The 72,089-nt window shown below is 38.3% G+C and overlaps 2 protein-coding genes and 1 pseudogene across 7 annotated transcripts; 2 read left to right on the top strand and 1 right to left on the bottom strand.

The window, feature by feature from the left end:
• The first annotated feature begins 25,490 nt into the window (after positions 1-25,490).
• LOC107769861 (pentatricopeptide repeat-containing protein At3g22150, chloroplastic) lies at positions 25,491-31,927 on the top strand. 6 transcript variants are annotated; one of them, XM_075226532.1, is made up of 7 exons: positions 25,491-28,239; positions 28,364-28,494; positions 28,582-28,702; positions 29,775-29,946; positions 30,608-30,699; positions 30,879-31,410; positions 31,499-31,927. In XM_075226532.1, the coding sequence occupies exon 1, from the start codon at positions 25,619-25,621 to the stop codon at positions 28,136-28,138; it is 2,520 nt and encodes an 839-aa protein (XP_075082633.1). In that variant the 5' UTR covers positions 25,491-25,618; the 3' UTR covers positions 28,139-28,239; positions 28,364-28,494; positions 28,582-28,702; positions 29,775-29,946; positions 30,608-30,699; positions 30,879-31,410; positions 31,499-31,927. The 6 variants fall into 6 exon arrangements, with proteins under 6 accessions (XP_075082633.1, XP_016444601.2, XP_075082632.1 ...); XM_016589115.2 differs by having other exon boundaries at positions 29,775-30,527; positions 31,499-31,867; XM_075226531.1 differs by lacking the exons at positions 28,364-28,494; positions 28,582-28,702 and having other exon boundaries at positions 29,775-30,527.
• A 13,505-nt stretch (positions 31,928-45,432) lies between these two features.
• LOC107769862 (pentatricopeptide repeat-containing protein At1g31430-like) lies at positions 45,433-48,284 on the top strand. Its single transcript, XM_016589116.2, has one exon. The coding sequence runs from the start codon at positions 45,508-45,510 to the stop codon at positions 47,383-47,385; it is 1,878 nt and encodes a 625-aa protein (XP_016444602.1). The 5' UTR covers positions 45,433-45,507; the 3' UTR covers positions 47,386-48,284.
• Positions 48,285-52,072: 3,788 nt separating this feature from the next.
• On the bottom strand, positions 52,073-61,133 carry LOC107769863 (uncharacterized; annotated as a pseudogene).
• Between the last annotated feature and the right edge of the window lie 10,956 nt (positions 61,134-72,089).

Genomic DNA, 72,089 nt, shown 5'->3' with positions numbered 1-72,089 from the left:
TCCTTCTGACATCCCTCCTTCGCGAACGCATCCCATGCACGCAAACGCGATGCTTTAGCTCCCTTTCTCCACGGACACAATACCTTCCACGCGACCAAGAAGAGGAAAAAACTCTTGCCAACTTCCTCTTCTCTGCGATTGCGAGAGAAGCTCCACTATTGCAAAGTACTATTACTCATCAGAAAAACGAGCAATCTAAACCAAGAGTAAATCACCCGAAAACACACTCGAGCCTTCCGGGTGTCACGACCCCAAAATCCAACTGGTAGTGATGGCACCTAACCCAACCCTCTAGGTAAGCCAATTAACAACTATCCAAATTAATGAGATTTTTCAAGAAAGAAATGATAATAAAACTGCTTTTATACAAGAATTCCCAAGGACTGGTAGTACAAATCATGAGCTACTAAGATTTAGAGTTTACAAAGCTATTATGAAATAAATACATCATCTGTCCGAATATACATAAACAGATTCTCATAAGTCTAGGGCTACCATGAATAAGAGGCAGCTGTAACTGGAAAACATGTACGTCTTCAATGCTAGCTCTCGTCATACACAACAACGTCAACATCTAGATCTGCACGCAAGGTGCAAAACTGTAGTATGAGTACAACCGACCCCATGTACTCAATAAGTAACAAACCTAACCTTAGGTTGAAAGTAGTGACGAGCTGGAACAGAGGCCGGAGTCCAACACCAATACCAACAACAGTTCAGAACAAAATAATAATAATGGTATAGGAAACATACTCAAATATAAGATGCTCAACTCGTTCACAGTTTTGGAAAAAAATAGGCATGTTTTTCAAGTATATCAGTGAAAACCCAAATTCTTTTACCAAAATCACTAAAATATGAGTAGGTTTGTAAAACTATGATTTTTCCCCAAAAAGTTTCAACAACAGACAAGATGTTTCATTATCAAATGGCGCGAGGAAAATACATCTCTACGCCTACATGTCAATATATATGAGAAGTCATAAATGACGTGATACCGTACAACATGAGAAAAATGCATCTCTATGCATGTATGTCAAGTGTGCATGTCGAATGCGATGCAACTCAGTGATAAAATATATGTATACTCTCAGAGTATCAATTCACTCAGTCCTCCCAGTCACTCAGTCCTCACAGTCACTCAATCCTCCCAATCGCTCGGCACTCGCACTCAGTAAGTACCTGCGCTCATTGGGGTGTGTACAAACTCCAGAGGGGCTCCTTCAGCCCAATCGCTATAACAAGCCAATCATGGCATAAATCAATAAAATATGTTGCGGCGTATAGCCCGATCCCATCATAAATATCCTCACCATCAGGTCCTCGGCCTCACTCAGTCATCAATCTCTCCAGTCTCTCAGCCTTACAATGCCATGAAAAATCAGCCCAAAATGATGATGTGATATATCAATGAATAGTAACAGAGACTGAAAAATGATATGCAAATGAATGCGTATGACTAAGTATGTAATTGCAGTGTAAGGAAATAACTCAACAACAAAAATGACCTCAGTAGGTCCCAACAGGATAAGCATATAGCCTAGACATGGTTTCTAACATGGATCACAGCTCAATTACTCTAGCATGTAGAGATTTCAGAGATTCAAATAAGATTAGGTAACTATACAGTACCACAGAAATAACTGAGTCACAATTCACACGGTGCACGCCCACACGCCCGTTAACTAGCATGTGTGTCATCTAAACACTAAACACATATCACGTATATTCAGGGGTTCATACCCTCAGCACCAAGTTTAGAAGTGTTACTTACCTCGAACAAGCCAAATCCAATACCGAGCAGGCCAAGCGATGCTCCAAAATAGCCATCACGTGTGTACCAATCTCCGAATGGCTCGAAACTAGCCAAAAGCAACTCAAATACATCAAATAAAGTCTAAGGAAACAATCCCAATTGATAGAGGTCGAATCTTTACTCAAAATCCCAAAATCAACCAAAATTCAAACTCGGGCCCGCACCTCGGAACTCGACGAAACTTATAAAGTCCGACAACCCATTCAATTACTAGTCCAACCATACTAGTTTCACTCAAATCCGACTCTGAATCGACATTCAAAACTCAAAGGCTCACTCTATGAAGCTTTAGGCTAAAATCCTCAATTTCCTTTTTAAAACTCATAATCCAATTACCAAAAATGAAGATAAAATCATGGAATATAATCAAAACCGAGTGTAGAACACTTACCTCAATCCATGTGGTGAAAATCGCTTCAAGAATCGTCTAAATTCGATGTCTATAACTCCAAATATGAATAAAATGACCAAACCCTCGATAATATAGTTTCTGCCTAGCACTGTTCGCAAATGTGAACCAATAGTCGCACTTGCGAACTCCACTTCTCCGGCAAATGCCTCGCACCTGCGAGAATTCACTAAAAACCATCCCATCGCACCTGCAGAATTTCTTTGCTTCTGCGCACACGCAGGTGCGACAACCACGTACACTTCTGCGCCACACATCGCTTCTGTGGCTCAAATCTCGCATCTGCGCGCACGCAGGTGCGCTACAAAACTCTGCTTTTGCAGTCTTCCTCACCCAGCTCTCACCTCGCTTCTGCGACCAATTGTCCCCATCTGCAGACTCATATCTGCGTCCATTTTTCCGCAGATGCGGAAGCACCAGAACAAGCATACCTTCAGTAATGTAACATGAAACGAAAATGATCTGAACCTCATCCGAAGCTCACTTGGGCCACTCGGGACCATGTCCAAATATGCCAACAAGTACCATAACGTAATACAGACCTACTCGAGGCCTCAAATCATACATAACAACATCCAAATGACAAATCACAGCTCAAATCGACTTAAATGAACTTTCAACTTTCAACTTCCAAAACTTGCGCCGAAACATATCAAATCAACTCGGAATGGACTCAAATTTTGCACACAAGTCCAAAATGACATAACGAAGTTATTCCAATTCCCGAAATCAAAATCCAAATCTGATATCATCAAAGTCAACTTCCGGTCAAACTCATGAACTTTTCAAAACTTCAAATTTCCCACTTTCGCCAAATAGTGCCGAATCCTTCTAGAAATATCCAAATGCAAATCCGGGCATACACCCAAGTTCAAAATCACCATTCAGATCTAACGGAACCATAAAAACTCCATTCCTGGGTTAAAATTCACAAAAGTCAAACTTGGTCAACTCTTCTAACTCAAAGCTTCAACAATGAAATTCATTCTCCCAAATCGATTTCGAATAACCTGAAAACCAAAACTGATGATTCATATAAGTCATAATATATCATACGGGGCTACTCATGCCCTCAAACTACCGAGCGAAGTGCAATTGCTCAAAATGACCTGTCGGGTCGTTACACCGGGACCCCATCCAATCACACCAACAAGTTCCAATATCTTACCCAAAATTGTCCAAATGCTCAAAACACCGCGACTAACATCATAACTAAGAATCGACAACCAAAACACATGTTAAGCTTCTCTTAAGTTCATTAACTTTTAAACTTCGAACCAAGCATCTGATTCAAGCCTAAATAATACAAATTACATTCAAACTTTGCACATAAGTCCTAAATAACAAAACAAACCCATTCCATCTTCCGGAACTAAAATTTGAATTCGATATTATCAAAGTCAACCAATTCTTCAAACTTTCAAATAGCCAACTTTCGGCAAATAGCACCAAAACATCATAGGACCCTCCAAATCCAAACATACGCCCATGTCCAAAAATACCATACGATCCTACAGGAACCCTCAAATCACCAATTCGAGGATGTTTATACAAAAGTCAAAACTTGGTCAACTCTTACAACTTAAGCTACCAAAATTAGACTAAGTGCCTCAAATCACTCTCAAACCTTCCCGTAACCAAACAACCATCCCTGCAAGTTACAAAATAGCAAAAACATATACAAGAAGCATAAAATAGGGAAACATGGCTCAAATATGCAAAGCGACCGGTCAGGTCGTTACATTCTCCCCCTTTTAAACAAACATCCATCCTTGAACGGGTCTAGAATCATACATGGAATGTCGAAAGATAAGGATATCTGCTCCGCATATTACTCTTAATCTCCCAGGTTGCCTCCTCAACTGGTTGACCTCTTCACTGAACCTTCACTAATGCAATGTTCTTCGACCTCAGCTTTCGAATCTGCCTATCCAAAATTGCCATCGTCTCTTCGTCATAAGCCAAATTCTCATCCAATTGCATCGAGCTGAAATCTAACACATGTGACTAATCATCGTAATACTTCCGAAGCGTGGAGACATAAAACATCGGATGAGCTCCAGATAAGCTGGATGGAAAAGTAAGTCTGTAAGCTACCTCACCAACCCTCTCTAACACCTAATGGACCGATATACTGAGTACTCAACTTTCCCTTCCTCCCAAAACTTATCACGTCCTTCATAAGTGAAACACTGAGAAGAACCTTCTCATCCTCCATGAAATCCACGTTGCGAACCTTCCTATCAGCATGACTCTTTTTCCTGGACGGCGCTAAACGAAGCCGCTCCTGAATCAAATTTTAACTTCTCCAAAGTATCACAAATGAAATCGGTACCCAACAACCTAGCCTCCCCAGGGTCAAACCAACCAACTGGATAACAACATCGACTCCCATATAGGGCCTCATATGGAGCCATATGGATACTTGACTGGTAGTTATTGTTGTATGAAAATTGTGCTAGCGGTAGAAACTGATCCTACTGGCCACCGAAATCAATAACACAGACTCTCAATATATCCTCCGAAATTTGAATAGTCCGCTCAGACTATCCATTCGTCTGAGGGTAAAATATTATACTCAACTCCACCTACGTGCCCAACTAACCCTGCACGACTCTACAAAAATGTAATGTAAATTGAATGCCACGATCCGAGATGATAAACACTGGCACACCATACAAGCAGACAACCTCCCTAATATAGATCTTAGCCAACTGCTCTAATATGTAGGAAGTCACGACTGGAATGAAATGCGCAGACTTGGTCTGTCTGTCCACAATGACCCAAACAACATTAAATTTTCTCAAGGTCTGTGGCAATCCTACCACAAAGTCCATAGTGATGAGCTCCTATTTTCTCTACGATATCTCTAACCTCTGAACCAAACCACCTGGTCTCTGATGCTCATACTTGACCTGTTAATAATTTAAAATCCGAGCAACATATCCAAAAATATCATTCTTCATCCTTCTCCACCAGTAATGCTGCTTCAAATCACGATACATCTTTGTCGCACCTGGATGAATAGAATACTGCAAGCTATGAGCCTCATCAAGAATAAACTCGCTCAAACCATCCGTATTAGGAATACAAATCTGAACCTGCATCCGCAATACATCATCATCACCAAAAGTGACCTCCTTAGCATCATTATGCTGCACCGTGTTATTTAGGACAATCAAATGGAGATCGTCATAATGGCGAGTCTTAATAGGATCATACAATAATGACTGCAAAAACACAAAAGTAAGGACTCGGCTCGGCTCCGAAATCCAAAAAGTTTAAGAATTAAACCCGAAATCTAATTCGTAATCCGAAAATTCAAACAAAAAAGTCAAAAAAATCAGATTTGGATTTGGATTTCGAATTTGCCCAAACTATGCCCACCCCTAATGGAAAGAATGAATATGTAGTTTTATAGGCCTAGGACTTGTACAAGTTCATCTCTACAGCACTTAGTTAGACGGTGTTTCAACGAAATCCTATCATGGATGATGCCGTCGTCAACAAGCATCAAATCCTTCCTAGTTTCAAGATTTGGAAAAGGCCAAATATACTCATTTACTTTGGTATATTATTTACGTCAATCTTCTGTTATAATATTGGGCCACATCTACCCTTACCGTTAACCAAAGCTTTAAAAATACCCTCCACCTAACGGAAAGCCACCAAATTAAAAAAAATGGCCCTTTTAAAAAAACCATTAACCCATAACCCGTTAAACCCCTTTTATTTAGTGCACTTTTTCCTCAAAAATTAGCCATCTCCTTCGTAGTCACTTGTTAAACTCCAAAAGTGAAAGACATAAAAATAATCGAAAGTCATATATTCATTTCTATATTGAGTCCTAGTTCTTTTAATATCCTTACTGTATGTTTATTATATTCTACCTTTTTCGATTTTGTTTTCTGGCTTCTCTCTTTGGTTTTTCTACCATGTCGAACTGTACCGAGTATTCACCATAATTTTCTTTCTACTATGACCTAATTGTTTATAGCATCTTATTAAGTTGATAGCTCTGAAGTCTTAAGGCATCTACCAAAGTATTTCTTCCTCCAACAGTGAGCCTTTATTGATGAGTATTCGCGCACCATAATTTTTTTATTCTACTTTAATTACTTGGGCAACGAGTAATTATCGCCAAGTCACACCTTAAAAATCAAAGTTAGATTCTAAGATATGGGATGAGATACTCATAGCTCTAAGTAACAATTGAACTTATAATGAACAAATATTAAAAAATAATTATAGGAGATTCAATTTAATATCAAGATATAGTCTAAGAAATTCATTAGTAATGAAAGAAAGTACACCAACAAGTAAAAAAGTAACTTAACAACATAAGTACATTAACTTCATGTATTAACCAATACAGGCTGTTAAAGTACATATCAGTTATTACCAATAGACAAACCAACAGCCAAGTGTGTATTACATTAGACAAAGGGATGACATATTATAATCACAAAAAAATACAACCGAAAGTGATAATATGACATCCTAATACCACCATGAACAACTAAGAACTAAAAAAAATAAGCTCTTACTAATCTTAGTGCCACCATCATTCTTGATCTCTCTCTAAATAAATAAAATATGTTAAGACGCCTAAGAAATTTGGGTCCCTTATTTTTATATGATGGGTTTAACGGGTTATGTGTTAATGAGTTTTTTAAAAATGGGTAATTTTTTTAATCTGGTGGCTTTCTATTAGGTAGAGGGTAATTTTAAAAAGATTGATTAATTGTAAGGCTAAATGTAGACCAACAATATAACGGAGGATAGATGTGAACAATATACCAAAGCAGAGGGGTAAATTTGGCCATTTTCCTTTTAAGATTTCATCGTTCTACTGCTGCCATAAAAATTTCAGCGACACCTCTGCTTCCTTATTTTTTTTTGTTTGAACCAGTCACAGATAATTTAAACAATAGACGAGTTGTATAGACTCTTTATTGTATTATAAGTCTATTGTGTAAAAAATAGATACATGTATGAGGAGCGAATCTTATACATAACTGGTCTAAAATTCTATACAAAAGAAATATATTATCAAGGAATAACCAATCCCAATACAGATAAAAATACTTATTGTATAGGGTGAAATATGATATGCCGTGTGGTCGTTTAAAGGGAGGACACGTGGAACCCAATACAGGAATGGCCGAAGACCGAATACAACCATTCCGCTTGTCACCGGAAAAGATAACGTTCATAAAGGTATGTTAAATGCTCTGCTCCCGGTAACATTTAATAGGAAATATTTTGCAGCATTAAGAGCGATGGTCCATTTTAGAGAATTTGGCATTTATGGTCACCGTTACATATTCATCAATGACCTTCATAATTGACATTAAAGGGGATTCCGAGACGTGGCCTGGAGGTTGACTTTTGAGTTGACTTTTTGACTTTTTATTAAGAATCTAGTATTTTCATATGGAATTGATTCCAATAGATTGAGTTGATTGTATCAAATTGTTGTGGCTAGATTCGAGGTGTTCCGAGGCCGATTTGCGAGGCAAGGGCTTGCTAGCGGAGTGATTCAATTTACTTGAGGTAAGTATCATATTTAAACTCGGTTGAGGCACTAGTTTCTTGAATTGTTATGATAGCCACGTGCTTTTGGGTGCGCACATGCGTGGGGATGAGCCCATGTGCAGGCACCGAGATTATATATTCATGTTTGTGTTGTGCTCGGGCTCTTATAAGCCTAGAAATGCATGTTAAGCTTTAAGCTTTGCTATCCCACATGTTGTAACAGTTTATGTGATCTAATTGAGCCATGATGAGGCTACTTAGAGGTTTAACCCTTGAACGAACTTAATAAATATTTTTCATTGATGAAGTTTCTGGTTTGAGCTACGATAGCACACTTTGAACATGCCTACACTTTAGCATGTTATTTACACCAGTCCAGGGACATTAGAATCTTATTTTATTCATCGTATACTTGTATACTTGCTTTATTGCTTCTGTATGATATGTTTGGACTGGGGCCTGCGGCTATGCCGGACAGATTATGTGATTGGCACGTGAGTTGTCCGTGCATCACGTGAGTTATCCGTGCGGATCCTTGTATTGATATTATTGGCACGTGAGTTGTCCGTGCGAATCCATATGTTGATAATATTGACACGTGAGTTGTCTGTGTCGCATATGAGATGTCCGTGCAAGTTCTATTATTTGCGTGTGATTCTTCCCTAGAGATAGCTATAAATAGTGATCTCAGTTATCATTGAAAAAGATACGAATTTTCTGGCAAAACTTATATGATATTCTATACGAAACTTAATACAATCTTATTTTCTTGCTTTTTGATCTCATCATTGTTGTGCCCGGAAATCTTGGTCCCGGAATCGTCATCTCTGATGTTTCGTCTATATTTCAAGGCTAAGTATTGTATATTTCTTCAATTATTGTATTATTTTAGGATCAAATTAATTTACTTGTCTAGAAACCACGTATAAATTCAACTGTACTATTTTACGGGTAAACAGTTTGGCGCCCACTGTAGGGCCTAGACAGCCGTGCAATTAAATTGATTCTTGCCCTTTTTACTAATGTGTTTTGATTACTTTGTCTTAGAAAGAAATCACAAAAAATGGCAGATAACACTATTAGTGACACACGCAATCCTAAAATTCGAGGGGATCAACCCCATTTCAAGGATACAATCAGTGACACCAGCAGTGAGGGGAATAACGCCACGCCGGTGCATGACAGGCAGTACCCTCAACAGGTTCGGGAGACAACTCCCGATGATGCTGATGAGGAGTATGTAGTGGATGTGGTGAGGGTCCTGTAAGAGCAACATGCAATCATTCTAGGCCATCTCACGCGGCAAGATCAGGTTACGATGGAACTGAAGCAGGCGCTATCAGATGCTTCGAATAATGTAAATAGATGAGATCAAATTCCTCACGCTGTTCCCCGAGACCAAACAACGCAGAGAGTCAATAACAACACTCCCAGGGATGAAGTTGGATCTGACGTGGCTGGGGGAAGCAGATCTGGTCTTAACAACAAGAACGATCCATTCAAGGATGAACTTTTGCGGTTCATGAGGGAAGTAAACGCCTGCATGGATCAAATCCAGGGTGCGCCACCGGTGTTGAAAGGCCCAAACTCGAAGATGTATGTTCAATTACTGTACAAGCTGATTGCGACACCCGAACTAATCCTGAAGCGGTTCAAAATGCCTGAAATTCCAAAGTATGACGGAACTTCAGATACGCACGAGCATATTACTACCTACACAACGACGGTGATAGGAAATAATTTAGCTCTTCACGAAATTGAATCTGTATTGCTAAAAAATTTGGAGAAATACTCACGAGGGGAGCTCTAACATGGTATTCATTATTACCCGAGCATTTCATAGATTCCTTCGAGACGCTCGTGGATTCTTTCATTAAGGCTTATGTCGGGGCCAGAAAAGTGCAAGCCCGGAAGTCCTACATATTTAGGATTGCACAAAGAGAATCTAAATTATTATGAGAGTTTGTTACTCGATTCCAAAAAGAAAGAATGTTGCTCCCGGTCGTCCCGGATGAATGGGCAGCTGAAGCATTCACCAAAGGATTGAATCCAAGAAGTTCAGATGCTTCCCGGAAGCTTAAAGAGAGCATACTTGAGTTTCAAGCAACAACTTGGGTAGATGTACACAACCTGTACGAGTCAAAGATAAGGATCGAAGATGACCAGGTTGGTTCTACATCATCATCCAAAGGACGAGAGAAAAGCAGAGAAAAATCAAAGGATGACTACGACGCGGATATACGAACTTTGAGGGGCCAGTTTTTGCCCTACGAGCGGACCGAAGGCCGTGGCAAAAACTTTCGGGCAGCGAACAAGTTCATCGCTGACAAAGAAGATGATTCCCGAGACCTAGGGGACGTCAGGGTCTCGGTATTCTTCTTACCCCAAGTTATCGGAATATAACTTTAACATTAGTGTAGTGGAGTTGGTGTCAATCATGAGAAATATTAAAGATGCACGATTCCCAAGACCTATGAGATCTGATTCCAGCCAGAGAGATCCCAACTTATGGTGCGAGTACCATGGGACGAATGGTCACCGGATAGGGGACTGCCAACACCTCCGAGAGGAGGTGGCAACATTATTGAAGAATGGACACCTTAGAGAATTCTTGAGTGACCGAGATAAGAACAATTATGGTCGTAGCAGAGACAATGTGGAACTTCTGAAAGTAAGAGAAGAACCCCTCATGCCAAACGATCAATATGATCTTCGGGGGGAATAAGATTAACGGGGTCACCTTTTCGACAACAAAGAAGACGAAAGTATCGATAACTCATAGTAAAAGACATCGTTCACGGAGGAGGACGCAGACAGATTGTTGTTACCACATAACGACGCACTGGTAATCTCTTTAAATGTGTTAGATTTTAAGATTAAACGTGTTCTAGTGGATCCAGGAAGTTCAGATAATTTCATACAATGGAGAGTATTGGTTATTCTGGAACAAGTTACGAGCAACAAAGCTCCTCGCTAGATTCAACCTTGCAAGCGTGACGACCCGGGGAGAGATCTTGATGCTCACGAACGCTGAAGGGGTAATGAAAACAACTCTCTTTGAAGTAGTAGATGGTGATATGGGATACAACATCATCGTAGGGAGGCCATCATTACACGAGATGAAAGTTGTACCTTCAATATATCACCAATTGCTGAAGTTTCCAACGCCCGAAGGAATCAAGCAGATAAAAGGTGATCAACCGGCAGCAACAGAGATGAATGCAATCTCAGTTTCCAGTAGCAAAGGGAAGGAGCGCACGACATAGCAATTACATGAATCAGCACCTTTTCCCGAGTTAGAAGGAGTTAGCCTAGGAGTAGAGTCGTCAGAACAATATTAGTTGCCGAGATATTACCAAGTTTCGGAAGAGGCGGACGCAACGAAGTCCACAGTGGAGGAACTGGAGCAAGTGGCATTGTTTGAAGAATTCCTAGAAAGAAAATTTCATTTGGGGACAATATTGCACCCCGAGCTCAGGTCTGGTTTTAATGAATTCCTTAAACTTAATGCTGATTGTTGTGCATGGTCGCATGAGGATATGACAGGTATCCCGACGGAAATAACCGTACACAAGCTGAGTTTGGATCCCAACGTACCGCCGGTACGACAGAAGAAATGCCCTATTACCGAGGTCAGGAATAAATTTGTGAAAGAAGAGGTAACCCGCTTGCTTAAAATCGGTTCGGTCAGAGAGGTAAGATATCCAGACTGGCTAGCCAATGTAGTAGTAGTTCCTAAGAAGAATAATAAATTTTGCATGTGCGTAGACTATAAAGATCTTAACAAGGCATTCCTGAAAGACTCGTTCCCACTGCCAAATATCGATCAAATGATTGATGCCACGGCCGGTCACGAATTGATGAGTTTCCTTAATGCTTATTCCGGGTACAATCAAATTAAGATGAACCCGGAAGATCAGGAAAAAACTTCATTTATAACGAATTTCGGTATATATTGTTACAATGTAATGACCTACGGGTTGCAAAAAGCCGAAGCCACTTATCAACGGCTTGTAAATAAGATGTTTGAAAAGCAAATAGAAAAGACCATGGAAGTTTATATAGACGATATGCTCGTTAAGTCTTTGAATACAAGTGACCACCTTAAGTATTTACAAGAAATATTTGACATCCTGCGGAAACATAACATGAAACTCAACCCCGAGAAGTGTGCTTTCGGGGTCAGTTCTAGTAAGTTCCTGGGGTTTCTGGTCTCACAAAGGGGAATTGAGGTAAACCCAGACAAAATCAAGGCCATAGACGATATCCCGGATGAACTGTCAAACATAAAGGAAGTCTAAAGACTCACATGAAGGTTAGCAGCTTTGAGCAGGTTCATTTCCCGGTCGTCGAAAAAATGTCATCGCTTCTTTACATTGCTCAAAAAGAAGAAGAATTTCGAATAGACATCGGAGTGCTAGCAGGCTTTGAGGGACTTGAAGAAATACGTATCAATCCCTCCATTGCTCTCGAAACCAAAAGAAGGTGAAACATTGCTAGTCTACCTCACGGTTTCAGAAGTTGCGGTAAGTGCGGTTTTAGTCCGGGAGGACGAAGGTACACAATTTCCCATTTATTACGTTAGCAAAATTTTAATGGGAGTAGAAACTCGCTACCCACATTTGGAAAAATTGGCCTTAGCTCTCGTAGTCGCCTCAAAAGCTAAGGCCCTACTTCCAATGCCACTCGATAGTTGTGGTGACTACTTTCCCTTTGCGGAATATCTTCCACAAACCCGAACTCTCAGGTAGATTGGCCAAATGGGCCATCGAAATGAGTGAATTTGACATAGAATATAAACCAAGGACTGCAAATAAGTCACAGGTCTTGGCTGACTTCGTGGCCGATTTTAGTCCGGGACTACTACCTCTGGCAACCAAGGAGGCAGTAATGGTGTCAGAATCGACATCAGGGGTTTGGACCTTATTTACGGATGGAGCTTCGAACGTAAAAGGGTTCGGGCTCGAAATATTCTTAATCACGCCTTCGGGGGAAACCTTAAGGCAGGCCATCAGAACAATCCCTTTAACTAATAATGAAGCAGAGTATGAAGCTCTGATTGCAGGGAGCAAAATGGCCCGAGGACTTGATTCCGAGGTTATCAAAATCAAATGTGACTCACAGTAGGTGGTAAATCAGGTCTACGGGATCTTTGATACCAAAGAAGAATGTATGCAATAATATGTGGTAAAGGTCCAGGCTCTTTTGGCATAATTCCGGGAGTGGTCAGTTACTCATATCCCGAGGGAGGATAGCGCAGAAGAGAATGCATTAGAAAACTTAGGATCATCGACGAAAATAAAGGGATTGGAGTCCGGAATGGTGGTACAACTGATGAGCTCAGTCCTAGATACGAATGGTTACTATGAGGTGAATTCGGCTAGTTTGCTCTAGGACTGGAGAAATGAAATAATCAACTACCTCGAGCACGGAAAGTTGCCCGACGACCCCAAAGCATCACGGGTGTTACGTGCCAAAGTTGCACGTTATAGCTTCAGGAAAGGCCAATTGTATAGAAAATCTTTCCAAGGCCCGCTGGCCTGGTGTTTAGGAGTGTCAGAAGCTGACTATGTCATGACAAAAATCCACGAAGGGATATGCGACAATCACTCGGGCGCAAGGTCTTTTGTGGTGAAATTGGTACGGGCAGGATATTATTGGCCTCGCATGGAACAAGACGCCAAATATTTCTTACGAAAATGCGATAAGTGCCAATGCTACGCATCACTAGTACATCAACCGGCAAAACCCTTACATTCAGTTCTGTCCCCATGGCCGTTCATAAAATGAGGGATGGACATCGTCAGACCGCTGCCACCGGCTCCCGGAAAGGTAAGGTTTCTTTTAATTTTGACTGATTATTTTTCTAAATGGGTGGAAGTAGGTTCTTATCAGAAGATCGGAGAACGCAAAATGGTCGATTTCCTGTGGGAAAATATAATTTGCAGGTTCGGAATACCAAAAGCGATAACATACGACAATGGGCCACAGTTTATCGGTACAAAAGTTACAAAGTTCCTCGAAGACTTAAAAATAAAGAGGATCACATCTTCTCCTTATCGTCCGAGCGCAAATGGTCAAGCAGAGTCAATAAACAAAGTGATTATTCAAAACCTCAAGAAAAGGTTGGAAGCAGCAAAAGGCAAATGGCCTGAAGAATTGCCAAGAGTTCTATAGGCCTACCGAACAACTGCCAAATCGAGTACAGAAGAAACTCTTATTTCCCTTATTTACGGTGCTGAAGCCCTAATCCCGGTAGAAGTGGGCAAACCCACTTTAAGATATTCTCAGACAAATGGAGAATCGAACGACGAAGCAATGCTAATCAACTTGGAACTGCTCGAGGAATGCATGGACTTGGCGCATGTAAGAATGGTAGCTCAAAAGCAGAGAATGGAGTGATATTATAATTGAAGAGCCAACTTCCGTTATTTCAAAGTAGGAGACTTGGTTCTGAGAAAAATAACCCAAAATACTCGGGAGCTCAACACGGGGAAGCTAGGTCCAACGTGGGAAGGTCCCTACCGGATTTCAGCTATCACTAGGAAAGGTTCATACGAGCTGGAGAACCAGAATGGAGATAAGTTGCCCAGGTACTGGAACGTGGCACACCTCAAGAGATAATATTGTTGAGGAACATTATTCAAGCGGAAAGTATGTGCTGCGCTCTTTTTCCCTTCGTTCAGTTTTTGTCCCAATTGAATTTTTCTGGCAAGGTTTTTAATGAGGCAGCGACAGAAAGCATACTATAAAATGAAAAGGACGCAAAAAACAAACTTGCGCAAATATTCACAAAAACCCTCACGTGAAAGGGAAACTTGCGCAAATATTCATAGAAACCCTCACATAAAAGGGATAATATTTGGAACCAAAATGATTCGAAAAAAGGCATCCGAGACTACACATAGTAAAACGTGAATAGAATAACATGCACAGAATACTTGAGCAAGTGCAGAAGTTAAAGACTTGCATGGATATTCAAACGAAAGTAATACTCAAACTATAATTGAGCAAAAATATGTATTTATTTACAAGAATGGGTCAAAACGATAAAAGTACAAAATGGGAAAAGAAAGAAAAAGCTAAACTGCAGCGCCTCCGGAGCCAGGAGGAAGAGAAGTATCCGCATCCCCGGGAAAAGTAGGTGTTTCCACCTATGGCTCAACGTTTTCCCCAGTTTGGTCTTCAGCATCATTGCCTTCCGATCCCTCTTGAGTTTCCGAAAACTCGGAACCAAAATCAGAAGAACCTGGAGCATCAGACTGCCCCGGGAGTCCATTTTTTGCAGCCAACTCAAGCTCTCGGGCCTTAGCAATTTCGACATCAACATCAATGATACTAGCTTTGGCCTCTTCCAAGGTTTTTCTCCTCATGATGTACATGGCATAAATGTTTTCAACAACGAGGGAAGCCGCTCAGCGCTTAAGTTCTTCTTTGAGTTGGGAAACCTCGGCAGAAAGGCTTTCCCGAGTGGACCTAGCAGACTTGAGACTGACATCAAGGTCGTGAACTGTTGAACTAAAGAGCTTGTTATGCTCGATAGTTTTCCTGCAGTTCTCTTCTAGTTGGGCGTGTTTTGCCCCCACAACAGCAAGCTCTTCAATTTTAAGGTTCAAGGCTGCTTCTAAGTTGGTTATGTTTTCGGTAGCAGCAGCCTCACGCTCTGTTGCAGCAAGAACGACATCCTGGACTTCAGCCCATTTGGCCTTGGCTTCATCAAATCTAACCCTCAGTGGCCCAACTTCTTGGCTAAGTGGTTACCACTTCTTGCTCGCTTTGCTTCAAACGAGCATCCAGAACAACAGACTCAGTAGCTTTGGTTTCCAGTTCTGAGAGGCGGAGAACAGTTTGTTCTCGTTCCACCAAAAGTTAATTCCGTTCAGAAGTAAGTTCTTCCTTTTCACGAATCAACCTTTGAATTCCCTCAGAAGCAAGAAAATTGGCCTACAATACAAGAAGAAGTAAAACTTAGAATACATTCATACAAAAGTAGAAGAAGTAATGAAGGAAGAAAAGGGCGTACCGCTACGGCGTTGTGCATGACATTGTTCAACAAGCACTCTCGCGAGAGTGCTTGAATCTTTTCCCAGTCTTTTTCTAAAGCCAAAGGCTTAAGATAGTTAGCAAGCTCCCATGAACTGGGGACTGTGGATCTTCAGAAGGGGCAGCATAATTTTGCCCCAAATTCCCATGAACTGGGGACTGTGGAAGAGGAACACTTTCTTCATGGTCAGGTGAGGCCGATGGAGGTGGTGTAGCAACTGTTGGTGGAAGAGTGGATGAAGATGGAAGTGATGTAGCAGCTGCTGGAGTTGGTGAAGGTGGAGATGAAGCTAATGGAGTTGAAGAGTGAGAAGCAGCAACATCAAATGCAGTGTTAGTTGTTGGATGCTCGCCAACCAAAGATGGCAAGGACCCGGTACTCATCCCCGCAACACCGGTTACAGCAATTGGGGCCCGAAAATGGGAGTTGGCATATTCTACCAAATCAGATTCTCCCCAAAGTGCCAAGACATTGTCTTCAGTTGGTGTAAATATCTCAACAGGTCGAGCATCATGTTGAGATGATGAGGATCGTCGCCTTCTATGTGAAGAAGCTCCCTCATCAATCGCTTATTTATCATCATCATCAATCATCACGGTATCTATGACCGGCCCGGAAGGAGGACCAGTCGTCATCGCCACCGGAGATGACTTGGGGGCATCAGTCTTTGCCCTCTTATTCTTTTCCCCGGTCGCGGAGGCTTCGTAAAGAAGTGTTTGCACCCGAAACAGGTCCGAAGATACCTACTCGAGTAAGTGCTTCCTGAAGCAGCCTCGCTGTATCAGCGGGATCAACCAAAGCATCCTCCTTACGGACAGCAACAGAGCACGCAGGTAGACCTAATTTCAGGAACAATTCAGAAGGGTTCAACCAAGTTCTTAAGGGCCAGTTCTTTCCACAAATAAGTTTTGGGCGTTGTGGCGTCCAAGATCTTTTGAACCTACCGGTAAAAACCTTCCACCACCGGTTGGATCCATCGAGTTGCTGAAACATACGAAGGGTGAAGAGTTGATACAACCACATAGGAATATCTAGTAGAAAGAAATACAAAACAAAGAGATTACGAATGCAGTTCCAAGCGGCCAGAAATGATGAAGCCGTTGTCGGAATGATGTCGTTGGTGGCAACTACAACGAACCATTCCATCCACCCACGGTCGTTGTCATCATCCATGCTAGATAGCAAAGCATGGTAGCCATGCTTGCAGAGGTTTATCATTCCCCCGCGGAAGATTTTGGGGGAATAGAGATTCATCATATGAGCTAAGGTTAGCTCCTCTCCAGTTTCCTGGCACAAACGTCGAAGATAGGTGACCGTCCTCCACATTGAAGGACTTACCTGTGCCAAACATACTTGGTAGCGAAGGCAAAACTCCGCAATCACGGAATCAAGCTCTCCACTCAAAGAAAATGCACCCAAAGTGAAGGGATATGTGTAAAAGTATGTAAATCCTTCCTTGGGAAGGGTCACTCACTCCTATAGATCAGGAGCAATAATATCCAACTCATGGAAGCGACAGTCTTCCTTCACAGTAGAAATATTGGAAGGACAAATGGAAGAATGGTACTTACTAACAGCCCATGTACGAGGGTTAGCAGTAGGGAATTTCTCTTCAAGGTCTTTTGTGGTACCGAGTTTTCTTGAGATGATGGAACCCATCGTTGGAGGAACAGAGTCCTCGGTTTTGTTTTTGTTCTTTGTAGAACCAACACGCTTAAAGGAAGAAGCCATTAAAAAAGAAGATGGGAAAGGTTTTGTGTTTGAATAGAACTACAGAAAGAACGGAAAGCAAAGATGCAAATCAAGAGTTCGAGAAATTATGAAACACAAAGGAAAATAATGTGGCGTATAAGTAAAGTTTTGGTGGCTACATTCATGGTCATAATTACCTCGATAATTGGCAAAAGGTATGCTGAATCATGGGATGACACGTGTTCGGGTCATTAAATGCGGAGAGACGTGCATCTAATCAACTGTCAGGGACTTTCAGAGGGAGTTATAGTTATTCCCACCAACTTTCTAGTAACACAAAGTTATGTCACCGGAAAGCAGGGGGACTATCTGTGTAGGGAGAAATATGATATGACGCGTGGTCGTTTAAAGGGAGTACACGTGGAACCCAAGACAGGGATGGACGAAGACCGAACGCAGCCATTCCGCTTGTCACCATAAAAGATAACATTCATAAAGGTGTGTTAAATGCTATGCTCCCGGTAACATTTAATAAGGAATATTCTGCAACATTAAGAGCGATGATCCGTTATAGAGAATTTGGCATTTATGGTCACCGTTACGTATTCATCAATGACCCTCATAATTGACATTAAAGGGGGACATGATCCTAGGACTTCCTTCCCTAGAGATAGCTATAAATAGTGAGCTTAGTTATCATTGAAAAAGACATGAATTTTCTGGCAAAACTTATACGATATTCTATACGAAGCTTAATACAATCTTATTTTCTTGCCTTTTGATCTCATCATTGTTGTGCCCGAAAATCTTGTTCCCGAACATCTCTGCTGTTTCGTCTATATTTCAAGGCTAAGTATTGTACATTTCTTCAATTATTGTATTATTTCAGGATCAAATTAAATCACTTGTTTAGAAACCACGTATAAATTCAATTGTACCGTTTTACGGGTAAGCACTTATAGCAAGCCTCGATATCGAATCAATTTACCGAATAAAAAATGACTCTGATACCAACTGTAAGATTAATTATGTAATACCGTAGCAGAGATTAAGATACAATAATACATATATAGAAGCATAATCTTGAGTTAGGGTCAGATACACATAATGTTCAACTCTATTGTTTCAGCAGCGACAACAAACAATGGTTAAGCTTGAGACCAACTTTCACGATCCGTTAGTTATAATTCTTTCAACCAGAAATAAATAGTGCGTCTTTAATTTCCTACAATAAATATCTTATTTTTTTTATTTTAGTCGTCTGCTTATAATTTATTGAAAGAAGAATAAGGATAAAGAAAGAAAGGAGGAGAAGGAGGAGAAAGAAAAAGAAACTTTCTGGCGGAACTCTACAACTGCTAAGTTTTGTTAATAGGGACAAAAATAAAAATAATAGTCGAAAAATATATGAAATATGTATATTTTTTGTATATATATACGTTTTGTATGTTACATATAAAAATTATACAAATTTTATACACTTTTCGGCTAGCAAATATAAATAGTTTCTAGAGTGGGCTAAAAGTGATAATACCCCTTTATTTAATCTACCACTTAGATACATCATTATGTTTGCACGCTATAACTAATTAATGTAAGTCCAAATTTTAATAAATAATTTGCTTTTTCACACCAATAGTAATTAGTAGCAAGACGAATTATTATATGATCAAATATTGATGGATCGCCAAAGTTTTAATCACAAATCCTGAAAATTATTAGAATTAGCCACAAAATCCTACGGGGTGCCATAACTTCTTGTGTTAAAATTATACCAACATATTTTTGCTTCAAAATTGGTCTAAATTAATTTTTAATACTAAATCCAATAATTTTTAATGGTTAGATTCAACCTAGACCTTCAAAAATCAGTAGACTCACTTTGTTTTCTTTAATATTTTTTTCCAAGCTCAATAAAATTCAATAATGGTGTTCTTTAATTTCTCCAACTAAACCATCCAAATCATTAAGAATAGACAATATAAGCTCAAGGGAGTATTATCCACATAATTTCAACCAGAAATAAATAGTGCGTCTTTAATTTCCTACAATAAATATCTTATTTTTTTTATTTTAGTCGTCTGCTTATAATTTATTGAAAGAAGAATAAGGATAAAGAAAGAAAGGAGGAGAAGGAGGAGAAAGAAAAAGAAACTTTCTGGCGGAACTCTACAACTGCTAAGTTTTGTTAATAGGGACAAAAATAAAAATAATAGTCGAAAAATATATGAAATATGTATATTTTTTGTATATATATACGTTTTGTATGTTACATATAAAAATTATACAAATTTTATACACTTTTCGGCTAGCAAATATAAATAGTTTCTAGAGTGGGCTAAAAGTGATAATACCCCTTTATTTAATCTACCACTTAGATACATCATTATGTTTGCACGCTATAACTAATTAATGTAAGTCCAAATTTTAATAAATAATTTGCTTTTTCACACCAATAGTAATTAGTAGCAAGACGAATTATTATATGATCAAATATTGATGGATCGCCAAAGTTTTAATCACAAATCCTGAAAATTATTAGAATTAGCCACAAAATCCTACGGGGTGCCATAACTTCTTGTGTTAAAATTATACCAACATATTTTTGCTTCAAAATTGGTCTAAATTAATTTTTAATACTAAATCCAATAATTTTTAATGGTTAGATTCAACCTAGACCTTCAAAAATCAGTAGACTCACTTTGTTTTCTTTAATATTTTTTTCCAAGCTCAATAAAATTCAATAATGGTGTTCTTTAATTTCTCCAACTAAACCATCCAAATCATTAAGAATAGACAATATAAGCTCAAGGGAGTATTATCCACATAATTTCAACCAGAAATAAATAGTGCGTCTTTAATTTCCTACAATAAATATCTTATTTTTTTTATTTTAGTCGTCTGCTTATAATTTATTGAAAGAAGAATAAGGATAAAGAAAGAAAGGAGGAGAAGGAGGAGAAAGAAAAAGAAACTTTCTGGCGGAACTCTACAACTGCTAAGTTTTGTTAATAGGGACAAAAATAAAAATAATAGTCGAAAAATATATGAAATATGTATATTTTTTGTATATATATACGTTTTGTATGTTACATATAAAAATTATACAAATTTTATACACTTTTCGGCTAGCAAATATAAATAGTTTCTAGAGTGGGCTAAAAGTGATAATACCCCTTTATTTAATCTACCACTTAGATACATCATTATGTTTGCACGCTATAACTAATTAATGTAAGTCCAAATTTTAATAAATAATTTGCTTTTTCACACCAATAGTAATTAGTAGCAAGACGAATTATTATATGATCAAATATTGATGGATCGCCAAAGTTTTAATCACAAATCCTGAAAATTATTAGAATTAGCCACAAAATCCTACGGGGTGCCATAACTTCTTGTGTTAAAATTATACCAACATATTTTTGCTTCAAAATTGGTCTAAATTAATTTTTAATACTAAATCCAATAATTTTTAATGGTTAGATTCAACCTAGACCTTCAAAAATCAGTAGACTCACTTTGTTTTCTTTAATATTTTTTTCCAAGCTCAATAAAATTCAATAATGGTGTTCTTTAATTTCTCCAACTAAACCATCCAAATCATTAAGAATAGACAATATAAGCTCAAGGGAGTATTATCCACATAATTTCAACCAGAAATAAATAGTGCGTCTTTAATTTCCTACAATAAATATCTTATTTTTTTTATTTTAGTCGTCTGCTTATAATTTATTGAAAGAAGAATAAGGATAAAGAAAGAAAGGAGGAGAAGGAGGAGAAAGAAAAAGAAACTTTCTGGCGGAACTCTACAACTGCTAAGTTTTGTTAATAGGGACAAAAATAAAAATAATAGTCGAAAAATATATGAAATATGTATATTTTTTGTATATATATACGTTTTGTATGTTACATATAAAAATTATACAAATTTTATACACTTTTCGGCTAGCAAATATAAATAGTTTCTAGAGTGGGCTAAAAGTGATAATACCCCTTTATTTAATCTACCACTTAGATACATCATTATGTTTGCACGCTATAACTAATTAATGTAAGTCCAAATTTTAATAAATAATTTGCTTTTTCACACCAATAGTAATTAGTAGCAAGACGAATTATTATATGATCAAATATTGATGGATCGCCAAAGTTTTAATCACAAATCCTGAAAATTATTAGAATTAGCCACAAAATCCTACGGGGTGCCATAACTTCTTGTGTTAAAATTATACCAACATATTTTTGCTTCAAAATTGGTCTAAATTAATTTTTAATACTAAATCCAATAATTTTTAATGGTTAGATTCAACCTAGACCTTCAAAAATCAGTAGACTCACTTTGTTTTCTTTAATATTTTTTTCCAAGCTCAATAAAATTCAATAATGGTGTTCTTTAATTTCTCCAACTAAACCATCCAAATCATTAAGAATAGACAATATAAGCTCAAGGGAGTATTATCCACATAATTTCAACCAGAAATAAATAGTGCGTCTTTAATTTCCTACAATAAATATCTTATTTTTTTTATTTTAGTCGTCTGCTTATAATTTATTGAAAGAAGAATAAGGATAAAGAAAGAAAGGAGGAGAAGGAGGAGAAAGAAAAAGAAACTTTCTGGCGGAACTCTACAACTGCTAAGTTTTGTTAATAGGGACAAAAATAAAAATAATAGTCGAAAAATATATGAAATATGTATATTTTTTGTATATATATACGTTTTGTATGTTACATATAAAAATTATACAAATTTTATACACTTTTCGGCTAGCAAATATAAATAGTTTCTAGAGTGGGCTAAAAGTGATAATACCCCTTTATTTAATCTACCACTTAGATACATCATTATGTTTGCACGCTATAACTAATTAATGTAAGTCCAAATTTTAATAAATAATTTGCTTTTTCACACCAATAGTAATTAGTAGCAAGACGAATTATTATATGATCAAATATTGATGGATCGCCAAAGTTTTAATCACAAATCCTGAAAATTATTAGAATTAGCCACAAAATCCTACGGGGTGCCATAACTTCTTGTGTTAAAATTATACCAACATATTTTTGCTTCAAAATTGGTCTAAATTAATTTTTAATACTAAATCCAATAATTTTTAATGGTTAGATTCAACCTAGACCTTCAAAAATCAGTAGACTCACTTTGTTTTCTTTAATATTTTTTTCCAAGCTCAATAAAATTCAATAATGGTGTTCTTTAATTTCTCCAACTAAACCATCCAAATCATTAAGAATAGACAATATAAGCTCAAGGGAGTATTATCCACATAATTTCAACCAGAAATAAATAGTGCGTCTTTAATTTCCTACAATAAATATCTTATTTTTTTTTATTTTAGTCGTCTGCTTATAATTTATTGAAAGAAGAATAAGGATAAAGAAAGAAAGGAGGAGAAGGAGGAGAAAGAAAAAGAAACTTTCTGGCGGAACTCTACAACTGCTAAGTTTTGTTAATAGGGACAAAAATAAAAATAATAGTCGAAAAATATATGAAATATGTATATTTTTTGTATATATATACGTTTTGTATGTTACATATAAAAATTATACAAATTTTATACACTTTTCGGCTAGCAAATATAAATAGTTTCTAGAGTGGGCTAAAAGTGATAATACCCCTTTATTTAATCTACCACTTAGATACATCATTATGTTTGCACGCTATAACTAATTAATGTAAGTCCAAATTTTAATAAATAATTTGCTTTTTCACATCAATAGTAATTAGTAGCAAGACGAATTATTATATGATCAAATATTGATGGATCGCCAAAGTTTTAATCACAAATCCTGAAAATTATTAGAATTAGCCACAAAATCCTACGGGGTGCCATAACTTCTTGTGTTAAAATTATACCAACATATTTTTGCTTCAAAATTGGTCTAAATTAATTTTTAATACTAAATCCAATAATTTTTAATGGTTAGATTCAACCTAGACCTTCAAAAATCAGTAGACTCACTTTGTTTTCTTTAATATTTTTTTCCAAGCTCAATAAAATTCAATAATGGTGTTCTTTAATTTCTCCAACTAAACCATCCAAATCATTAAGAATAGACAATATAAGCTCAAGGGAGTATTATCCACATAATTTCAACCAGAAATAAATAGTGCGTCTTTAATTTCCTACAATAAATATCTTATTTTTTTTATTTTAGTCGTCTGCTTATAATTTATTGAAAGAAGAATAAGGATAAAGAAAGAAAGGAGGAGAAGGAGGAGAAAGAAAAAGAAACTTTCTGGCGGAACTCTACAACTGCTAAGTTTTGTTAATAGGGACAAAAATTAAAAGGATATCCTCCGGAAGGACATCTAGCGTAAATCGCAGCTGTGCAAATCATGCAAAGTTTTATTGAAATACTTTGAGAGCCCGTTTGATTGTTAAAAAAAGAGGTATAATCATCGAATTAAACTCTGCACAATCATATACATTATTTGAATGCTTTTGCCAATTTTTCGGTATAAGTTATGTATTATTTTGTTCTAATTAGTATATGGAATAAGGTTATCAATATTGGTAATATACGAAGTAAAATAAAAATTGATAAAAAATGTCATCACCTTTAGATTTTATTTCTTTGAAAATGTCCAACACGAAAAAAAATAAAAAATAAAAAATAAAAAATCGGCTCATGAAGCTTAAGAATATACACCCCTGACATTTTAGACTTAACCGAATTATTTTTTGATTAAGAATATTCAAGAATACTACTACAACAACAACCGAGTAGAATCTCACAAGTGGGGTATGAGGAGGGTACAGTATACGCAAACCTTATCCATATCCAGGAGGAATAGAGAGGTTGTTTCCGGGAGACCCTCGGCCCAAAAAGGCAAACAAAGACAATAGATCCATACCAGCAGCCGCAACCAGAGAGATAATATCAACATCGTAAGAGATATAAAATATGTGGAAAGGCAATAACAAAAACAGGTACTAATTACATAGTACTATGAAAATAGAAAAATAATGTAAACACAACATAAGCCACTAGAAGTCCAAGATAAAACACTATCAGACTAGCCCCACCCCCGGTATAAAGTAGAAAAACGCTCGACTACCCCCTAACATTCAACCCTAATGCTTGACCTCCACACCTTGCTATCAAGAGCCATGTCCTCAGAGATCTGAAGTCGCGTCATGTCCTGCCTGATCACCTTGCCCAATACTTATTAGGCCGCCCTCTACCTCTTCTCATGCTTGCCAAAGCTAGCCGCTCACACCTCCTAACCGGGGCATGTAGGCTTCTCCTCTGCACGTGTCCAAACCATCTGAGCCTTGATTCCTTCATCTTGTCGTCCATAGGAGCCACACCCATCTTCTCCCAAATATCCTCATTCCTAATCTTATCCACCTAGTGTGACCGCACATCCATCTCAACATCCTCATTTCTGCTACTTCAATCTTCTGGATATGTGACTTCTTGACTGGCCAACACTCAGGCCTATACAACGTAGCTGATCTAACCACCGCTTTATAGAACTTACCTTTTTAAGTTTTGGTGGCACATTTTTGTCACATAAGACTCCAGATGCTAACCTCCATTTCATCCACCCTACCCCTACACGGTGCATGACATCCTCGTCGACCTCCTAATCCTCTTGGACAATTGACCCAAGATACTTAAAACTCCCTTTTTTGGGATGATTTGTGAGTCAAGCCTTACGTCCATGTCTGCTTCCCCTGATCACGTTGTGAACTTGCACTCCACGTAAGAATATTCAAGAATATTTTAAAAAAATTAAGAATATTCACAAGAAGAAGGAAAAAGCAATGTATTAATGCTTTTGTTGAGAGTCGGACTAAAAACCTTCCCGCTTTCTTAACGGGTGCTCTAACCAACTGAGCTACAAAATGTGTTTCAAAGAACTTCTTTAATCAAATCCTTTCCCCGAAGAAAACATTAAACGAATAACTTGTTTTAATAATTTTTAGTCTAACAAAATATGAATTTACAAACTACTGTAGTAAAATGTAGGTGCAGTTTGATATTTCACATACTTATCAACTTAAGGATAAGTAGCAGTTGAAATTATAACTACCAGTTTATCCTCGAAGAGCTCCTGAGCTTGGGACTTTTGTTAGTTTTGAGGTCCGAATGCGTTTGACAATGTCCTCCTCAGCTCTTCCTCTTCCTTTCTCTTCCTCAACTTTCTCCCAATCCCCAGCTTCTTTAACCTTAACCCATCACCCAAACTTCTCTTCTCTACTCCACAGCGACACTCTCACCGACGAACAACAATGCACTGTAAAAAACGAGTCCAAACCCAGAACAATTCGTTACCGTTTAGGTGAACTGTGTAGACAAGGCCAACCCCATCTCGCACGCCAACTGTTCGACACAATTCCTCAACCAAGTACTGTCCTATGGAACACAATTATCATTGGTTTTATCTGTAACAACATGTCCCATGAAGCCATTTCATTCTATTCCCGATTGAAACATGTGGGTTCATCGACATGTGATCAGTATACTTTTTCTTCTGTTCTCAAAGCTTGCGCTGAGACGAAACGGATTCTTGTAGGTAAAGCCGTGCACTGCCACATTCTTCGCTCGGGTATTCACCCTAGTAGGATTGTGTGTAATTCTTTGTTGAATATGTATTCCACTTGTCTCGGATTCGAAAATGGTTCTCGTTGTGATTTAGTTGAAAGGGTGTTTACAACTATGCGTAAAAGAAATGTTGTTGCTTGGAATACCATATTTTCGTGGTATGTTAAAAGGAAGAGGTTTTCGGAAGCAGTTAGGTGTTTTGTTATGATGATGAGAATAGGCATTAAGCCGACTGTATTTAGTTTTGTTAATGTTTTTCCTGCTGTCTCTGAAATAGGGGATGTTAGAGTCGCTGATGTTCTTTATGGTTCGCTTGTGAAATTGGGTAATGAATATGTAAATGACTTGTTTGTTGTTAGTGCTGCGATTGTTATGTATGCTGATATTGGTTGCATTGATTTGGCGAGCAGAATATTTGAGAATAGTTGTGAAAGAAATACAGAGATTTGGAACTCTATGATTAGCGGGTACATTCAGAACAATTTTCCTTTTAAAGCACTTGATCTCTTTCTTGGAGCTGTAGAAGCAGAGGACGGTGTTCCTATTGATGATGTGACATTTGTATCCGCTCTTACAGCAACTTCACAGTTGCAGAATTTGGAGTTTGCTCAACAGCTACATGCATGTCTGATAAAGAAATGCATGGATTCACAGGTTATTTTGCTAAATGCTATGGTTGCCACATATTCTAGGTGTAACCGTGTTGGTGATTCCTTTAAAGTTTTTAGTGGAATGGAGGAAAGAGATATAGTGTCGTGGAACACCATGGTGTCTGCTTTGGTACAAAATGGACTTGATGATGAGGCTTTGATGCTAGTATATGAGATGCAAAAGCTGGGGGTTGCAATTGATGCTATAACAATTACTATTCTGCTTTCTGCGGCATCAAATCTCAGGGACAGGACAATCGGTAAACAGACCCATGCTTATCTTCTGAGGCACAATATTCAATTTGAAGGGATGGAGAGTTACCTGATAGACATGTATGCCAAATCTAGCATGATTAGAGAAGCACAAGCAATATTTCAGTCAAACTGCACAAATGATAAAGATCAGGCCACATGGAATGCTATGATTGCTGGAAACACTCAAAATGGATTAATTGAACAATCCTTTGTTGACTTCAAGGAGATGCTGGAGCAGAATGTGAAACCGAATGCTGTTACCTTAGCATCACTTCTCCCAGCATGCAGTCAGTCAGGAAGTATAGCAATAGGCAAGCAGCTACATTGTTTTGCAATTCGCAATTTGTTTGAGAACAATGTTTATGTTGTCTCGGCTTTGGTAGACATGTATTCAAAATCTGGCAGCATTCATTACGCTGAAAGCATTTTTCTAAAATCCCCTGAGAAGAACTATGTGACATACACAAATATGATTTTGGGATATGGCCAGCATGGGATGGGTAAAAAAGCTCTTGCGCTGTTCTACTCTTTGCAGGAGAATGGTTTAAAACCAGATGCTGTTACCTTTGTAGCAATCTTGTCTGCTTGCAGCTACACTGGATTGGTTGATGAAGGCCTTCAAATATTTGAGCTGATGGACGAAGAATACGGGATTCAGCCCTCAGCAGAGCACTATGCTTGTGTGGTTGACATGTTAGGAAGAGTTGGACGGTTGGATGAAGCTCATAATTTTGCTAAACAGTTGGGTGAAGAGGGTAATGTCTTGGGAATATGGGGATCACTCCTTGCTGCCTGCAGAGTCCATAGAAATTTTGAATTGGGGAAAATTGTTTCCAGTAAGCTGCTTGAATTAGAGGGGAGTGACAGAATATCTGGTTATCATGTTCTGCTTTCAAATATATATGCAGAAGAAGGAAACTGGCAGTCTGTCGATAACGTAAGAAGAGGAATGCGCAAAATGGGATTGTCAAAGGAGGTTGGATGTAGTTGGATTGGTACTTCTGGCTATCCAAGCTGTTTTGTGTCTAGAGATAGGAAGCATCCTCAGAGCGACATGATATATGATATGTTGGGTCATTTAACCATCAATATGAAGGATGTTGGTTATAAGCCTAACCTTGAACTTATAGAAGAGTGGATGTATGGGCTACAAGAATAAAAAGGTATTTTAGTTCATCCACTATGTACCTCTGTATTGATGACCTTTGGGGGCAGGATACTGTAGTTTATCAGCGACCAGCTTGGCCTTTGAGATTTGAGGTAATGAAGTTTTCTTTAGTTCTTTGTTTAGTTTTTTTTTTTAATGATGGCTTTTACTTCACGGTACAAATTGTCAAAACTGGTAAATTCAGTTAGTGAAACGTTTATATGTTGCTTTACTAAGACAGATCAGTCAAGAAAATCCAATTACCATTTTGGAAGCAAAGAAGGAGTCCCTAATAGCAAAGAAAGGATCCAATCCAAGATTACAACTTCTGTCAAGCTATCTATTTGACTGAAGCACATTTAAATTAGGTGCCCAGTTAATTTCTTTTGCATAACCTATGCTTGTTTTGCAGTTGTGCTTTAGAATATTGTTAAGGTGGATAGTTTTTGATACAGAATGCTCTGAGTAGTGGATTAAGGGATCAAAGAGAGTTGTAATGTTGGAATCTGATCATCTTTGCAAGTTCATGGGTGTTATAACTACGGATCCAAATGGCTGTAATAACCGCTTGCTAAGGTTGGTCCAGATAACGATACTTTGTGAATATCAATGGAGTTGGCATAAATGGAGCTTTTAATTTGTGAAGCTGCAAAAAACTCTATAGATAAGAAAAATCTCTGAAAATACCTTTATTTGATGGTTGACTTAAGACATCGGCAAACAAAAGATTTCTATATTAGCTCCAGTTCTAGAATTAGTAAGGGGTTTTGTTGGCCAAATATGCTTATAGACTATCTCAATCAATGAGGTTACGAGTCCATATTATTTTTATTTGCCTTATTAGGTTCAACATGGTTGCCTACAAGCTGCTTGTGGCAACTTAAAGTTAATTATTCTTCTTCAGTTGCCAGAAGTGACAAAGGGCATCATCTCTTGAAGTCTTCTCCTTCCACGAAAGATAATTTCTGTGGAGATCAGTTGTACAGCAATGTGATTCACTAAAGCAAATGCATGAGTTGTTCTGCATATGTTGATCTTACTTGCTCATTTACAGGTTGAGGAAGGTCACACTAACTTCATTTTTGCTGCATGTCTGATGAGATATTGTTAATCAGACTAGCTAAATATGACACAATGGAAGTAAAAGATCCATATAGGTGATATCTACTAGTTGGGAATAGGTTTTGGACTTGCTAGAGATCTTCAACTATTATTGTTATTATTAATACTGCACACACACACACACACACACACATATATATATATAATCAGACTAGCTAAATAGGATACAATGGAAGTAAAAGATCCATATAGGTGATATCTACTAGTTGGGAATAGGTTTTGGACTTGCTAGAGATCTTCAACTATTATTGTTATTATTAATACTGTTTTATACACAAACACACACACATTTATATATATATAACTTATTTTTCTCTTTTATTTTATTTGGTATGATGATGACATGAGTTGAGCTTAAATGGAGAAGTGAGGATTCATATAGCCGACCCCAACTTGTTTGGTACTGAGGCGTAGTTGTTGTCTGATCATTTTTTTTAAATCTAGGGTGCTCTTGAGAGTTTGCTGGAAGAAAATACAGATGCTCAACTTGCAGATTGATCAACTGTTCCTTTGATGTGCTTTTCAGGTTAATTGTTGAGACATTTGAAGATGAGTTCTAATGGCATGCTGTGCTTAAGCTTCGCATTAAAAGATGATTGGAAGCGCTTTCAGGGTACCATGTTGAGTCTTATCCTGCGCATAAGAAGATTGTTGATCCATCTTGCTACTGCGCATCTGACGCTAATCTGGTGACGTAGGTGTGTTGGTTTATGTATGGTATGTTTGATGTTGCCAAATATAGGGACACTGGCGATTCATCAAGAGGAAAATTTTCATTTCTTACTAGATTTTCAGAAGAATGAAATGACGGGATTGTCCTGGTGAGGAATCTCACTAGGCAATAAATGACTGAAGAAGAGCCGATCAAATTGGTTGTTATAATTTTAAGCAGTAAATTTATTGTAAGGCCATTTGCTGGGATATTCAGTTATTTTCTGATGAATAAGCTTAGAAGAAGAAATTTACAGAAAAAGAATTCTTTGTACAATCCTATGCACAACAATTTGAAATATTGTCAAAACCTAGAGGCAATGTCTTTTCTTGAGCTGACACCGGGCACAAACAAGGCATTGCCAGCTGATGATAGAAGTTGTTCCCATAAAGGGCAGCTGTCAATGAAATATTTGCTCTGTAACTTGCTGACGGTGGAGTATCCATGATATTACTAGGACTGAGAAGGTGTCATACAAACCTTTTCCTCAATATTCTTTTATGTCAACCATTGAATTGTTGCAAGCATGAGCCCTACAAGTGGACCTTTCACCTCCTGTTTGCTATGGTACCAATAAGGTTTATTCATATTTTTCAAGTCCATGAATTTATTCTTTTGCTGATCAAGGGATAACATATTTTATTTAGTTGCAAGAGAACATGACATGTGGATTTGGAAGATGACATGGAGCGGAGTGTTGTTCAATCTATGACAACGTGAGCGCGAAGGCCTTCGTCGGGTTAGTCTTTTCATGTTGGTAGTATACTTTTCATAGTTTAATGTCTTGCTCATGTTTTGTCTCTTCCTTTTTTCGTTAGTCTTTGATGAGATCTATGATACTGTAAGCTTATGTGAGCTTGTATCTATCTGCTTACTGCTGGGCAATGCAGTAATAGTTTTTACTTTCAAGTCTTTCAGGTTCCTTTTGTATCTCGGGTTTGGTATTTGAATCGCAGCTCAGTGAGGATGATGATCCTATGGCTGTGGCAGAGGGGTCACTAGCACTGGTCAAGAGCAAGATTTCGATACTGTTTGTAGGGAGAGCCGGTTCACGAATTTTTTGGTGGAAGCAGATCTCCTGATGGACTTTCTGTGGAGGAACAAAATGATATCTGTTGGCGTACATTCATCTTGGTTCTTTTGAATGCTTGAGTACCACCTGATCGGTCTAATTGTCACCTTTGATCTTCACCCTTGCATTGTCTTGTTGTGCAATGCAACAACCTTTATTAACAAGAAACCACCAGATATCCCAGAAGTTCACCTTCCAGAGGAGCCAAAGCCTGCCTTGAGATCCCTTCTGCTCTGCGGATTGAATTAACCATGCTCTTACAGTGTTACGTGAAACTGCATCTGGGAGAGATCTGAAGAAGTTCCTGGCCGTCATTGCTGATCTATGGGTCTTCTCAGTTGTGAGCAATTGCTGCAACTTCTTGACACTGTTTTACATGTCAGTGCAATTTTTCTGTGATCTTATGTTTCTTTTGTATTTGCTATATCTTCTTAACTGATACACTTTTTCATGGTCTTCCTCCCAGTGAACCCGCATATGTAGTCATTCATACAGTTCCTTTTTTCAGAAGTATGACGATAAAGTGGATCCATTCGCTGAGAAAGCAGTGCAGGAAATCAAGAAAATATATGCTCTCTTTGATGCCAAGGTTTTGAGCAAAATTCCCAAAGGACCATTACAAGATAAGAAGAGGGCATAGATGTGTTCAGCGGGAGATTTAGATAGGTGTATTTTACGCATGAACCAGTGTGGCATCTTACTTGTCTGTTTTTGCAACTTTGTTGCCTTTTCCAGGGTCAACTTTGGATTAGAATGAAAGTTGTCAAGATTAGTGTATAGGCCTTGTATCATTGCATTGTTAGCTGAAGTTTCTCAACATATTAAGATAACAAAAGACACTATCTGCTTATGCTTGCCTGGGATACCAGAATGGTAAGATACCTTTCTGGGTAAATTTTGCTGGTCCACCTGCTAGAGCTCTTGGTTTTAACTCTGCATATATCAGTATAATGCAGAGCAGTAATGCCCTAATAAACTCCGCAGTTTTCTTCTGCTTCACGGTCCCTGTTGACCGTTATTTATTTGCAGCCCAAGCTTCATTTTTGCCGTTTCATTGGGTGGAACTTCTCAGTCTACTCATTTCTATTTTTTTCTTTTTTCTTTTCCTTCTTTCTAAGGTTTTGTTTGTTCTGAAAGTGATGTGCAGTGTCTACTGATATAAGTACCTTATTTGACAAAAAAGTTCATCAGGACAATGCTATACCATTTTGCTTGCTTAGGGTTCTCCTCCATTACATAGGTTTTTGCGACAAACAACTTGAAGTGATCGAAAGATTCCTGTTGCTGAATATTAGTATTAGAGATTAATTAGTCTCTAACCATTTTTCGTTTGTTAATAAAGGCAAATATATATACCACTTTTGTAACGGCAAGGACATAATTGACCCGGAGTATTAACAGAGGGTATATCTAGACCATTTTACATAGTTCAGGGTTAAGTATCACTTTGTCCCATTATTTAACACCTCTAACTAACCAAATGCTGCATTAGTTATGCGATTATCTTTTTCTTATATGATCAATGTGGATGATGATAGCTCTCTGTGTACCAGGATGAATGCTATAATAAAGAACACCGAAGAAATAATGGACAAAAGTAATGAGAAATGCAATAATAAAGAACACCGAAGAAATAATGGACACAATGTATAAAAGGAGATATAAAATGGTTGATTGAGAGACTATAAGTGAGAAGAAAGTTTGATTTCCAGAAGTTGGATGCTATGGTCATGATTCCCTTTTATAGTGGTCAGAAGTAGTTGGAGAAGAGGGTGGAACAGTGCCGGCTCAAGCCTAAAGCAAGTGCTTGTGGAACCCCTAATATATACCAAATATATTGAGGCAGCGGTGCGTCATAGTTGTTGAGGTTTGATTTAGCCTAGCTGGATGATGCGTAAGCCATTATTATTGATGAGTCGAGCTACAATGCAAGTTGGCTTAGGCTTGCTTAGTTGGCATTATGGATCATGTCGTGATAGCTAGTTAGACTTGCTCAGTTGGAATCGTGCGTACAAAGATGATGGAAGGAATTTGGCTACTACAATCATCTAAATGTTGCATTAGTTATACATGAGCAAACCCTTTCGGAATTGGTTAAGAATGGGCGGCACTATTCTTATTCTCTCTAATCAAACACTATGTTACTTTATGCTGAGTCTAAAAATTGATTATTTTTCCTAATTTCTCCCACCATGCTTGCAATGCTTGTGTTTTATTCCTTGCGTTTCAATGTTCAATATCTAGTATGATTTTGCGCGAAAATTAAAACAAAATTTGATATTTTATTGTCCATTAACATTGGTGGATTACATGTAGACATTTTTCCCCCTTACATAAGAAGGTAGAGGAAAAGTTGATAGAGAAGATTACAAGTGTAGCACTTCAATTGTTATAAGTATTATATGCTTATATTTTTTTTTATTTATTAAAGGTGAAGATATTTTGTAGATATTCAACTTAAATAGATGGAATAGTTTGATAGTAGATTGTTGCAAAACGAGGAATTTTGTTTCTTGCAAAATATTATAAATAACATAAAAACCTAAAATATTGCTAACACTTTAATCTTTAAGCATTGAGTTTCAATCACATGGAGTATTTGTTTTCTCGATGTACTCGAACTACAAAAAATATTGGCCACCAATAGTAGCTACATAATCTATCTATATATTATATTAAAAACATAAACTATTTAGTTAAAAGTTAAATTACTTAAATGCCCCTTTAAATAATTATACAATCCTAATTTATTTATAACAAAAATAATGCCTACAAGAAGACGTTTCATGCTTTATTAAGAGACACAACTTACAATCATTTTGCGAGGGAAAAGACACATTGAATAACTCACTCCAAAAGATATTATTGTTGATAAACTGATATGTACCAATCATTGCCGAAATATGACAATATCCAAAGGTGGATCAAATACCAACATTACCTATTTAACCGAACAAGTTGTATTTGACTCGATCGAGATATCTCTATATGTGCAAAAACACTTTAATACGTATATATACCTTGAAATTGCACTTACTTACCGTTGATCCGAATTTCACATTTACATTACCTCTCTTCAATTTTTTACATTCACACTTTGCTCCACTATATATTATTATGTTCGTCAACAATCCGTTCGCAGCATTGGACGCAAATCAATAGATAACCAAAACTTAATCCGTTTGATACCTTTGGGTTTGCTTTTAGGAATTATAGTTGAAAGGTGATGACTATTTTTCGGATTAGTTTCTTCATCTATCATGCTGCTATAAACTCATTTTTCTTCTATATCGAAAAATTTGATTGGCAATGGATGTGGATTACGCGTGAATCTACTATATCCAATCCTGCAAATGACTTAAGGTAATTGATCTAATCTAATCAAAACTATCTTCAACTTTATATACTACTTAGTTATCCATTATATTTAATTTTCATTTTGAATTCAGCCACAGAATCAACAAACAATACCTTACTTCTTCAATTAAAAATTTGGTGACAAGTACCGGCTTCTTCTAGAATTCGAAAAGGTACTGCCAATATTCTTTTGTTCCTTTCTAATTTAATTTATTTATTTTAGATTTGGCATATTAAGATGAATGAAGGAGAAGCATTGTTCAATACTGTAGTATTTTGGAATTCTAAGACAGCAATTCGGAACTTAATGCTAATCAAGTTGGTGTTGAGTAATCATAGAGAATTAATTTTTCTTTTGTCAAAATTGATAAGAAAAGTGCAATGAGTTTACTCGACTGATTCATTCACTTGACATTTGAGTATAAATTACTAAAACTTAAAATTATATAGGAAGAACTTTAATTGCTAAAATAATATGAACTTGAAGATGTTGATGCTACTGTATACGGTCGAAATAGATTTCGGCCTTCTTATGTTCGATCGAGTTCAAGTGTTAAAAAGTCGGAATGAGATTTTGGGAGTGAGCTCCGAAGTCAGTACTAACGAGTCTCGAGTCCGAAGGTCGCTCGAGGAGTCGGCTCGGTAACCTTATCGAGCCCGTGACCGAATCGATCCACAAGACACTGCTTCGAGGTCGGAAATGTGCGACGCCCATCTCGAAGGTCGAACTCGAGCCAAGACCGAAGGGCCCGACCCAGTAACGAGTTCGAGCTAGTATCGAGCTCACAGACAAGAGCCATTGCAACCGCACCAAGAGAGAGAATCTTGGCGGGAATCGAGGAAGAGACAAGTCATCATGGGCCTTCCACTATATGTTTTATTTTATTATTTTTTGTAATGACCCTCTACTATAAAAGAGGGAATCCTTGTAAGCTATGGCGGAAAAAAAAAGAAAAATACACTCTAACCAAAAATCACTTCTCATATTGAAAGATATCCCTTTGTGCTTGTTTTACTTTATCTTATTCATTCTTGTTGCTCACTATTTGCATTCTCATAGTCAAGAATACACATATCTCTATTTCTCTACACGATTTATATCGAATTGTATCGCACATCCTTAGAACCATACACAAATCTAACGTTATCCGATTTTTTCGGTAAACAGTTTGGCGCCCACCGTGAGGCTAAGGATAACAGTGATTGTTTGATATAAATCTACAGTACACACCAGCTTACAACTTCAAATCAGCAATGGCTTTACCTATCAACCACGAAGCCGACCTCCAAGATGAAACCAACAACTTGGCACCCGGGGCCGGAAGGCCACTTGACGATGGCACTGAGGCTCGAATCGAAGTACCCGAAATTCGAGCCGAAGCACCATTGGATGTCATTTCACAAATAGCTCTGGAGGCGAATCAACATTCCGAACCGGAAAGAAGCATTCAAGGCGGTACTCGATCCGTAGCCCGAGATACCCATAATGCGGGAAAAATCAGGGCCAGCTTATATATGATCTTCAAGATGCTACAAGCCCAACAAGTAGCGATATCTCAGTTACAGAACCAAACTCATATATAAAATAGACCGGATTCCAATCCGCTTCGAGAAATCACCCCCAGAACGGAGCCCGCCATAGTGAAATTAAACGAGCAAGAATCGGGGACAACTCCCGAAATTACTAAATTGCTCGAGGAACTCACAAAATGAGTCGAAGCCAACGACAAGAGAGTGGAAACATACAATGCCAGGGTCGATCAAATTCCGGGGGTTCCACCAATGAGAAAAAGGCTTGATTCGAAAAAATTTATACAAAAGCCTTTTCCCTCGAGTGCGGCCCCAAAACCAATCCCCAAAAAATTTCCGTATGCTCGAAATTCCCAATTATAACGGTACGACCGATCCTAACGAACATGTCACCTCTTACACATGTGCCATTAAAGGTAAAGATTTGGAGGACGATGAGATCGAATCTGTGTTGTTGAAAAAGTTTGGGGAGACTCTCTCGAAGGGAGCAATGATCTGGTATCACAATTTACCACCAAAGTCCATCAATTCTTTTGCCATGTTAGCAGATTCGTTCGTAAAGGCACATGCTGGTGCCATAAAGGTTGCAACAAGGAAATCAGACCTCTTCAAAGTAAAGCAAAGGGGTAATAAAATGCTAAGGGAATTCGTATCCCGATTTCAAATATAACGCATGGAATTGCCACCGGTCACAGACGATTGGGCCGTACAAGCTTTCACCCAAGGGTTGAACAAGCTAAGTTCGACAACATCACGTCGGCTGTAACAAAATTTGATCGAGTATCCAGCAATAACTTGGGTAGATATACACAACCGATACCAATCGAAAAGCAGGGTCGAGGATGATCAGTTGGGAGCTCCGTATGGACCCGTGCATCAGAACAGGACAGCTACTAAAAACCAAAGGGAGATCGACAGAGAACGAAGGTCGAACAGAGACCGATATCAACCGTACGTCGCAGATCGGGTGAACAACGGTTCAGCATGCAATACAGTTCGGAACAATCGAAGGATTGATCGAGGGCAAAATTCTCGGGGACTTATGAGCAAGAGCGACTTTGATAAATATGCCGATCCTATAGAAGCACCTCGATTATCAGAATATAACTTCAGCGTTGGTGCATCCGCCATCGTGTCAGCTATCGGACGCATCAAAGACACTAAATGGCCTCGACCCATGCAGACCGATCCTGCCCAAAGGAATCCCAATCAAATGTGCGAATATCATGGCACCCATGGCCATAGAACGGAAGATTGCAGGCAACTAAAAGAGGAAGTAGCCCGCTTATTTAACAAAGGGAACCTTCGGGAATTTTTGAGTGATAGGGCGAAGAACCATTTTTAAAAACAGGGATTTCGGCAAGCAAAACGAGCAAGAAGAACCGCAGCACGTCATTCACATGATCATCGGCGGCGTCGATACCCCTCAGGGACCAGTGCTTAAACGTACTAAAACATCGATTGTGAGGGAAAAGAGATCTCGAACTCAAGATTACGCACCCATGTGGACTTTGTCCTTCGATAATGAAGATGCAGAATGAGTCATCCAACCTCATAACGATGCACTGGTAATATCCGTACTCATAAATAAAACTAAAATTAAGCGTGTGTTAATCGATCCAGGTAGCTCGGCCAACATCATCAGATTGAAGGTCGTAGAACAACTCGGCCTGCAGGACCAGATCGTACCCACAACTCTGGTTCTAAACGGATTCAATATGGCATGTGAAACCACCAAAGGCGAGATAATCCTACCAATAAACGTGGCCGGAACCATCCAGGAAACAAAGTTCCACGTGATCGAAGGCGATATGAGATACAACGCCCTTTTTGGAAGGCCATGGATCAACAACATGAGAGCTGTACCTTCGACCCTACACCAGGGCCTCAAATTCCTGACATCGAGATGTGTCAAAACGGTGTACGGTGAACAACCGGACGCAAAGGAAATATTCGCCGTCGAGGAAGCAAAATCAATGTCCTTGCCTTCGCCGATAGAGGGATCGGGCTCAGAAGGAGAACGGGACACCAAATAGAAATCACAGACATCGGCTTCGACCCAGCCAGATAACCAGAAGATCGAAGAAGATGACGATCAAAGGGTCCCTCGATCTTTCATGATTCCCGATGACTCCGACGCCACCAAATCAACAATCGAGGAACTAGAGCAAGTCACACTAATCGAGCACTGTCCCGAGCAAAAGGTATACTTGGAAACGGGGTTGAGCCCCGAACTCAGAAAGAAACTTGTTCAATTTTTTATCGATAACATCGATTGTTTTGCCTGGTCCCATTTAGATATAACAGGGATCCCACCGGACATAACGACGCATCGACTAAGCTTGGACCCTAGGTTCAGACCGGTGAATCAAAAGAGAAGACCCCAGTCCGAGGGAAAGCACACATTCATAAAGGACAAGGTAATCAAGCTTCTCAAGATAGGGTCCATTCGGGAGGTGAAATATCCCGAATGGTTAGCTAACGTAGTTGTAGTGCCTAAAAAAGGGAACAAACTTAGAATGTGTGTGGACTATAAGAATTTGAACAAAGCATGCCCCAAAGATTCCTTTCCACTGCCCAACATCAATCGCATGATCGATGCCACGGCCGGCCACGAGATCCTCACTTTTCTCGATGCCTATTTCGGGTATAATCAAATCCAGATGAACCTGGAGGACCAGGAAAAGACTTCATTTGCCACCAAATATAGAACGTATTGTTATAATGTGATGCCCTTCGGGCTAAAAAATGCAGGGGCTACTTACCAACGCCTAGTAAATAAAATGTTCGAAGAACAAATAGGAAAATCAATGAAAGTTTATATTGATGACATGCTAGTTAAATCCCTGCGCGCAGAGGACCATTTTGACCCATTTGCAGGAAACATTCAAAATTTTGAGGAAATACAACATGAAGCTCAACCCCGAAAAATGTATTTTCGGGGTCGGTTCGGGCAAGTTCCTCGGCTTCATGGTGTCAAATCGGGGAATCGTGATTAACCCCGATAAAATCAAGGCCATCGAAGACATCGTCGTTGTGGACAGCGTGAAAGCCGTACAAAGGCTAACGGGTCGGATTGCAGCCTTAGGTCGGTTCATTTCGAGATCATTTGATCGAAGTCATAAATTTTTCTCTCTACTCAAAAAGAAGAACAATTTTGCTTGGACCCCGGAGTGCCAACAAGCATTAGAGGAACTAAAACGATATCTATCAAGCCCACCACTACTTCACACTCCAAAAACAGACGAAAAACTTTGCTTGTACTTGGCAGTATCGGAAATTACCGTAAGCGGTGTCCTAGTTCGAGAAGAGCATGGTACGCAATTCCCCGTTTATTATATGAGTCGAACCTTAGGAGAAGCAAAGACTAGATATCCGCTCCTAGAAAAATTGGTACTTGCACTGATAAGCACCTCTAGAAAGTTAAGGTCGTACTTTCAGTGTCATCCCATATGCGTATTAACCACTTACCCGCTTCGTAATATTTTGCACAAACCCGAGCTATCAGGCCGACTGGCAAAATGGGTCGTCGAACTCAGTGGGTACGATATCGAATATCAACCCCGTACGGCCATCAAGTCTCAAATTTTAGCAGACTTCGTGGCCGATTTCACGCAAACCCTAGTACCCGAAGTCGAAAAAGAACTCTTGTTGAAATCAGGTACATCATTGGGGGTATGGATCCTTTTTATGGATGGGGCTTCGAACGTGAAAGGGTCCGGGCTAGGCATAGTTTTGAAACCACCCATGGGTAACACGATTAGGCAATCAATTAAAACTATCAGGTTGACTAACAATGAGGCCGAGTATGAAGCCATGATTGCAGGTCTCGAGCTAGCTAGAAACTTGGGAGCAGAAGTCATTGAAGCCAATTGTGACTCTTTGCTGGTGGTGAGTCAAGTAAACAAAGCCTTCGAAGTTCGAGAAGGTAGAATGCAAAGGTATTTAGACAAACTGCTTGTCACTTTGCACCATTTCAAACAATGGACTTTACGGCATATTCCACGAGAACAGAATAATGAGGCCGATGCGCTTGCAAATTTGGGATCATCGGTCGAGGTAGATAACTTGGGCTCGGGGAATGTTGTTCAACTTTCAAGATCGGTAATCGAAGAAGGTCACGCCGAGATAAATTCTACAAGCTTAACTTGGGATTGGAGAAACAAGTATATTGAATACTTAAAGAGCAGAAAGCTCCCATCGGACCCTAAAGATTCTAGGACCCTACGGACTAAAGCTGCTCGATTCACGCTGGCTTCGGACGGAACGCTGTACCGAAGGACATTCGATGGACCGTTGGCAGTATGCTTGGATCCGGGAGATACCGATTACATCCTACGGGAAGTGCACGAGGGCACTTGCGGGAATCACTTCGGTGCCGACACATTAGTTCGAAAATAATCAAAGCAGGGTATTATTGGATCGATATGGGCAAAGATGCGAAGGAATTTGTTCGTAAATGTGACAAATGTCAAAGGTTTGCGCCAATGATCCATCAACCCGGAGAGCAACTTCACTCAGTCCTATCCCCAGGGCCGTTTATGAAATGGGGAATGTATATCGTCGGCCCTCTGCCATCGACCCCAGGTAAAGGCAAATTTATTTTATTTATGACTGACTATTTTTCTAAATGGGTTGAAGCACAAGCGTTCAAAAAAATAAGAGAGAAAGAAGTTATAAACTTTATTTGGGATCATATCATATGCCGATTCGGGATACCCGCCGAAATAGTATGTGACAATGGAAAACAATTCGTTGTCAGCAAAGTAACAAGATTCCTCGAAGATCACAAAATAAGAAGGATACTATCGATGCTATACCACCCCAGTGGAAATGGACAGGCTGAATCAACGAACAAAACTGTCATTCAAAACCTAAAGAAGAGGTTGAACGACGCTAAAGGAAAATGGAGAGAAATCCTGCCCGAATTCCTTTGGGCATATCGGACGACGTCAAAATCCAGTACGGGGGCGACCCCATTCTCCTTAGTATATGGGTCCGAAGCATTGATACCAATCGAAGTTGGTGAACCCAGTACCAGATTTTGATTCGCGATGGAAGAATCAAATAACGAGGCTATGAATACCAGCCTTGAATTATCGGACGAAAGACGAGAAGCTGCTCTCGTCCGATTGGCCATCCAAAAGCAGCGAATCGAAAGATATTATAATCGAAGAACCAAGCTCCGCCATTTCATGCCCGGGGACTTAGTGTTAAGAAAAGTCACTATCAATACCCGAAATCCGAACAAAGGAAAACTAGGACTGAATTGGGAAGGACCATATCATGTGTCGGAAAGGGATCGTACAAGCTCGACATTATAAACGGCAAATAGCTATCAAGCAGCTGGAATGCATCACATCTGAAACGGCACTACTGCTAAGAAGTCCGAACAAGGGCTAAGATGGATCTTTCGATTGAAAGCACGCATTGCACTCTTTTTCCCTTAAACCGGTTTTATCCCAAATGAGTTTTTCGGCAAGGTTTTTAATGAGGCAACCATTGATCGTGCTGCACTTACAACAATATCTGAGGCCTCTTTACAATCGACCTCGAATACTGAGGGGGCATTAGGCCCTCAAATACATCGAGTTCAGATGCAGGAGAGTTATTTCACAATAACAGGGTTCCAATAGGAAAAATTGTAAGAGCCAAATGGTCAAAACGAACCATGCTCATTGGCCCGAACCCAGGCGCGAAACATGAACACATATGTAATGACGTGCGAAGAAAGTTCTCTTCTTTATCGACATCTTATATCCAAGGAAAAATCCTCTATTTCGAAATTTATTATGCAAACAGAATCAAGTTAAATTCGACCGTTATACCTACGGGCTTCCTTTTATTTTTCGAGTTCGAGCAAGCACTCAATCGACCACTAAGCCTACGGGCTACATTGCATCGAGTTCGAATCATTCACTCGACTGATAAGCCTACGGGCTAATTTTTATTTCGAGTTCAAGCAAGCACTCACTCGACCACTAAGCCTATGGGCAACTTCGAACATTATGCCTACGGGCTACATTGCATCGAGTTCGAGTCATTCACTCAACTGATAAGCCTACGGGCTACTTTTTATTTCTAGTTCGAATTATTCACTTGACTGATAAGCCTACAGGCTACTTTTTATTTCGAGTTCGAGCAAGCACTCACTCGACCACTAAGCCTACGGGTAACTTCGAACATTATGCCTACGGACTACATTGCATCGAGTTCGAGTCATTCACTCGACTGATAAGCCTACGGGCTACCTTTTATTTTTCGAGTTTGAGCAAGCACTCACTCGACCACTATGCCTGCGGGCTACATTGCATCGAGTTCGAGTCATTCACTCGACTGATAAGCCTACGGGCTACTTTTTATTTCGAGTTCGAATCATTCACTCGACTGATAAGCCTACGGGCTACTTTTTATTTCGAGTTCGAGCAAGCACTCACTCGACCACTAAGCCTATGGGCAACTTCGAACATTATGCCTATGGGCTACATTGCATCGAGTTCGAGTCATTCACTCGACTGATAAGCCTACGGGCTACCTTTTATTTTTCGAGTTCGAGCAAGCACTCACTCGACCACTAAGCCTACGGGCTACATTGCATCGAGTTCGAATCATTCACTCGACTGATAAGCCTACGGGCTATTTTTTATTTCGAGTTCGAGCAAGCACTCACTCGACCACTAAGCCTACGGGCAACTTCGAACATTATGCCTATGGGCTACATTGCATCGAGTTCGAGTCATTCACTCGACTGATAAGCCTACGGGCTACTTTTTATTTCGAGTTCGAATCATTCACTCGACTGATAAGCCTACGGGCTACTTTTTATTTCGAGTTCGAGCAAGCACTCACTCGACCACTAAGCCTATGGGCAACTTCGAACATTATGCCTACGGGCTACATTGCATCGAGTTCGAGTCATTCACTTGACTGATAAGCCTACAGGTTACTTCTTATTTCGAGTTCGAGCAAGCATTCACTTGACCACTAAGCCTACGGGATACTTCGATTATTACGCCTAACGGGCTGCATTGCATCGAGTTCGAATCATTCACTCGACGACTAAAGCCTACGGGCTACATTACTTCACTCGACGATTACGCCCACGGATTATATTTCTTCAAGTTCGAATCATTAACTCAACTAGTAAGCCCAGGGGCTACGTCACTTCGAACAATCAATCATAGAGACTACGAAGTCCAAATTTGATTGAATTGTTACGATCCTTGTGGAAACGTCGGCTTATGACCCGATCGAACCACCAAAAATCACATCGATTCTCACCGCATCCTTCGTGAGAAATGAGGGGACTATCTGTATACGGTCGAAATAGATTTTGGCCTTCCTACGTTCGATCGAGTTCAAGTGTTAAAAAGTCAGAATGAGATTTTGGGAGTGAGCTCCGAAGTCAGTACTAACGAGCCTCGAGTCCGAAGGACGCTCGAGGAGTCGGCTTGGTAACCTTATCGAGCCCGTGACCGAATCGATCCGCAAGACACTGCTTCGAGGTCGGAAATGCGCGACGCCCATCTCGAAGGTCGAACTCGAGCCAAGACCGAAGGGCTCGACCCAGTAACGAGTTCGAGCCAGTATCGAGCTCACAGACAAGAGCTGTTGCAACCGCACCAAGAGAGAGAATCTTGGCGGGAATCGAGGAAGAGACAAGTCATCATGGGACTTCCACTATATGCTTTATTTTATTATTTTTTGTAATGCCCCTCTACTATAAAAGGGGGAATCCTTGTAAGTTATGACGGAAAAACAGAAAAATACACTCTAACCAAAAATCACTTCTCATATTGAAAGATATCCCTTTGTAGTTGTTTTACTTTATCTTATTCATTCTTGTTGCTCACTATTTACATTCTCATAGTCAAGAATACACATATCTCTATTTCTCTATACGATTTATATCGAATTGTATCACACATCCTTAGAACCATACACAAATCTAACGTCATCCGATTTTTTCGGTAAACAGCTACCACAGTTGAGGAAGAAGATAAATCAGTTAAACAAAGGAAGAAGATGAAAAGAACCAATGAAGATTAACGTTCACTAAACAACGATTAGTGGTCTTTCTTTATAGTGGAAGAAATTATGAACTAATTTGATTTTTGAAGTTGTATTTACCGAAAAAATATTATTGTTGGTGTATCAAGCTATATATCAAATTTCGTGTTTTTCTTCCTATAAAAAGCAACTTGTGCTGGCATAATTTTCAAAATTAGATTTGTATTCTTGCCTTCTTCATTTTGATCCATAATTATTCTAATATTTCTATTTTATTAATTTTCATATATTATCTATCTCTTATATATGAAGACAATTATTCAATCAAAAAGAAGCATCGCTGCAATCTGTACTATAGGTATCAGTCAATTTGATAATGTTATCTGTATAGTTAAATGATTGAGGGTGTGTTGTAAATAAACTTATTTTATTGGTATGACGATGTTATCTTGTGATATTCTTTAAGATTATCAAAAGTTGTATATGATAGATCGACATAGATCATTTATAAAAATATATACTATATACTTTTACGAATAATTATTTCCTAAAAGATTTGTTGTTAATAATATTGATATTATTTTACAAAATTATATATTACATAACTTGATATACACGTGCAACGCACGTGACGAGAAACTAGTCGAATTGAAAAGTATCGGTTGCCTTTTACAAGTTTAAACTAAAAACGTGAAAGATTAACATCGTATAATAGTAACAAACTTTCATTAATAAGAAAAGACCGATTTGAGAATCACATAAAGTACACAATCATCGTTGATCAGAAATTAAAGGTGCCAAAACATTAATTAGTTAGAAAAAGAAAATCTCATACTTTATGTTACATGAACTCGTTTACAAGTAGATATGAGATGCATTTTGTGTACTCTTTGGTAAGAGTATGCACAACTTTTTGCTAAGTTTTAAAGAATTAACGCGATCAATACAAGTGACTAATTGTATACACAACGCCTCAAACTGGTGTTTTAAGTGAGCGTTTTTCTTGGTCTACAAGATAAATTACATGCGCCACAACAATCTACGGTGCTACCCAATTATTCTTTTATTTCAATTTATGTGATGTAATTTGCATTTACACGAAATTTAAGAAAGAAATATATGATCTTAAATATATTTGGTTATGACACTTTTAAAACGTGTGATCTTAAACACGATATTTTTATATTTGCGTAGTTGTCAAAGGTTTTAACTAAGGTAAAATAAAATGTGTAAAATTAATTGTTTCTAAATAATATACTATTATTATTTTTTTAAAAAAATAATAATAACTCAGTAAAATCACACAAGTGAGGTGTGGATAGGGTAGAGCGTATGCAACATTACCCCTGCCCTTATAATCAAATAAAAAATTAATTGATTGTTTCTTTTTAGTATAGCTATTTGGTATCCCGAACCTACTTATGGATTAACTTGGATTAGTTCAGCGTACGACTTATTTATTGAAGTTGCATTGTCGCTCAATCTTTTACAATTACTTCAAGTCCTTAGAGTCCTATCACCTATTAAAATTGCCTTCAACTACTTATAATGCGTTCTATTCTACACTAAACTCCTATAATGTGTTCAATAAGGTTAATTTCTAGTCGTTCTATTAATAAACTTACTAGCTTCTCAACTCTCATCAATTGTTCACCAAAAGAAACACTTGACACTAAAACATGCATTGAACTTCTAAAGACATGCAAATCCATTACACAGCTCAAACAAATCCATGCCCAAGTCATCATCCTCAATTTCCACAAACGCATTGGCATTTTACACAAGCTTTTAGCTTTTACAACTGATACACTCCAAGGAGGAGACTTTAATTACGCCAAGAAAATCTTCACTTATTGTCACAGCCGTACATTGTTCATGTACAATGTAATGATTAAAGGATATGTGAAAAATGGTCAATTTAAACAACCCCTTTTCTTGTTTGATGAATTAAGAATAGGTGGCTTGTGTCCTGATAGTTTTACTTATCCATTTGTGTTTAAAGCTATTGGTGAGTTGAAAATGGTTAAGGAAGGTGAAAAGATTCATGGCTATGTGTTGAAATCCGGTGTTTGGTTTGATAACTATGTTGGTAATTCTGTTATGGATATGTATGGTCTGTTTGGTTGTGTGACGAGCTTGAACAAAGTGTTTGATGAAATGACTCACAGAGATTCGGTCGCATGGAATATATTGATTTCTGGATTTGTGAGATGTGGTAGGTATGGGGATGCTGTTGGAGTTTACATGAAGATGCGGGAGAAAAGTGGTGTTAAGCCTGACGAAGCGACAATTGTGAGTACTTTGTCAGCTTGCACTGCATTGAAAAGCTTGGAACTTGGTAAAGAAATTCATCGATACGTTGTTGAAGAGCTTGGGTTTAGCGTTATTATTGGGAATGCATTAGTGGACATGTATTCTAAGTGTGGATTCTTGATGGTGGCTAGGCAGATTTTTGATGATATGCCAACGAAAAATGTTATATGTTGGACTAGTATGGTTTCTGGGTATGTTAATCGCGGTCAATTGGATGAAGCTGGAAAACTTTTTGAGAGGAGTCCGGTAAGGGATCTAGTTCTGTGGACAACTATGATTAATGGGTATGTGCAATTCAACCGTGTTGATGATGCAATGAATATGTTTCGTACGATGCAAATGCAAAGGATTAAACCTGATAAATACACACTGGTTGCTCTTCTCACTGGTTGTGCTCAGATAGGAGCCTTTGAACAAGGGGAATGGATTCGTGATTACATGAAGGAAAACAAAATAGCTATTACTGCAGTTGTTGGTACTGCCCTTATAGAGATGTATGCAAAGTGTGGTTGCATAGAAAAATCGATGGAAATATTTGATGGATTAAAAGAGAAAGATACTGCATCATGGACTTCAATTATTTGTGCGTTAGCCATGAGCGGGAACACGAAGAAAGCACTGGAACTGTTCTCACAAATGGAACAAGGTGGATTTTGCCCCGATGATATCACGTTTATCGGAGTGTTGAGTGCATGCAGCCATGGGGGCTTGGTAGAGGAAGGCCGCAGGTATTTCCACTCAATGAGTAGGATTTATGGGATTCAGCCAAAGTTAGAACATTATGGTTGTCTGATTGACCTACTTGGTCGTGCTGGGCTCTTAAGAGAAGCTGAAGAAACGATATCTATGATACCGAAAAAAGACAATGAGATTATAATTCCAATATATGGGGCTTTGCTCAGTGCCTGCAGAATTTACGGCAGTGTTGATGTCGGTGAACGTGTGGCTAAACTGCTTATGGAGATTGAATCTTATGATTCTAGCACTCATACGCTTCTGGCAAACACCTATGCATCTGCTGGCAGATGGGAAGATGTATCAAAGGTCAGAGGAACTATGCGAGATTTAGGTGTTAAGAAGTCACCTGGGTGCAGTTCAATTGACGTCAATGCCAATGTGTATGAGTTCATCGTTGGGCATTAAGACCACCAAAGGCCTTTGTGGCACTAGTGTTCCACAGAAGTCATGGGTGATCATTGATCCGATGCTTCGGGTGAAACCAATTTCCAGGGTGTGACGGGCAGTGTGTGCAGGGCCCAGGTATATATTCACCGCGGCATACTGATCCGTGATTACTGTCTGTTCCAACTAGATGATTTGGAAGTGGTTTTAAAGGTACTGTACTGAGGCTCATCCTGCTATAAGAAACTCCGAGATCGATCTCGCTAGTCCTAGATAAAAAGATGACATACCTTTGGTAGTAGTGGTTGGTATAAGGGTGAATACATCTGCATTTCAAGTATAATGACATCAAGATAAACAACTGTACGGATGCCAAAGGAGATGGATAGAAGTCGCAACGAGCTAAGATGGTTTCATGATGCACTGGCTCCACAACCTTGCTGTGGGTGTGTTATCGAGAACCATGATGAAAAAAATTGCAAGCCGGAGGATGGATTGAGGGCTAAAGGGAACGAGCTTCAGAGGCAAAACCATTTTGCCTTTTCTTGGCAATTTGAAATGAGAGAAATAGAAGATTGTTTCATAGATTCTTGATTAAAAAAAGATTGTTTCATAGATTAAAGAATGATATCGGATATGAGTACTAAAATTCTTTTTTGTTTCATTTGAGCCTTTAGTGTAAAGAGAAATGTAAACCTTTCCAGCTACCCGGTGAAGTTGTACACATAACATTATTGTGTATACTATCTCTTCCAGCTTCTTGGTGACAAGTTTGAATCCCTTTGCTGTGTTATTTTACTGAACTGGTTTTCATGTTGAGTATTCACCCAACTTATGACGTTTTTTCTTCTTTTGAAATATTCTTTCAAGTCAATGATGATTTGTTCTTCATCCATCAAGGAATAACAAGTTCGGGGTGCAAAACGGAGCATAAGATACGGTTTTGGTGAATGAGATTTTATTGACAAGCTTCCCGAAAGACTTGATCCAACAGAAGTCCAGTTTAGCTGATATCGGCTATGGTTAGTCGATCATATCATTCCATAAACAAAATCTATTTCTATAGAGAGATCCTCTACATTTATAGATAGAATAGATACTCATGGATAGAGGGATATATCGTCGATTCTTACTATTTAGCTGGTTTCTGAAGCTGTAGAGTGTCATTTAATCTTATAACTAAATGAGGATTGATCAATGTTTTACCGATGTTCTTTGTTGTTTCTTCGTGCAGGTATCTGATGCACTCGCTGTATCCTCTTTACTACCTTGTGCATATGACCGAGTACTGTCACAGTAAGGTGCAAACTACGGAAACAACCTTGTCTAACTAAACTATTACTCCCTCCGTTCAATTTTCCTTGTCCATTATTGACTTTGCACACCCTTTAAGAAATAATAAATAAAGTGTAAAATTTACCATGATACCCATATTAGTTGGTGTATAGTCTTAATGGATTTGAAAAATGATTTGGCATGAGTAATTAATGTCAAGGCAAAAGAGGAAAAATAAATTATTTTTGATATGCGAAAAATGACAAGTAAAAATAAAAATTTATTTTTAGAATACTTACATTTACATTTAAGAGTGAACAGAGGGAGTAGGTAATTTTCCAGTTTAATCCTTTCCAGCACCCCTTGCTTTAGTCTCATTCTATGAAGACTTGTATTAGAACCTGATACATATATCCTCTCTAAAGCCTAAAGGAGGACATAAACAAATATTATAAAATTAAACACATGAAATTTTGTAAAAAGAAATATCTCAAAGACAAGTACATTTATATACAACAAAAACAACTAAGCCTTAATCTCAAGCTAGTAAGGGTCAACTATGTGAATCGTCACCATCTATTTAGCTCATTTAGACTCGTCTCCTTACATTAATAAATAAGTTAGGTTCGCAAAACCTAGAAGTTATCTACATTTTCTATTAATATACAGAACCCGGTAAATATTGAAAAGACTCGTAGCAAATGTTGGACTTATGTGAGCGTACCAACAAGTGCAAGGCATAAATTCAGCTAGATGGTATCGTCTAATTGTCTATCGGTAGGTTAGAGTAGACAAAAAACTTACTTAGACCACAAACGCCGGAAGTTAGAGATTATGGTTGGGAACTTCTGTGTTACTCCTAACGGTAAAATTGTGTCTCCTCTGTTGAGTTGATTAGTTACGATGCTTATGACATTCTTTGAATTTGATTTAGCATATGAATTATTTTATATGAGGTTAGACGATGAGAATATTAAGCAAACTCGCTAACCCCTAGTTAGGGTATGATAAACTTGGTATCAGAGTATTGATTTTCTTGTGAGTCATAGACTAGTGTCTTAATGGGATCTCTAAAATGAATATACGTTGAGCGCCATATCTATAACCAGTGACTATGTGGAAGGATATTAGGCTTTCTAATATACGTCATTTTAGGATTCTTTTAATGTCTATAAGTGTCTAGAGCCAAAGAAGCGTAGATTGTGCTTATGCCATATGACAAGGACCAGATCCGTGGGCAGAGGATCCAAGATTGAGACTTTCGTTGTGTCATATGCAGCATCAGATAGACCAAAGTTCCAGGGGCCGCCCGTAGTAGATGTCGGTAAGGACTAAGGACCCAAGTGAGAGTAGCCAAGCAAGCGGGAGAGCCTATTTAGGAGGAGCACAAGATATCACCTCCCAAAGCTTAGTGAGATCCCAGCAAGGCTAAAGGAGAGTGAGAAATTTGTTCAGATAGTTCCTCCTATTCTCCTGCCTCCTAACCAATAGGAAGGTGAAAAGAATTTACTCACACGCAATAGGGTAGCTTAGACACATATTCTTATGAATAAGGCTATTAAATATCTTTCTCAAGAGGTATGCAAATACCTCAAAAGACAGATAATAAAGACATGAGGTAAAACAATGTTACAATCAGTGGCGGCTTGACGGAGTACGGGACCTAAAGCTGAATCGTTATTAGAGGCCTTTGGGGGAAATGTCTTTATTTTTCTATGAGAAATATTATATAGGCATGTGAAAAAAGTTAAATCTTTTATTTCACTGAGTATATCAATTAAAGTATTATCTTCTGCTTGGATATTTTTTCGAAGTACTTTTATTATAAAATAAGTCCAAAAATCAATATGAAACTAATTAGCTCAAGGTATGCTCAGAAGCTATTGTAAAGTGAAAATTAATCTAAGTTGAAGGAAATAAGAAGAATGAAGGAGAAAGTTATTTAAGTGCATGTCATTCATTTGTTATAGCTCAACTAAATTCGTCCTGAAAAATAGCATAATGTTTGGACTATGCCAAAATGATTATTGACATAGCAAATGGTTGATAAAAGGATTTACTTACTATTATAAAGAATTGTAGGAGTAATATGAATAATATTTGGGGCCTATATTTTCTGGGCCCTAAAGCCTAGGCTTTAGTTGCTTTGGGGTTTAGCTGCGCCTGGACTTACAATATCTGTGATTAAATACCAAACTGCTGGCCCAAGGTTAGCAATGTCTCTAGTAGGGGTGGGCATAATACCGGCCGAACTGATAAAACCGGCCGAACCGTAAATTTCGATTTTTCGGTATCGGTTTAATCGGTTATTCGGTTGGTGTGCGGTTTATAAATTATTAAATTTCGGAATTCGATGCGGTTAACGGTTTTAGTATTTCGGTTTTCGGTTAAACCGAAAAACCGAAGTTTGGGTATGAGAGTTGAGAAATATAGGATATTAATTATTGGGTTTGGGTTATCACTTTTGAACATATGGGCTCGCCCACCTGGCCACCTTCTTTTTAGCCCAATTTACCCAAAACCCATTCACAAATCTGAATCCCAATTTACCCAATACCCTACATTCCTACAATCTACTTAAGTTACTTTCCTAGTCTACTTCTTTAGAAATTAGAAAATAGAAACTGTCTTAGTTCTAATTAGGGTTCTTGAGTCCTCACTTTCCTTCCTCCTTTCGTCGCTTGCTGCTGTTGCGCCTAGCCGCCTACTGTGACGCCTCTCTTCCTCTTCTGCCATTCGTCGCCTCCAGTCCTCCACGCCTCGTCCTTCTGGGTTTGCATATTATTTTTTTTTACTTTAATGTAAAAGCCCTTGCTAGTTGCTAGTTGCTATGTTGAATCAAGTGTCTAGCATCTGCATTTAGGGGTGGGCATCTGCTGATAGTTTTAGCTTCCCATCTTTAAATGTTCTTATTGAGTGGAGTGTGGAGGCATTAGAGTAGATGTTGCATGCTTCTGTATAATGGGTCAATATCAGTAGTTATAGGTCGATTTTGTTATGTTTGACATTTTAAAAAAAAGTTGGGGTATTTTCTCATTTGCAGTGAGAGATAACAGGTGATTCAAATCTGATATGGATGTGCAGGTAATAGTTAGAGTTGATTTTGTTATGTTTGACAATTACCGTAATTGTGCAGGCATTTTAAACATGGAATGATTGAGTGATGAAACTTGTGAGTGGGCAAACACATAAATCTATTATAAAAGAACATATGTTCTCAGCTTTTTTCCCTGAAGACCGCCAGGCGCCAACGGACCAAAATGACACATTTTCTCGAGTAAACTGGCATAAGAGGAACTAATTCGAAACATTATTCCTAAGGAATTCACTTCCAGAGCTATTATGGATCAACACTTAAAAATCTTGCACCGTTAATAATCGAATAACTAAACCGAAAATAACCGAACCGAACTTTAAAAAAACCATACCGAACCGTAAATACTTCAATTTGGTTTGGTTATTAATATTACAAAATCGAAAATCGATAAACCGAACCGTACTTTCATACTAACCGACCGAACCGACCGATACCCACCCCTAGTCTCTAGTAATTCTTTGGCATCAGGTCTTTCACTTGAGGAGACACTTAAGCATTGCAGAGCAATTTCAAGCACTAAAAGCATTTGTTGGTGAACTTGAATAGATTTTCCACTCACTCTGCTGTCAAGAATTTCACCCAAATCTTCATGCTGGATTGACTTGCTTAATACCCACTTAGCCAACTCCATTCCTTCACAAATGGCTGGTTTTTCAGTTAGCAGCTCAAGCATTATCACCCCAAAGCTATACATATTACCAGCCTCAGTTACTCTCATCACATATGCATATTCTGCAAATACAAAATTACATAAAAAATCATTCCAGGTGGTTCAAAACAGGACTTTGTATAAAACACTGAAGTAATGTTGGAACTGAATTTTTCGGAATCATGTTAGATCATTGGAATTAGACATGAAATTTGTGTTATTTCTTGTGTAGTTGTATTTAAAAACAGAAGGAAAGCAAAATACAGAGTTGCTCATTGGTGGACATGGTGTCTTACATTTTAAAGGAGTAAGATTCAATGAGCTGGTCTCTTACAAAGAATTATAACGAAAGGAACTATAAATGAAGTCCCTAAAGTAATAAACACTAAGAAAATGAAAGTTGGTTCATCATGCTTTATTGACTATTGGGTCCATCCCATGGCCCATGTGAAAGAAGATGAAATGTTTTTTGGTATAGTCAAGCCAACCAATTTAGAAGTTTAATTTGGGCAATTAGCTTTTGAAGTGAATATTTATGTCATTGCATACATCAATATGGGCATTCTTCAACTATAAATAGGTGCCTCTACCTTCATTTGTAATCACACCAAAACAAAGAGAAAGAGAGTAATTTACAGAGTAAGAAGCAAAATACTCCGTGAGAAAAAATATAGAGAGTTTGAGCGGTATTGTAGTGAGGTGGAAAAATCAAAAGAGGGTTATTTCTTTTGAGTGTTTAGTGGTCTTGGAGTATTTTACTCGGTACCACAAATTGTAAAATCCTCACTTTACTGAAATTAGTTGCTCCTCTCGGGCCGTGGTTTTTCCCTTATTCAGAAGGGTTTTCCACGTAAAACTCTTGGTGTCCTTATTTCTCTTATTATTATCGTTGGTTACAATATTTTAGTAATTCGTATTTATTATAGTCGTATACCGTGGATATTATTTCTGTGGGGGTTAATTTTCCCAACAACTAGTATTAGAGCACATGTTCTACTCATTCACAGAAATATTATTTACAGTCAATTTTACTCTGTGACAAAAACATATGTCAGGAGTAAAGTATGAAGTAACAAGATTCAACGGTAATGCCGGTTTCTCCCTATGGCAAAGAAGGATGAAGGACCTGCTCATCCAACAAGGGTTAGACATTGCACTAGATGGAAAAGAGGCAAAGCCGAAAACCATAAAAGACGAGAAATGGGCAGACATGGATAAAAAGGCGGCTAGTGCAATCAGACTGCACTTGTCCGGTGAAGTACTCAATAATGTCGGGGATGAAAATAGTGCATGTGGTACTTGGAAAAGACTAGAAAGTCTATACATGTCCAAATCCTTAACAAACAAGTTCTTTTTGAGAAAGCAACTTTATGCCATCCATATGAGTGAAGGTACAAATTTTTTGTCCCATTTAAATATGTTCAATGGATTAATCACGCAGCTGGCAAACCTTGGAGAAACAATCACTGAAGTAGATAAGGCTATCATGCTTCTAAACTCGTTGCCATCTTCCTATGATAATTTGACAATAACCATCCTGCATGGTAGAGATACCATCGATTTAAAGGAGGTCACATCAGCTATCCTACTCAATGATAAGATGAGGAAGAAGCCCGAAAATCAGGGGCAGGCTCTTATCATGGAAAACAAAGGAAGAGGTTTTTATAGAGCATCGAGTAGCCGTGATAAATCCAAAGCTCGTGGAAAGTCCAGGAACTGGTCAAAGGGTAGAAATTGCTACAGTTGCGGTCAACCCGGTCAATTCAAAAGGGATTGCCCAAAGAAAGGTCGATGCGAGAGCAGTGGCCAGAAAAATGATGACAACACAACCGTTGCAGTGCAGAACGATGATTCTGTGGTTCTTTTCGTTCACGAGGAGGAGAAATGCATGCACTTAGCAAGCCAAGAGTTAGAATGGGTGGTTGACACAACAACTTCCTATCATGCCACACCGGTAAGAGAATTCTTCTGAGATACAAATCAGGAGACTTTGGAATGGTTAAGATGGAAAATACCAGTCACTCAAAGATTGTGGGGATTGGAGACATTTGTATCAAGACAAATGTCGGATGCACATTAGTTTTAAAAGATGCGCGGCACATACCAGATCTGCGAATGAATTTGATTTCAGGGATCGCTCTAAATCGAGACGGGTACGAGAATCACTTCGCCAATAGGAAGTGGAGACTCACCAAGGGATCATTGGTGATTGCTAAAGGTGTTGCTCCCTACACATTGTAAAAGACAACCACTGAGATATGTGAAGATGGATTATATGCGGCTGTAGATGATACGCCTGCAGATTTATGGCACCGGAGATTGGCCATATGAGTGAGAAGAGACTGCAGATCCTATCCAAAAAGTCACTCATCTCATTTGCAAAAGGTTCAACTCTGAATTCTTGTGATTATTGTTTATTTGGAAAACAACACAAGGTATCGTTATGGAAAAAAATTGAATATACTTGATTTAGTATATTCTGATGTTTGTGGTCCAATTGATGTAGAATCAATGGGAGGTAACAAATATTTTCTCACATTTATTGATGATGCTTCACCAAAATTGTGGGTTTATTTTTTGAGAACCGAAGGCCAGGTATTTCAAGTATTTCAGAAATTCCATGCTCTGGTGGAAAGGGAGTCAGGTAAAAAATAAAAGCATCTTAGGACAGACAATGGAGAAGAGTATACTTCAAAAGAGTTTGAAGACTACTACTCAAGCCATGTAATCAAACATGAGAAGACAGTTCCTGGAACCCCACAACACAATGGTGTAGCTGAAAGGATGAATCGCACCATTGTCGAAAAAGTGAGAAGTATGCTCAAAATGGCAAAACTACCTAAGTCATTTTGGGGTAAAGAAACTTACACAACCTGTTACTTTATTAACAGAAGTCCATCAGTTCCATTGAAGTTTGACATTCCAGAGAAAGTCTAGACCAACAAAGAGATGTCCTAATATGAAAGTGTTTGGATGTAAAGCTTTTGCACATGTGCCGAAGGAGCAGAGAACGAAGCTGGATGACAAAGTTATTCCCTGCATCTTTATCGGTTATGGAGATGAAGAGTTCGGCTACAGATTGTGGGACCTAGAAAGAAAAAAGATCATCAGAAGCAGAGATGTGATCTTCAGAGAAGATGTGATCGGGATTGATAGTGATCAATCAACAAAGACTAAAAATGATAATGGTACAGTTACTAAACTTTGTTACTACTCCTACTGTACCTGTACGTAATCCTTCCACATGTGAAGAATGGCACACAGAAGGTGTAGATGAAGAGGTTGCTGAGTAGGGGGAGTACCCTAGTCCACAAGAGGAAGAAGGAGAGAAACAAGAAGAAGAAGAAGGATAACAACCTTTGAGAAGATCTGAAAGAGAGAAGGTAGAGTCCACAAGGTATCCTTCTTCGGAGTATATCCTCGTCACTGATGAGGGGGAGCCAGAGAATTTCAAGGAGGTGCTATCTCATCCGGAACAAATCCAGTGGATGGAAGCCATGCAAGAAGAGATGAATTCTTTACAGAAGAATGATACGTACGAACTGGTTGAACTTCCAAAAGGCAAAAGACTGCTTAAGTGCAAGTGGGTCTTTAAGCTCAAGAAAGATGAAATGACAAGCTGGTCAGACACAAAGCTCGATTGGTAGTAAAAGGTTTTGAATAGAAGAAAGGTATTGATTTTGATGAAATTTTCTCACCTGCTGTCAAAATGACTTCTATGCGAACAATCTTTAGCTTGGCAGCTAGCCTATATCTTGAAATGGAGCAGTTGGACGTGAAAACTGCGTTTCTGCATGGAGATTTGGAAGAAGAGATCTATATGGAGCAGCCAGAAGGTTTTGAAGTAAAGGCGAAGAAACACATGGTGTGCAAGTTGAAAAAGAGCCTTTATGGGCTGAAACAGGCACCTAGGCAGTGGTACAAAAAGTTTGACTCATTCATGAGAAGTCAAACGTACACAAAGACTTTTTTAGATCCATGTGTATACTATAAGAAATTCTCTAACAATAACTTTATCATCTTGTTGTTATATGTGGATGGCATGCTAATTGTAGGACAAGACAAGAAGTTGATTGCCAAGTTGAACAAAGATTTGTCCAAGTCATTTGACATGAAAGACTTGGGTCCAGCACGACAAATTCTAGGAATGGAGATTATCCGAGATAGGACAAATAGTAAGTTATTGCTGTCATAGCATAAGTATATTAAACATATACTTAAACACTTCAAAATGATGAGTGCTAAACCAGTTAGCACGCCTCTTGCTGGTCATATAAAGTTGAGCAAGATAATGTGTCCTACAATAAAGGAAGATAAAGAAAGTATGGCTAAAGTTCCATATTCATCTGCCGTCGGGAGCATGATGTATGCAATGGTATGTACCAGATCTGATATTGCTCATGCTGTCGGTATTGTTAGCAGGTTTCTTGATAATCCCGAAAAAGAACATTGGGAAGCTGTGAAGTGGATACTTAGGTATCTAAAAGGAAACTCAGATGAATGCTTGTGTTTTGGGAGATCAGATCCAGTCTTGAAGGGCTACACAGATACTGATATGGCAGGTGATCTTGATAATCGTAAATCTACTACAGGATACCTGTTCACTTTTTCAGGGGGAGCTATATCATGGCAGTCGAAGTTGCAGGAGTGTATTACACTCTCTACAACTGAAGCAGAGTATATTGCTACTACTGAAGCTGGAAAGGAGATGGTTTGGCTGAAACGGTTCCTTCGAGAGCTTGGATTACATCAAAAGGAGTTTGTCGTCTATTGTGACAGTCAAAGTGCAATAGACCTGAGCAAAAACACCATGTATCATGCAAGGATGAAGCATATCAACGTGAGATATCACTGGATTCGAGAAAGGATATAGGATGGATCTATGCAGGTCAAGAAGATCCATACAAGTGAGAATCCTTCAGATTTGCTGACCAAGGTGGTACCAAGAGATAAGTTCGAGCTATGCAAAGAACTTGTCGGTATGCACTCAAACTAGAAACTCCGGTGTTACCTCCTTCAGTTGCATGAGACTGGAGGGGGAGATTTATTGGGTCCATCCCATGGCCCATGTGAAAGAAGATGGAGCTTTTTATTTTTGGTTTTGTCAAGCCAACCAATTTAGAAGTTCAATTTGGGAAACTAGCTTTTGAATTGAATATTGATGTCATTGCATACATTAATATGAGCATTCTTCAACTATAAATAGGTGCCTCTACCTTCATTTGTAATCACACCAAAACAAAGAGAAAGAGAGTGATTTATAGAGTAAGAAGTAAAATACTCTCTGAAGAAAAATATAGAGTTTGAGCGGTATTGTAGTGAGGTGGACAAATCAAAAGAGGGTTATTTCTTTTGAGTGTTTAGTGGTCTTGGAGTATTTTACTTGGTACCACAAATTGTAAAATCCTCGCTATAGTGAAATTAGTTGCTACTCTCGGGCCGTGGTTTTTCTCTTATTCAAAAGGGTTTTCTACGTAAAAATCTCGGTGTCCTTGTTTCTCTTATTATTAACGTTGGTTACAATATTTTAGTAATCCGCATTTATTATAGTCGTATACCGTGAATATTATTTCAGTGGTGGTTAATTTTCCCAACATTGACAAGATAATGTCTTTGTTGTGGTTGTCGTCCTACCCAAGTAGATATAGTTGTTGGCTTCATACTCTCAAGATGCAACGAACCATTAAATTTCTTGATTTACAATCAAATAATGGAATTCTTGAATCCTTAAAAGAGTCTCTATTGCCTTCTCAAATATAGGAGAAATAGTATGTTGAGTGAAGTGAGTGATTGTTACGTAGATAAGTAGAAGATTTTATGAAAACACAGGAATAAAGAGCATTCATTTAAGTGATAATTTATAATTTAACAAATGAATAAAGTCGCTATCTTAAAAACCACGTAAGGATCAGTTTACCTGGAGGAACATATCCCACTGCTACAGCAAATTCTGAAGGATTAATTGCCCTCCCAAGCTCAATATCTCCAATTAAGGGCTGGTGCAAATGTTTCATAAAGATGCTGCTTGTTGAAACATAGAGGAGGATGATCGGATCGCTAAAGAGAGAGCCTCCATGTAAGATAGCTAAACCTCTACAAACGCCAACTGCTATGGTGAAACGACTTTTCCAGTCTAAAATACTGTCATCACATCTTCCATGAAGCAGGTTAAAGAGGGTTCCATGTTGAGGATATTCATAAAAGATACATGCCGTATCAGATTCCACAACATAAGCAGGGGGGGGGGGCATGGTTTAATTGCTAAGGTGACCTATATTGACAAGCCCTTGTTTGAATCTTTCAAAGCTAAGCAAGTTAAATGACTTGCTCTGCCTCTCAATCTTCTTGAATCAATAGTATATACCACAAGGCATCATAACCTTGTAGTATGTGTAGAATTCATTGCTTTGCATAACGTTAATTGTCCTACAAATTGCAGCCATGGTCTTGGACAATTTAATTTGAGACTTGTGGAGGTCATCATCAGTGATCCAATAAAACTCAGTTCTGTGCAAGCTCTTTAAAACAACGTAGCGGATACAAATAATTGCAAATATACCAAAAACAAAGCCACCTAAAACAAAGAGGAGGACTATGGTTGATGACAATGTCTTGCCCTTTTTCTCATTGTTTTCTAATTTTGCAATTGGGGAAGGATAGATCAGACCCCTATTTCCACTTGTCTCAACAATGACAAAGCTTTCAAACTCCGGACGAATTCCAGAGAGTTGATTGTTTGAAAGCGCTAACCTAGTTAATCCTCCCATTTTAGGCAGAAAATCGGGAATCTGACCTGAGAACCTGTTGTAAGAGAGATCCAAAACTTCCAATGAAGTCAATCTAGATAGAGTAATTGGTATAGGTCCTCCAAAGAGATTATGACTGAGATTCAAAGCAATCTGCAAACTTAACGGCATAGCTGGAATAGCCCCACCAAGTTGGTTCCCTCCAAGTTGGAGTTCTAACAAAAAATTTAAGTTACTAATGTCAGGCGGAATTTGACCACTTAGCTTATTCCCTTGCAAATTCAAGTTTGTGAGGTTTTTTCAAACTGGATATTGAACTTAGTATGGTACCATTCAAAGAATTCCAGCTGATATTGAGCCTCTGCAATCTATTTAACTGCGAAATGTTACTCGGAATATCCCCAACTAGGTTATTGGACTGAAGACTCAGTACCTGAAGATTAGAAATATCACCCAACTCTACTGGAATAATACCACTCAGCTTATTCTGGGCTAAGTTCAAAAGCGCCAAGTTTTGGCACTTCCACAATTCAGAAGGAATTGGTCCACTTAGCTGGTTGTTGTCCAGCTCCAAGTAGGTCAAACTCTGAAGGCTTCCAAAAGAAGCAGAAGTAATCGACCCATTCAAAGCATTGTCCCCTAATCTCAACCGAATCAAATTTATTGACAAGTTTGTAGGAACAGGTCCCTCCAACTTATTGGAAGTCAGATCAACAAACTGCAAGTTCATTGGGGATAACAGGTCCTGAGGTATTATACCAGTTAAACTGTTAAAACTGAGGACTAAATTCCTCAGGTTCTTGTTTAAACCAAGGGGTATATTTCCAACAAAACGATTCTGATTCGCAGCAAAAGGCGTCAATGTTTTGATATTCCCAATGGATTGTGGGATTGTGCCACTCAAATTATTGGCTGATAAAATCAAAACTTGCAATTTGGAAAGTTCTCCTAATCTATCAGGAATGACACCAGATAGAGAGTTAAGAGAATGGTCAATCAAAGTTAAGTTGCCAAAGTGCACAATTTGAGCGGGGAATTCACCTTGAAAAAATTGCAGAAAGTTGAAGCTCCTCCAAAAGATTAAATTTTCCAAGACTGGTAGGAACTGAACCAGAAATATTGTGGTAGCTAAGGTTCAAACTCTTGAGTGAGTTCAATGTCAATCCACCCAACTGCAAGTCAACTTTCCCATTCAAGTTATTATGAGAAAAGTCCAAAGACTCCAACTTTTCAAAACCAGTGAAAGTAGGCAAAGAACCCTCCAATTTATTCCTACTAAAGTTCAACAATTTCAACCCACTAATTCCCCCACAACCAGTAATGAACCCACTTGGGAGTGAGCTTAAGTGGTTCTGGGAAACATCAAGAGACTCTAAAGTTTCAATCTTTTGACAAATAACAGGCAAGAACTCAGAGCTAGAAATTGAAAACAATGAAAAGGAGATATTTGTTATGGAAGAATTATTAGAAGTGCAAGAAATTCCTTTCCAAGAACATGGATTTGAACTTTTATTAATCCTATCCCATACAAAAGAAGTAGCAGTATCATTCTGAAGCATATCATAGACCTTTCTCATGGTATTAATTTGGTCTGGGGGCAATTGGGAACGCACCAAATGAAAAAAGACAGACAAGTATAGAACAGAAATGAGATAGACATAGTTTATGATCATTGTGGCTTGGATTGATTAATTTTATGGTTCCAATTAGAATTGAAGTTACAAACATTAGTAGGCAGTTTTCATGCAGAAGAAGCCATAACAAATTGACTTATGACACTGCTGACCTTGACTTATGACACTGCCTCAGATATGGGTTTAACTGTTATGAGTTTATCTTGTGTGTATCGACAGTTAAAAGATTTTTTACGTTGTACTGATAGTGTAAAAGTTGTTTACACAAAGCTACTGGCATGATACTCAACTTTCATCAGTTGCCATTTGTACTCTATATTCATTCATCTTTACTGATATCCGGCTTTGGAGGAGCTACCCCTAAAGAAATCTTGGCTTGACAACCTATTCATTTTTCTGAACTTCAGTGAAGCATATATATATATATATATATATATATATATATATATATATATATATATATATATATACCTCAATTCTTATCAAAAATATGAAATCTTGCCGCCTTTTTTTATTTAAATTGTCAATATCTTGATTTTGGACATAAACGTAAATCAAAAGGCAATCATATATATACACATGAGTTTCAGAAGGTGTAGCTAGTTATCCCAAGCCCTGATGTCAGTACATTACCGTTAAGTGTAAATATAATCTAACAATAAATATGATAAATTCTGTAGTATTAAAATGAAACGAAATATAGACGGACGACATGCAAATTAAGGATTTACATAATTGAATCAACTAATTTAGAATTGAGGCTAACTAGATTGGTTGAAGGCCAAAGTTAGTTGTCGAGAAAGAAGAAAGAAATAGACATGACATAGAAAAGAACAAAAGAACGTCTAGACATTTCTTGCAATTAGTCCTCCTGTATCGTGTTTGACGGGGTTGGGAGTCGTGTTTAATAAATGTGTTCTTAATTATTCCAAAATACTAGACTTTGACTGGTTCTAAGTCGTGCTTTTGAGGATTCTTCCACTATAGAAAATTAAAGGCAAACATATGAAATGAGTACAGCTACACCACAAACATGGTAAGAATATGTTCAGAAATACTATAAGAGCATTATGTTTTCTTTAAAAGAATAATCAGCTTATTGAAATTCGATAATTAAGCTTCATTAGATGCTTGTCAAAATAACGAGATTTTTATTTGTTAAATCTTCTAAAAGATGTAATTTTGTGTTAATTATATTTCTCCATTACTTATATATTTATTTTTTTATTTTTAAGTTTGAATTGTGTTGATGTGATAATATAGTTGTACATAAATTAGTCATGCAGATCGTGAAATTTCTTTCAAACTCGATCGTTTCATCTTGGCATATTTTTTTAATATGGTAATGTGTTTGTGCAAGGCACGCGATATTTTAATATTCTCGAGAAAGTAAGGCTCGTTTATGAAAATTCCACGCTTTCAATTTCGTATACTATATATCTCACCTTTTCAAATGAGCGAATGTTGAGAAAAGTAATTTTTCCTATGAAATAAAAGTTAGATCGATGAAATTGGATAAAGAATTCACTCTTCAAGCTAAACCTTCCTTTAGGTCAATCACGGATATGAGAATAATGGACAAGGCTAGATCTAATTGTCAACTGTTCTAATCTAGAATAGGATGCTTAAAAAATTCTAAAAGGAAGTGGAGTTATATTTTCTTTTCAATTCTAGGGTTCTTATGTATTTTTGTGCCCCTTTATGACCACAAAAAAAGTGAACAAATTCCATTTTTCTAAGGAATAGATACAAGATTCTTCGCATAGATAGAAAATTCTGAAGATGATTAAAAAATATGCTCATTTGGAACTCTGTTGGAACAAAACCTTTCACGCCTATTAGTATTAGACCAAGTTGTTTGATTTATCTAATAAGCAAGTCAGTTGCATATAATTCTTGTTTTCGATTTTGAGCGAATTTTATCCCGAAATTTTCAAAGGTTGATGGTATTAATTGTTGATTCAGAACAAACATTTTTTTCCCCACAGAGGATCGAGGATATGAGATATATATACGCTTTGGTCTATCATAAAAAGGTTATAATGGTGTCATGTGTTTCCCATCTTTTTTTTCTCATCTTAAAGAGGAAAAAGTATCCATTTAAAGCACATGATCCACGGACTCCTTTCTTTTGGACACAAGTATAACATAAACTTTTTACTTTTGCGTATTTGGTACAAAGTTAGAAGTAATTATATAAACAACTAGTATTAGCATCCGCGCGGATGCACGGACACTAACCATGTTAAATATTTGAGTTATTTGAATTATATGTAAATAATCTTAAAATTTAAACCTTCTTGATAAATATAAATGATCATTGGATATTAATTAAGAAACACTGCATGAAAAAGATTAACCATTTCTCAAATTTTCTAGTTATAATTCTATTTTATTTTCTGGTACCATTTTCAGCGGTGTCATTAGATCCTAAAAATAGTCAGGAAGCAAAATAATAACTCATATTTATGGCAAAGCAATCAACGGTTGAGACTATGGAGGATTCTTTGCATACGACTTGATTCTTTTATTACTACTTGAACTTTTATTCGGTGTGTTGATATCTATCAAAAAATATTTCTATTTTAAAATTTCAGTTTCTAAAACTTTATTTTTCAATAATAATTATTTTTATAATAATGTAAGTAAAAATATTATCCTTAATTCAAAACTCATTTTAGTTGGCTATTTAAAAATTTAAATAATTCTTTAGCCAATGATTGTTTTTTTTTCCCAGTATGACTCCATTTTGATATTTATCACTAACCATATTAAATATCTGAGTTATTTGAATTATATGTAAATAATCTTAAAATTTAAACCTTCTAGATAATTATAGATAATCGTTAGATATTAATTAAGAAATACTACATGAAAAAAGATGAAATGAGGTAGAAGAGATGGCGATGTTGAGATGGATGTGTGGGCACACTAGGTTAGATAGGATTAGAAATGAAGTTATTCGCGACAAAGTGGGTGTGGCCCCTATTGAGGACAAGATGCGGGAAGTGCGGCTTAGGTGATTTGGTCATGGGAGAAGGAGGAGCACAGACGTCCCGGTGAGAAGGTGTTAGAGGCTGACATTGGAAGGTCTACAGAGAGGTAGAGGTAGGCTAAAGAAGAGGTAGGGAGAGGTGATTAGGTAAGACATGGCGCAGTGTCAGCTGATCGAGGACATGACCCTTGATAGGAAGGTATGGATGTCGAGGATTAGGGTAGTAGAGTAGGTAGTCTAGAGTGTTCATAACAATAGTATTAGCACGCAGTCTCGCTTTCTGTTGGTAGTAGGCTTTTATGACTAACCGTTGTTTTCTTTCATTGTTGATCACCTTACTATCTTGTTGTCTTTATTCTGCTTTTATATGGCTTTTGGTGTTGTCCCTTCTTGTCTATATTTTTATTAATGTGGTGCTTATGCTTTCCTGAGCCGAAGGTCTATTGGAATCAACCTCTTTATCCTCACAAGGTAGGGGTAAGGTCTGCGTACACACTACGCTCCCCAGACCCCACAGTGTGGGATAATACTGGGTATGTTATTGTTGTTGTACTACATGAAAAAAAACTAATATTTTCTCAAATATCGTAGTGATATTTGTTTTTGCACGATTCTCATTGGTGTCATTGGAACCTAAAAATAGTCATGGAGTAAAATAATCACACAGCTGTGAGCAGTTGTATTACGTGGCAGTTGTATCCAGTGCAGCGTCGTTGGGGGATATCGGTAAGGAATTCCACAGGTGGGTTATCTCCTGTAAGAAGGTTAGCGATTTCATGATGTTGATGAAGCTTCTGCGAATAATAGTACTTGCTACCCGGTAAGAAGTCGAATATGTGATTATGACTGATGATTCAAAATGTTCATGAAAAACTTAACAAAGGACTTCGAGAAACATTGGCGGGTTAACGGTACGTGATCATGGTAAATGAGAAGGGGGAATCATTGTGGGCTCTACAGTATGTGATGGTAGTTTAAAGTTAAGTAGGGGAGCCCCACCGTCTACGATTGGATCGCGTGGTTGTCTGCTTGTGCGGTTTTTGGTTATCGATGTATTGATGGATTATTTATGACGAAGGAAAAGGAAATGTCAGGAGTAAGTCGAATAAGGAACTCGATAAATGTGTGCTATACTTCGCCTTATCGATTGAGGTGTAGGATTTTGGAAGACTCCGAGTGTATGCTTCTTAAGGATGTAATGTACACGAAAAAGAGTTCAGCTGGTTGCTTCTTCGAGAGTGTGTTCATGTGCTAGTAGAGCGTTGAAGTTTGGTGATGTTCGGGATCAGGTCAGAGTAGGTAACTCTCAACGACGGTCCTAGTGGGTTCAAGAATTAAAGTGCAGTGTCTAAGGATTTCGGGTCCGCTGTGTAGTTAAGGATCGAGTTTTTGCAGTGGATTGCGAACGGAACTTGGAATGTTCTATGTCATCGTCGAGTATGTGGTGCAGTATTGGAGTAAAGGGAGAAATAACTTCGGATTCACGGAAGGTCTTGCAAACTGGGGGAACCAGTTGGAGATGCTATTATGCATTTGAGAAGGGTATGAGATGATTCATGGGTATTAAGACGATGTGGTCTAGCGATTCGGGTCCCTCGGGATGAGTGCAGATTGAGTTCGTTATGTTGTGAATGGAACTAATATTATTTTCAAGGCAGGTCAAGAGTAAATTGAAAGAAGTTGGGTCGATTAGTAATGATTGAACTGGCATGATTGTGGCAATGATCAGTTCCTTCTGCTTGTAAAGTTATATGTGTGGTTTGTGGTTGTACGTGCGGGCTTGACAGCCACCATAACTTGATTGATTTGGGAGGTATTTGATTTAGATGACCTTGTTGTGTGAATGGATTCCGGAGGTGTCACAACGGCTGAGATCGCGTCTTGAGGTTTGTATTTCTTCTACGGTTTGGGAATTCAGTTGCGTGTTGCATTAGCTCTTCTGAAATGAGCTAAGTGAAAGGTTTCTAAGCCAATGTAGTGTTTGTTTCTACTGGTAGTTCTGGGGTTATGTTGAATTCGTGTATTCTCGCATAGCGGCATGATAGGTATGGTGAGCGACATGGGAATTTGAAAGTTGAGGATCAAGGTTGCGGTTTGGTGTTGATAAGAATGTCACGAGCTCGGATGAGCAGGGGTGAATTCAGATGCTCAGAGTAGCTGGCATTTTCTTTAGTGTCACCTGAGAATGGTGTTCTGCAGAAGTGGCATTGTGTATTGATTTATGGATTCTTGATTTACTTTACAGAATTAGAACGATTGGTAGTATGGACATGCAAACTTTCTACCTGGTGCGAAAGGTCGTGGGAGAGTATCCCACGGGAAAATCTACATAAGTGTGACATGTTAGTCACTTGATTGTTAAATATTGAAACCAAGTATGGAGATTCTGGTACTGTCGCTAATATGAGAGTTTATGCCTAGAAGGTGCCTTAGTCCTTTGGTTGTGAACTGTGGGAGTTTGTCCCGGATTGAGACGACTTGATTATTTGCACATATGTTGTAGTACCGTGTATCTTATGGTATTAGATGAGCATGATGGCTCTCGAGATGCAGATCATTTATCGCACCTTGGTCGTGCTTGGGTTTTGTGGCGTATTGCTTTATCCGTCTCCCCAGAGTTGTATTTTTGCACTTAGCGTGCTTATGGACAATATTAGATATTCTATAGGTAGAAGCATTATGGATTGATGATTACGTCCTTATTTATTGTTTTGTGTGGATCGGGTTGCATGCCGTAACGGTATCATTTTTGGATCGGGTTGCACGCCGCAACAGTGAGATGTTGAGTACGGTCTCCTATACTTATTTTGTGTATTTGTTTCTCATTCTCTAAGAAAGGTTCATAGCATCTCTTCAGCCATTTTATTCATTACGCGGGCCGGGTAGTTCTTTTTCCAGAGTTCATTTTTTCCCCTTATGTATCACGTTCGACTTGTAGCTTGTTGGTGCATTGTGGGCGTCATATGAGATTTTTGGAAGTGTTTGAGATGGCTTATTTCCTGAGTAGCTTATACCGGGTGAGACAAGGTTATCAGACCTGGGATCAGTGCGATCATATCTATATAGGGTATATTAAAGAGCAAATATGGTTATTCAGTTCAGAATGAGGTAATGGTCCTTATCAGGAGGAGAGACTCCATGATTTGTTGATTCGGTAAGTGATTATTACTTTCTACACATCTCTTCCGTAGTGGCAGTATTTCGAGAGTTGGAACAAGACTTATATGCGTCATGAGGCGTATTGCGGGTATCGGATTTGTAAAATTTCAGCTATTATGGTCGGAGGATGTCATTATAGGAAACCGACGTATGTGGTGCATGAAGTGATTTCAGCATAGATGCATGATCATGTTTTGGTACAATGAGTGTTGATTGGTACGGTGTTCGTGTGTTAGAATCAGGCCTTGTAAAGAAATTCGAAAGTTAGAGCTTGGTTCTAAAGCATGTTAGCTAAAGTTATAGGGGGGATTTGCAGTTTGGCTCGAGCTAATGTGTTCAACTGGAATGTGGTGGCACGGGTAGGTACACGAGATGTTAAACATGGATTTTGGACAACTCACGAGCAGTCCTTAGCACGTTCGAGGACGAACGTATGTTAAGTAGGGGAGAATGTAACGACCCAACCAGTCGTTTTGAGCTCTAGCACGTCATTCGGTAGTTTGAGGCCTTGATTAGATTCAACTAAGGTATTATGACTTGTACGCATGATCGGAATCAAATTTCGGGAAGTTCGGGATTGATTTGGAAAGAAAATTCTAATTTTGGAAGCTTTAAGTTGGAAGAATTGGCTAAGATTTGACTTTTGAGTAAATGACCTCGGAATCGGGATTTGAAGGTTTCAATAGGTTCGTATGATAATTTCAGACTTGGGCGTATGTTCAAATTGAGTATTGGATCACTCTGGAGCATTTCGGCGCTCATTATGGAAGATTGCCATTTTAAAGGTTTAACAATTTCTTAAGTTTGGTTTGAGGTGGAATCTGGTGTTATCGATGTCCGTTTGGGGTTCTGAGCCTTGGAATAGGTTCATATCGTGATTTATGAATTGTGCGTAAAGTTTGGCGTCATTCTGGAATGTATAAGTATGAATCAGATGCTTTCATTGAAGTTTGAAAGTTTAAAAAAAGGTTTTGGCCGTCGATTCATAATTTTGATGTTGTTTGGCGTTATTCGAGGTTTCGACTAAGTTTGTATCGTGTTATGGGATGTGTTGGTATGTTTGGACGGGGTCCCTGGGTCCTCGGTTTTGAAATGGATTGAAATTGGATCGAAATTTGAAGTTGAGGAATGCTGGTTTTGGCCAATTCCTGGTGCAATCACACCTGCAGAAACAAGGCTGCAGATGCGACTCCGCAGAAGTGGCTAGGCAAGTGCAGATATGGATTTTGCCGAGGGAAGGCTAGACCACAAATGCGGTCGAGTGTCCGCAGAAGCGGAACCGCACCTGCGGGTGAGGCGTCGCAGAAGCGACCTCGCATAAGCGAGGAAGTGAGTTGCATAAACGACTGGAGGTGATCATGGTAGAGACCGCAAGTGCGAAGCATTTATCGCACCTGTGGGAGTGCAAATGCGGTTCTTGGAGCGCAGAAGCGGGCAGGGCTATTGGGCACTACTTCGCAGAAGCGTGGACTTCGCCGCAGAAGCGGCCAAGATGATCGCATAAGCACAAGGTCGTCTAGGCAGAGGTGTTTTATAAAAATGGAATTTGGCCCATTTTCTTCCATTTTCACTTGGTTGGGGCAATTTTGGAGAGCTTCAAGGGAAGATTTTCATTAAGAAACACAACGTAAGTGATTCCCACCTATTACAAGTTAAATACATGGTTCGTATAAGGATTTAACATGGAAATTAGTAGAAATTGTGGGGGGTTTTAGGTAGAAAACCTAGAATTTGGTATTTTTGGATTTTGACAACGAAATTGGACATGGAATTGACAATAAATTATATATTTAAGTTCATAATGTTATGGGTAAGGTTTATCTTCAAACATTTTCGGAATCCGGGCACGTGGGCCCGATGGTTGACTTTATCGACTTTTTGAGCGGAGTTAAAAATTGTTTAAATTGATTAATTATGGGTATTAGAATATATTTTGATTGGTTTGCACTTTGTTTGAATATTTTTGGATCGACGGGCATTGGTTTGAGGTGTTAGAGAAGCTTTGGAGCCAGTTATGGAACTTCAGAGCGAGGTAAGTCTCCTGTCTAACTCTGTGAGGGGAAAACTACCCCTAGGTGATGTGTTTGTTATGTGCTACTTGTTGCGGGGGCTACATACGCACGAGGTTACGAGATCCCGTACATAGCTAGATTCATGTTGTGTCCGGGTAGACTTAGGTTCTCGCCATGCTATATACTGTATTATTTGAGTTGTCTCTGGCCTATTAAATTCCTTTATTTTACATTACGACTTGAGACTAGTCTTGCGAAGAGTGGTAGACTTGCTATTGTAGAGATTTGACGACTTCATGATAAGCCGCGGATTATTGTACTCTCCTTACGAAATTCTCCCGCATTATGCGTTCTCATCGAAAAGTTGCCTTAAAAATCTATAACTCACACGACTATTATTGAGTGGAGTCGAGGACCCGTCAAAGCTTCTTATTCTAATGGGATCGGGCCGTTTGTCTCGACAGGATAGATACATCTATGGTTCGTGTCGTTCGACCCTCGACAGAGCACATATTATGATGGATCAGGTCATACGCCTCGACAGGATTATGTACCACACTATCATGCGAGCGGACCGTTTTCCTCAGCAATATAAAATAGATGTATCTATGGTTCAGAAATATCATGATGGATCGGGCCGTACGCCTCGGCATTTATATACAAATACTCTTATGAAATCATGCGTAATAATTGATAAGAAGGCAGTATACCTGCGAGTTTTCCTGATTTGAATTGTGGCGACCTATTTGGTGAGGTCCATTATATATACTCCGAATGAGGAGGAAATTGCTAGCTGAGAGTTTGAGTTACTGTTGAGAGGAGAATTTTACCACGTATTTATACTTGTTATTTCGTTTATTTGCTCCGAGTCACTTCTGTTTACTCTACTGTATCTATCTTATTGGATCACTAGTAAGTGTTGATGTCGACCCCTCGTCATATTTCTATGGGGTTAGGCTAGATACTTACTGGGTACGCGTTGATTTACGTATTCATGCTACACTTGCTGCACCTTTTGTGCAGGTACATATATGTCTGGTGGTCTTCTGGGCGCCGAGGCGCGACTATTGCAGTGACTTTACCGTGAGCTGCATTTTATGTTACGATTCGCAGCCTGCAGAGTCTCCATTAGGGTTATTTATATTCTCCTCTCTAATTTGTAATCCTGACAGATGTTATATTTTATTATATTTCCTAGTTAATGCTCATGCACTTGTGACACCGGGTTTTGGGGGTTCCTACGGGTTGTTCGTTGTTGTAAATGTGTAAATATTATCACTTACTCTGTAAAAATTCTATTTCATACGATTTAATTAATGACAAATATGAATTCAAAATACTAAAATAAGTAATTAAGTGATCAATTACTGTTGGCTTGCCTGACGATGGTGTTAGACGCCATCACGACCTTTAGTGAATTTTGGGTCGTGACATTATACCCTTCAATTCCTAGAACGTGCTAAATTAAAATTAATGATAGTAATAGTATAGCCAGTGTTTTATTATTTCTTTGATGTCTATTTATACAAATTGACTTTTCAAACAAACATTTTTCTAAAAGAAAAGGAAAAAACAACTTTGTTGAATATTAACTGATTTTTGTGTTGTTTCATTCTCTAGTATGTAGGTTTACTTCATTATATATGTAAGTAAACTTTTATTCGATTTTCAAACTCTTTTTTGTTATTTGGAAAAACATAGACGTGTACACTATATATTACATTTATTTTAAAAGAAATTCGCTTTATTCAAATCTAGCTATAGTGTTTTAAAGAACTATAATTATATGATTTTCGATGTGAAAGGGTTTTATAGTTATATGAAGTAGTTTTTTTCTTTTTTGCCAGAGGAGAAGTAGTATTTAATTAGAAAAAATAACAAAAGTTCCTAATATGATTGCATATGATCATTAAACGAATTAAGTATGATAACATGATAACAAAAGATAAGCTTCTTTTTATTTTAATTCAAATTTAAAAACTTTATATATTGTCACAACCCAAAATCCAACCCGTCATGATGGCATCTAACACAACCCGCTAGGTAAGCCAAATAACAAAAAAAAAACATAATATAATGATAATGATAAGAGTCAAAAATGAAATAATTAATTTTTATACAACTTTCCAAGGACTGGTAGTACAAGTCATGAACCACTAAGACAGATTTTACAAAACAAATTGAACTGAAATAATTACAACATCTTTTTGGATTGTACATGAACAAAATTTGAATCTAAAGCTACCAAGGAGAAGTGATAGCCATAATTGTAACGTATGTACATCTTCAATGCCAGCTCTCGCCATACATAGCAGCAACAACTCCAAGATCTACACGCAAGGTGCAGAAGTGTAGTATGAGTACAACCGACCCCATATACTCAATAAGTATCCTAACTAACCTTGGCGAGGTAAAAAAAGCAAGCGCTATATATGATACTCACTAACACATGTGTCATAATTTCAACAAGTATAGAACACATATATGATCAAATTAGGAAATCTCAAGTAAACCCACTTTGATGCTCACAATTCTTTGTTTTAAAGTGTTCTGCTAAGTCAACAATCCAGCATATACGGAAGATATGCAAGTAAAATCAGGTAGACAGTCAAGAAAATTGCAAGTAAAGATGAAATACAATAACTAAATATCAGTCTGTTGCGGCGCACAACCCGATCCAATAATAGTGACCAGCTCTCCTAGAGCTCACATCAACCAGAAACTCATCGGTTTCTCACAATCCGCGTGTACACCATCAAGAGAGAAACATGAGATGGTGACCCTAGGGGGATGGATCCTTATCCACGCGCAAGCACAGACAATTCAACGTGCTGCCAGTCCGACACGGTCACATGCTCAATATGTAATCCACCCGACGTGGTCAACGACTCATTGTGATGGATCCGCCCTACGTGGTCACTGGCTATATAACAATATGCCCAGCGTGGTCATATGCATATCAACACAATTCGCCCAGCATAGTCATAGGCATAACCACACAATCCGCCCGGCGTGGTCACGGGCATCCGGTCTAATCATATCACACAAGAGCAAATAAACAAGAATACATATATATGATGAATGAATAACAAATCTCATGCTCTTGTACTGGTATAAATGATTTGATAAAGTGTAGGCATGTGCAAAGTGTGCTATCA

The sequence above is a fragment of the Nicotiana tabacum genome, chromosome 12 (assembly GCF_000715075.1).
Source record: "Nicotiana tabacum cultivar K326 chromosome 12, ASM71507v2, whole genome shotgun sequence".
NCBI classification, from domain to species: Eukaryota; Viridiplantae; Streptophyta; class Magnoliopsida; order Solanales; family Solanaceae; genus Nicotiana; species Nicotiana tabacum.
The sequence above is the reverse complement of the archived record's forward strand: the minus strand, read 5'-3'. Positions and strand labels throughout refer to the sequence as shown.

Bases quoted from the DNA above. Each gene is read 5' to 3' on its own strand.
- LOC107769862 (XM_016589116.2), top strand. From the start codon at position 45,508: ATGTGTTCAATAAGGTTAATTTCTAGTCGTTCTATTAATAAACTTACT.
- LOC107769861 (XM_075226531.1), top strand. From the start codon at position 25,619: ATGCGTTTGACAATGTCCTCCTCAGCTCTTCCTCTTCCTTTCTCTTCC.